This window comes from Coturnix japonica, chromosome 18 (genome assembly GCF_001577835.2).
Source record: "Coturnix japonica isolate 7356 chromosome 18, Coturnix japonica 2.1, whole genome shotgun sequence".
In the NCBI taxonomy this organism is placed as follows: domain Eukaryota; kingdom Metazoa; phylum Chordata; class Aves; order Galliformes; family Phasianidae; genus Coturnix; species Coturnix japonica.
In genome coordinates this window covers 5,194,510-5,257,302 of record NC_029533.1, presented here as the reverse complement: position 1 = coordinate 5,257,302, position 62,793 = coordinate 5,194,510, and the positions used below count along the sequence as shown (strand labels likewise).

Sequence of the window (62,793 nt, the reverse complement as noted above, 5' to 3'; positions counted from 1 at the left end):
ACCAAATTTGACTCGAGATACACGGGGTGGCGGGGAGCCAGGCAGCACCACAGCTGCTCTGCCCTTGCCACATTGGTGCCATCACCGATGTCACTGCACAGTCCCATACACCTGCCCATCCTGTGTCCCACAGCTGCCAGCCGGCTCCGACCCAGCATGGGGCTTTTGAGGCTCCATGCAGCACCTGAGGGGACCCCCAAGGTGAGTGGTGTTGGCATCTGTACATAGAAATGTGGCTCCCCATGGAGGCACAGGGGACTTTATGGGGATGTGGGGACACTGGTGACACACGGGGACACTGTGAAGGGCTCAGCCAAAGGAAGAGTTCCTTTCCTTGCTGTAACAAAATGCAATTAAAATGGGTTTGTCCAGTCTCCATTTTCTCTGCATGTCTCCACTGAGTCGTCAAGAAGCTCCTTTGAAGAGGCAGACACGGAGCAGGTGTTTGCAGAGCACCCAGCCCTGCTCGTGCTGTGCCAGTGGATGACAGGGGAACCCTAGCAAGAGGATGATGTGAGCACCCAGGGCTCTCACGGGCACTGGTGGGTGAGGAGCCTCCAAAATGTCACACTTAGAGCCCACGTTTCTGCTGCTGTTGCTCTCCTGGAGCTGCCTTCCTGCAGGGCTCACCACGAACTCCAGGCTCTGCTCCCACATCACTTTCTGCAATAGATCCCAGTGCTGCAGGGGACAAGGGGACCTGTCCCTGTGCCATTACCGCAGCCCCACATCCCACCAAGGGACCCCTCTGTGCCCCGCTGAGCCCAGCACAACTCACGGCATTGATGGAGGGCAGGATCTGGCCCCAGCCCAGCCATAGTGCAGGACAATACTCCCGCACCTCAAAGAGCCCCCAATGCCTGCAGGAAAACTACCACCGCATTCCTTCTCTTAGCATGGCAAAGAAGGGCTCCAGCCCCACAGGCTGCTGCTCTGCCACGGGACACAGTCTCTGTGCTCTCCCCCTCCCCAAATTTGCTCTCACTTTGCATAAGAACGGGAGCTTTTGTTTCGAGGGATTTCATCCCCTCCACTGCCCGCTCTCCACCTCCAGCCTGAGCCGCCTTTGTCCTCGGCACATAAAGAACAAAAGGGGAGACGGAGAAAATATGATCTCGCCTGCAAATGGGCTTTTTTTCCCCCTCCAAGTCGACCATGAAGCGTCGGATGCTCTTTAAGGACCTGGCTGATGAATGGCAGGGCATGGGGCTGCCATTAGCAGCAGATTGATCGGCTCTTGGCAGCGCTGCCAGGGCACTGAGCTCCGAGAGGTGAGAGAGGAAGAGAATGAAGGGAAGTGCCGAGTGATTGGGAATAGTTTGCAGTCCCTGATAGTAATAAACGCATTCAGCAAATTGCGCTCTCGCCTCGGAGCAGTCGATCGTGATGCGCCGCTTTTCTTCTCTGAACCAGGGGGGGACCTCAAGTAAACAGGGGGGAATATATCCATTCCTGCCGCGGTTTGTTCCCTGCACAGGGACCCTCTCCCTCCCAACCTGTCCTTTCATGCCTCCTATCAGCTTTGCTTTCTTCCCACCTCCGTCCAGCGCTGCTTTCCAGGACAAACACGTTCACCTCCTGGAAGCATCACCTGCCCAGCTGAGCCAGCCCTGCTGCTCTGCTGCTGGCAGCTTTGGGAGCAGCAGGAACCACTGAGTGCCCACAGGACAGAGCAGCTGAAGGCTTTTCATGATGGTTTTCCCTTCTGGCCCCTCTCTGGGCTGGGGGAAGTCAGTATGAACGTGTCCAGAGCAGCACATGGACCCCACAAGCAAGGGACAGCCATGTCCTTGGGAGAAGCAGGATGGGAAGAAAGCCACAGGGATAGTGGGGGCTGCAAGAAGAAGCAGCACAGCGCAGCAGCTCCTTCCGTCCACCATGAGAAACAGTTTGCAACTGCATTACAGATGGCATAATTACACCTAAGGAAAACAGGGCTGCCCTGTGTGTGTAAACACGGCTCTGATGGAGCAGCGCTCGAATAGAGGACACAGCTCCAGCACTGCTGAGCAATGGAGCCGGCAGCGGGTGATCCTGGGTGCCAATGAACTTGGAATTGGGGGGAGAGAGAGAGAGAGAGAGAGAAATCCCATCGGCTGCTGCATCTCCTCTCGGCCGCTGCTTTCTATCTCCTTCCCTCGCCCAGAGCCGGCCCTGCTGCCGCCGATAAGCAGATAGCATCTAATCGCCGAGTACACGCGCATCCTGCCGGCTGAGCTCTGCACGGCACGCAGCTGGACGGCCACCCGCTGTCCCCAAGGGCACGGGGACACGGAGCTCGAGGACAAGACCCCCATCAATGCCCTCCGAGGGGTATTTGGGGAGGGGGAATAGTGGTTTGCTGGGGGTCAGCATCCCAAGCTTCTCCCTATCCCCGCAGAGCTGCGAGATGAGGGTTTTTAATATCAAACTGGTAGCCAGAGGGTGAATTAAGGATGCTAATTGAATTTCGTTAGGCGGAGGAGCCGAGGCCGGTGGGAGGCAGGGAGGAAATGTATTTGATGTGTTTTAAAAGCTGCGGTTTCAGAATGAGATTTCTCTCCCTCTTATTTTTTTTTCCCCCCCTTAATTTAAAGGCAGTCATAAAAAAAGAGCCCCTCTTTGAGGAGCTAATGACTCTCATGAATTATTTTTGTTGATTTATACGCCCACTCTGCTTTTAAATGATATTAATAAAGTCAAAGTGAAGCTGTTCCCAGGCAGGAGCGGGGATGGAGGGCACAGGACCATGCTGCATTTTGGGCCAAAACCTGATGATTTGGGGGGCAAGGAGGCTGATAACCAGGCTGTGTCCCCATGCACGGCACTGTCACAGCGCTGCCCCATATCCCCCCCTATTCCCACCTCCACCCCAATGGCATTGGGATGTGACATCAGCATTCAGCATCGCTGCCGCTATGGGGCCCTTTCCATGCTGCTTTGGTTTTATTACGCCGCCGCTTAATTCTCTGCTGTCTTTCTTGTGCGCCGCTGATTTACGTTGTTAGTGTTTTAATTATACAATTCAGCACTCCTTAAAACATGAAAAACTGCTCGACTTTCGGAGCAATTAAAAGGCAGCGGAGTAGATCCGCCGATATGGGATGAAGGAAGTAAATCAAACAATTACAAAACTCATTCTTTTTGGGGGTTGGGGGTGGAACTGCCCCACTCTGAGCATTGCTGTGATTTGATGTTATCAGTCTCTATCTTCCCTATAGCTCCATCCCATCACTCCGGGGTGCTGCCATCATCCCTGCAGCTGTCTGAGGGATGGAGCTGAAATCTTCCCCAGTACAAACAGCCCCTCGATGTGTGCTCACACATGGGGGTCACCTCATTAACTGCACAGCAAGGACAACATGAACCGCACCCCATTGCAGCTCTATGGGGTGGGGATGGTAACATGGGGCAGGGAGGGAGCGCAGCCCACCCACCACCCGCAGCTGTGCACACTCGTGTGAGCTCACACTCACACCCACCACGTGTGCCCTCTGCTCATACACAACCGGTGACACCCATCAGCCCCGACTGCTCCTCTGGTTAATTTATCCTCTGATATATATATATAATAATATATATCTCTATATATAATAATATATATCTCTATATATAATAAATCCTCTGATGGTCACGCTCCTCCCAACCCGAGATCGGACCTTCCCGACCTGGAGCAGCCCCGAATCACCTCGTGCGATGGGACATACCGTCCCACCCCGATAATTTGGGTCTGTTTAGGGTATTTTGAGCATGGTTACAGCTTCCTCTTGTGGCTACGAGGCTGCATTGCACTCAGGGCGGAGAGGGGGCTGTAAATTGGGAACCACGGGGGCTGGGAGGCTCCATAGGGCCCGGTAAACTTCAGCAAACACCGATTGAGAGACCACAGCATCGCTTCTATCCACACCGACACCCGCATTGCCCGCATAGCACAGCGCCCATCAACCCAGCATAGCACCCATCAATTTAGCGCAGGGCAGCGCAGCGCCGCTTCGCGTTCACCCTGATTCTTTTTGTCCCTCCGCCCGCACCGTACTACGTTAAAAGGGGCGTGGCTTGAGTGGCATCCCGGAAGCGGAAGTTCGCCCGTCTCTTTCCGGTCCCGTCAGTCGATAGAGGCAGCGGTGAGTGCGGGGCTGTGCGGGATCCGCCGCCATCACAGGCCGGGAGGAACCGGGTGGGCCCGGGGGGGGGCAGGGTGGGTGATGGGGATGTGGGACATGGGACAGGCCGATATGGGGTGTGGGTGGGTGATGATGGTGGTGGGTGGGTGTTGTGGTTGTGAGGGTGATGCCCTGACGCCATCTTGGTTTGTGCCTCCCGCAGGTTGGAAGGAGCTGAGCCAGCCCGGCGCCATGGTGAGGAATAGGCAGCGCTGTGTGTGCTATGGGGATCCATTGGGGCCATGGGGGGGTTCTATGGGTCGTTATGGCTGTAGGGTCCGGTGGGGGAATGTCCATTGTTCTATGGGGCCGTGTGATGAAGGGGGGGTTCTCCTTTAGGATAAGGGAGGATGGGGTGTGTGGGGGGGGGAGGAGCTGCTCCTGGCTCTATGGATGGGGTGTGTGAGCCAATTAATGGGGTCTGGGCTGAGCCCCAGCTAAATGGCTGCACCAAAGGTGAAGTACAGGGTGGGTGGGAACAGGCTGCACAGGGAGGTTGTGGATGCCCCGTCCTTGGAGGTGTTCAAGGCCAGGTTGGACGGGGCCATGGGCAACCTGATCTATGGGGGTCTCTATGGGGATCTATGGGGTCTATATGGGGACCTATGGGGTCTCCTGGGCAACCTGATCTAGTAAATGTGTATGTTTGGTGGCCCTGCCAGGCAGGGGGGTTGGAACTACATGATCCTTGAGGTCCCTTCCAACCCGGGTCATTCTGTGATTCTGTGGGTGTCAGCTCTGGTCCCTTGTTCATGTGCTGATTGTGTTTCATCTTCCAGCCTCGCAAGATTGAAGAGATCAAAGATTTTCTGCTGACAGCCAGGAGGAAGGATGCAAAGTGTGAGTGCTGAGATGCTTTAGGAGAGGAGTGAGGAATAAGGCTGTGCTTCAGCAGTGCCCTCCCTGTTCTTCAGGCCTATATCACCCCCATGGGGCTGAGCAGCTCCAAGGTGCTGAGGGCTGTGTCTGTATGCAACACCAGTGGCATTTGCAACAGGGTTTGCTGAGTAAAGCCATCCTGGTTGGAGAGGAGCTACAGGGGAGGAAGGGATGGGGATGTAATAGCAGGGAATGGAGGTAGTCCAGGCTTGGCACTCACTCACTTGTGTTTCTTGCACTGCTGTTCACTTGTGGGTGTTTTTACCAAACCCAATTGCAACTGGTGGGAAGCTATTTGCAAATATTGCCCTGTCTGTGACTTCATAAATCTCTGACAAGCTAAAAGATGTTCTGTTAAAACTCTGTGACGCCTGACAAGTGAATCACACTTAAACACAAGTCTCCTATTGTCACGAATACAAAGGCAGTTCTAATTGAAAAGCTGGGAAGTCTTGTCTCAGTATTTTACAACGGGTGAGGAGTTTCCCCTTTATTTTTCCCTCTATTTGGATGTAGCTGTCATGGGGAAAAGGTGCTTCAGTTCTGGAAGTGTTTTGTTAACGCAGCGGTGTGGGTGAGGGAGGGATAGCTTGGTGCAGGCTGCTGTTAGAGCTGCTGACAGCTGCTTACAAAGCATTTCAGTGCCTTTCAACTCGTTCTAGATTTTGCAGCAGCTCTACTGCTTGTAATACTGAGCTGCCAGGGCTGTGCAGTGGGAAAGGAGAGCAGCTGACCACAGCTCTGAGCGAGCTGCTTAGATAAAAACAGCTCTTTGTGGCTATAAAGGAGATGAAGCGTTGCCTGTAGCCGTGCAGTGCCGAGAGGACTCATTACAAGGGTCAGTGCTGCTGTTCAGATGCAAAGGGTTACACGAGGAAATGGGTCCATTGTGCACTGCTATGCTCAGTTTGAAGTTTGCTCAGCACGTGAGGGCTTGCAGTTGTCCTCCATGCTCAGGGGAAATAGAATTGCAGTGGGATTAGGTAGGATTTGTGCTTTCATAGGACATGGTTTATAAAAGGGAACGTGTGGGGTTGCTGCTATCCCACTAACCGGTTCTTTAACCCTGCAGCTGTCAAGATCAAGAAGAACAAGGACAATGTGAAGTTCAAGGTGCGCTGCAGCCGGTACCTGTACACCCTGGTCATCACAGACAAGGAGAAGGCAGAGAAGCTGAAGCAATCCCTGCCTCCAGGTATCACCAGGGGGACCAGCTCAGCTGGTGCTGGAGCACAGCTGGGCTTAGGACAGAGGGGAGGGCAGAAGGTCTGTAAGTTGCCCAAGCAAATGCTGCTTTAACTTCCAAGTGTTGATGTGGGGCTCTGACTGCTCTTTGCACAGCTGCAGCCTGTGCAGGCAGATAAAGGGAGCTGCCCCAGGCCCTCTAATAAGCTGCAGCTGTGTGTCTCTTGCATAAGGGCAGATGTTTCTCTCCTGGCCAGACAAGGCAGAGTGAGGAGCCGTATTTTAATATTTGTTGTCTTCTTCTCCTCCCTAGGTTTGGCTGTGAAGGAGCTGAAATGAACTGTTTGCACCTCCACATTGATGACAATAAAAATTGGAACTGTTTCCAGGTGTCAGACTCGTTCTTTCCTGAAGCCATTTGTGTTCCTCTAACTGCTCTAGGAGGGATGGCTTCTGCCATGCATGGCCTGGACCCAGCTCACAGCCAGCCTGGTGCTTCGGGAGCTGGTTTTGGTCTGTGACCCAGCAGAGCTCACAGCACCTGAGGGGGCTGAGGCAACTGCTCTGTGCATGTGAATGGAGCTTCTTGTCAGCTGCCTTATGGTCTGCTTTCATATCCTAAGTGTTGGGCCTCCTCAGCCCAGCCAGCTGGCAGCTGTTGGGTGAGACCATGTGCCAGAGCAGAACTGCTCAGCTGTAGCTTTTGCTAACGTTAATTCAGGGTGAGCCTCCCAGCAGGCTATAAGAGGGGCTGGTTTGTCTACACCCCACTGTGGTTCCCCTGATGTGGTGTTCCCTGAAGGTCTTCAGTGCTCAGTGTGAGCTGTGCACCCACACTGTGTGGGCTCAGGGTCAGCTCCAGACCAGCTCCTGGCCCTTCCAGGCTCCTCGGTCCCTTTTATTTCTCACCCTGATCCTGGTTGAGGTGCAGCTTTGCTGTTTGCTGAGGCAGTTGATAGGGAGCAGTTTTGGGGCACTGCTGCAGCAGGATCCAACATGGTGTGACCAAATGGGGTGTGAGCATCCCCAGCTGCTGATGTCTAAGCTCAAGCTCAGCCCGTGTGACATGTTGTGTGTCCCCTTGTCATCCCATTAGGGTACAGTTTGCTTATGGGGGCAGCAGTGCCCTTATGGGCAAGGTCCGACTCTCCTACAAAGAGCGTGGACCACGCGCTCCCGAAGGGGCGGGGAGGGGGCGTGTTTTCATATATGGGCGTGATTATTCACTATGGGCGTGTGCTGTAGGGCGGAGCGCGGCGTGGCGGCTCGTTGCCCCCCGCCATCCCCGGCCCCATCCCGGCCGGCCCCGCCATGCCGCCCGCCCGGGCCGATTACCTGGCGCCCTGGTGGGCGGCCTGGCTGCACGGGCTGCCCCACCGCGACCTGCGACTGCAACCCGTGTCCGCCGCCTTCCACCCTCGGGACCCCGACTACCAGCAGGTACCGACCCCTTCGTACCCCTCCCCTCCCCCCTGTGCTCGCTCCCTCCATCCCCCCGCACTCCCGTCGCTCACTCCGCAATGGGGTTTTGTGGGGGGGGGGGGTCGGGCACCAACACAAACAAACAAACACCCGCTCCTTGCAATGACCGCGTTCACCCCGCCTGCTGCTGGCACAAAGAGCGTTTCTTCCCGGGGAGAGCGTGTTTGGGCACCTCCGGTACCGTCCGTTCCCGGTACCGCCGAACCGCTGCACGGATCTTAACGCGGGGCAGCGCCGTGCGAGCCCCCCATGTTGGAACGCTGTGCCGTCCCGTGCATGGAGCATCCCAAACGCTGCCTGAACGCTGCGATACCTCCCCAGCTCCGCACCCACCCTGAGCCGCGGGGACGTGGACGGGCAGCGCTTCCTCTTTCCCCTTGTGACCGTCCCGTGGGAAGCCCCGCCGCTCAGCACCCCCCAGCGCCTCGTCCCCGAATCGCTCTGCGAGCCGCACCGCGTTCCCGTTCCCTTTCCCTCCGCAGTCGCTGCTTTTCTTCGCCTTGGTGTCCGCCGTCTGCCTCGGCCTCAACCTCCTCTTCCTCACCGTCTACCTGATCTGCTTCTGCTGCTGCAAACGGGACCAGGAGCCCGACGCCAAGCGGCCCCGCTCCTGCTGTGTCACCTGGATGGCCGTCACCGCCGGGCTCATCTGCTGGTGAGGGTTGCTGCATCACTTCCCTGCCCACCCCACAGCAGGGCAGCCCCGGGGTCCCGTCCCCATCCCTTTCCCACCATCCCACTAATCCCAACCGGTCACTAATCCCAGCCCGTGGCAGATGGCAGGCAGTGCTGTGACCCAGCTGGCAGCCCCGAGCGGCCGCGCTTCATTGCGGCCACCCTTAATTGTGGATTGTGGCCACCATTAATTGTGGCCGCAGCAATTAGACGAGGGGCAGCGACGCTTTGCCCTGCACACCCCTGCTCTTGTAACCCCCCCTGGAGCAGCACGCGGTTCCCTTTGGTGGCTCAGCAGACAAAGGCTCGCTGTCTGCCTGTGAGCGCTGCGCTGAGCAGCACATGGCCCCGCTGAGCTCCCTGCACCTGTCCCATGATCTCTCCCCAATCCCAATGCAGAGCACAGGGACGTGGTGCTCACAGCCCCCCCAGGGGCTTCTAATGCAGCGGGATCTTGGGCTGAGACCAAACTGGAGCCATTGGGTTGTTTGTTATTTTTATTGGTGTGGCTGCAGCTCATGCTGGGGTCGGGTGCATCCCTGCTTGGAGCTGCTTTGCCCACTGTGCTGCTTGTCAGCAATGGGTGTTTTCCAGCTCATTCCCCTAATCTGCTTTGCCTTGATCTCTCTGGGTCTGGCAGGATCCAGTGCCCAGCCCGTGGAGCAGCTCTGGGCTTAGATATCACCAAATCAGAGCAGTGCTATCCCTTGGTGTCACCAAATCAGAGCAGTGCTATCCCTTGGTGTCACCAAATCAGAGCAGTGCTATCCCTTGGTGTCACCAAATCAGAGCAGGTCCCTATTGCAATGCTGTCCTCACCCCCATGGCCATACACTGCCTTGGGGTGAGCATTTCCCCCTCCTCTAACCTGGGTCCCCTCTCTGCCTCCAGCACAGCTGTCGGTATCGGCTTCTATGGGAACAGTGAGACCAATGATGGGGTGTACCAGCTGCTCTACGCCCTGGACAACGCCAACCACACCCTGACTGGCATCGACACACTGGTAGGGCTGTGAGACCCCGCCCCCCAGCCCCCTCTGTGCCCCTGGGTGCTGCTCTGCTGCACACTCATAGCTTTACCTTGCAAAGCCATTGCCTCCTGGGGCAGAAAGCACTGAAAATCTACCTGAAACAGGACTGGTGTTCCCATTGCAGGAGGGGGGGGCTTGAAGGGACCCTCCCCAGCCATGCCACAGGGCTGAGCTGAGCCCCCTGGGGCAACTGGGCTGAGTTGAGCACAGGAGGCTGACGTCAGCCCTGCAGAATGGGGCCTTTGTGTTGTGTTATCCGTGCCGGGGCCGTCCCCGCTGTGCCTCAGCTGCCCTTTCCCACTGCATCCCTTGATTTAGGGATGTAGGGTAGGGTTATCCCCACCACCCCTCCCCGCACTAGCACTCGTTTGTGGGATAGCCAAGGCTGGAGGGGGCAGCAGGACACTTCAAATCTTGTTCTCAGCCAGGCATCAATGCCCGTCTGCACCTCAGCCCCTTCCCAGCCATGCTGATCCCCCCTGTGCCCCATCCCCAGGTGGCAAGCACTACACAGCAGCTGCAGGTGGCCCTGGAGCAGCACCTGGAGCAGCTGACCGAAGTGCTGGCAGCAAGGGCTGACTACCTGCAGACCCTCAAGTTCCTGCAGCAGCTGGCAGGCAGCATCGTGCTGCAGCTCTCAGGGCTGCCCAGCTGGCACAGCGTCAGTGATGACCTGACTGCTCTGGCTGCCAATGTTGGCTATGTGGAGTACTACCGGTGAGATGGGACAGAACTCTGAGCGTTCCCCACCCTGGGGTGCTGGGGAGAATGCACTGATAGAGCCCTTCCTCTGCACCCAGGTGGCTGTCCTACCTCCTCTTCTTCATCCTTGTCCTCACCGTCTGCCTGTTGGCCTGCCTGGGGCTGGCCAAGCACTCCCGCTGCCTCCTTGCCATGTGAGTCACCCCAGAGGGCTGGGATGGGGCTGTTTCTGTGATGCCATCCTGCCATGCTCACCCCTTTCCCTGTAGGATGCTGTGCTGTGGACTCCTGACCCTCATCCTCAGCTGGTGCTCCATGGCTGTGGACACGGCAGCAGCGGTGGTGAGTGGGGACTGTGGGGTGACTGTGGGGTTGCTGAGTGCTGTCCCAACCCCACTGTGATCTGTTTCATCCCCACAGGGCACCAGTGACTTCTGTGTGGCCCCAGATAAGTTCATCATGAACCAGACAGACAGCGACATCAGTGCAGGTAGAGAACCCTAGTGCTCCCTAAAACATGATGGGGGGGGCTCAGGGGAGCCGTGCTCCTCGCTGTGACTCTCCTTGTGCTGCTCTCTGCAGTGCTTACACTGATGTCTCTGTTTTACTTCGCAGAGGTTGTTCGCTATTACCTGTACTGTGAGCAGAGCCTGAGCAGTCCCTTCCAGCAGGTACAGGGGGGGTGGGATCCTTGGGGTGGGGGGTGGCCACCCAGCTCTGACCCCCCCCTGCTGCCCCTTGCAGGCTCTGACTGTCTTCCAGCGCTCACTGACCACCATGCAGATGCAGACCCAGGGCCTGATCCAGTTCGCTCTGCCCCTCTTCCCAATGGCTGAGGTACAGGGTGGGGGGAGCAGGGTTTGGCCCCCTGCTCCTCCATCTGTTCTCACCCCTCGGTTCTCCACAGAAAGATCTCCTGGGGGTCCAGCAGCTGCTAAACACCTCAGAGACCAGCCTGCATCAACTCACAGCCCTGCTGGACTGCCGCGGTCTGCACAAGGTGAGGGGGGGCCAGGATGCAGCCACGCAGCCCCCGGGGTCCCTTCAGCCTCCATCCCTGCCCCATCCCATTGCTGCAGGACTACCTGGACGCTCTCATCGGTATCTGCTATGATGGCGTGGAGGGGCTGCTCTACCTGGTGCTCTTCTCCCTGCTGGTGGCTGCCTCCTTTTCCACCATCGTCTGTGCTGCATCACGTGCCTGGAGGCATCTGGTGGGCAGGTGGGGGCAGCGCAGACCCCTCCCCTGCTTTTTTGCTGCCGGTGCTGATGATAACAGGCACCTCGCCCCCCCTGCAGGGACCAGGACTACGATGACATCGATGAGGAGGACCCCTTCAACCCCCAGGCACGGCGCATCGCTGCCCACCACCCAGTGCGGGGACAACTCCGCAGCTTCTGCAGCTACAGCAGCAGCCTGGGCAGCCAGAGCAGCCTGCACCCTCCAGCACAGACCATCTCCAACGCCCCAGTCTCCGAGTACATGTGAGCCCACCCCAGGGTTCCCCACACCCGGGGGATGCTGTGATGGGGGTTCACCCCACTGAGCATCTTTTCACCCCTGCAGGAACCAGGCGGTGCTCTTCGGAGGGAACCCACGCTATGAGAACGTGCCGCTGATCGGCAGGGGCTCTCCCCCCCCCACGGTACGGTGGGCAGCTGAGGCCAAGTCCTTCTTGTGACTGTGGGCGGTGGGTGCTGGGAGGCCCCCATGGAGCTATGGTGCAGTGGGGCAGGGCCCCCTCCTCTTGTGCCAGATCTGCCTGCAGATCCCTGCTCCCCATCTCACTAACCCAGTTCCTCTCCAGCCCATGAGGGCTACAGGGAGAGGTCACCAACCACGTGCTTGGAGGAGACCAAAATAGTTCTCTTTCTGTCTGCTCTTGTTTTTTTCTTACTCGTCCCAAGAATTTCAAAGGACACTTTGTGCAGTAATCCATGCACACTAACATCCCCCTCCCCCCCTCCCTGCTGCTTGTTTAAACCCACCCTGCCTGTTAATGCCTGCTTTATTTTATTTCTTTTCGTTTTGTTTTGCATCAATTATTTTGGAGCTAAGTTGCCCATCAAGAGTAAGTTCAGTTGCTTCATCCTCCCCACTTCTCATCCCTGGGCTCCTGTCCTCACTTCCACCCTTGTACCTCCCTCCATCCCTTCTCCTCTGGGGCTTCTTTGCTCCTGGGCAGAGCATGGAGTGCTGGGGAGGGGCAGGGCCACATTCAGTTTGCAGCTTGCCCATGCCAGGTTGGCTGGAAGTGGTCCCCATCCCTTCTCAATGCAGTTTTTCTCCCTCCTTTTTAACAGCATCTATCTGCTTCCATGCCTGCATCCCAAGGATTCACTCCCCCCCATCCCAGCTCACCCCTTGTGGGGCTGCCACTATGGGGCTGCCATGGGGATGGGGTAACAGCCATAGCTCTGCTGTGATGGTTGAGGTCCCCATGCTCTCCCTTTTTTGGGGGCAGGTTTTGCAATCAGGTGAAAGCGTGGAGGCTTTAATCCGATTGCACAGGCCTCACAGCTGGGAGGCTGCTGCTGGGGGGGGTGGGTTGAACATGAGGATTAATTTGAGCGCTTCTCCTCGCCCTAAATGGTTGAATTTAACCAGGATTCAGATCCCTAAGGAAGGACTTTTGTAGTCCAAAATAACGAACTCAGAATAATCTTCCTTAATGCCAACTCGGGGTGCCCCTCCCTCCAGCAAAGTGCTGCAGAAATTGAATTGTGCTCCATTATCAGAGCTGGAGGTTTTGTCTGGGGACTCTCCCACCTTCCAGCTGGGGCAGAGGCTGGAGAGACCCCACGTTAATGGGGATTAATACCAATAAGGAAGCAATCTTCCCATCCATCCTCAGGGTTTCTCTATGCTAGCAGTGATGCTGAGCTGGGAGGGATGTGGGTGTTTGCTGGGGGGGCTCTGGCTGTGCTCACCCTGTCTTCTCCTGCAGTACTCCCCAAGCATGCGAGCCACCTACCTGTCTGTCACCGATGAGCACCTCCGGCCCCAGCACACCGAGTTCCCAGCCTAGCAGCTCGTCCTGCAGCTCGTGGGAGGAGAAAAAGCCACTGGCATCCCCGTGATGGAAACCAAAGACACCCAGAGCCCCTCAGTGTGGGCCAGGGGCTGCAAGATGAGCCCCAGCCGTGGGATCCATGCTCCGTGCACTCTCTTCCCTGGCAGCTTCTGCTCACTCTCACGTCTTCCTGCCTTATGGGATGCTTCCCTGGACTGACTGCGGCTCTCTGGGAAGGCTGGAGGTGGTTGGTTCACCTCTCCCTTTCCACCTGCACCTAATTGGGGTGGTTTGATGCCACAGACAGGGACTGCATCTGGATTCCTTTGACTGGAGCACGCCCTGGGACTGAGTTTGTCCCAGAGCAGCTCCCTCATCCCGTAGCAATGCAGTACCAACCACTAGTGACCCCACCACCTTCTCCATGCCAAGGCGTGTGGGATAGGGATGTCTTGACCCTGCTGGCTTCTTTTTGCTTTGCGTTTTGTAAGTTACCTGAAGGGCAGAGATGTGGCTCAGCTCGCCACCTCTGTTCCAGCTTGGATTTGCTGCGATGCATGTTGGTTTGTTGGCTCTTTTTGGCAGTGCTGCTCCCTGGGGCAGGTTCCCCTGTTATGTGCAGGACGGTTTTGCAGTAACCGCAAATTCCCTGGAGAGCTTTAAGGACTGGAGCTGGCTGTGCCAAGAGGGGGAACACATCCCTGCCACCCTGTCCACATTGATAGGGCTCCAGGGTACAGCAAAGGAGCCAGGAGTGTGAGCTGATTGAGGTCTTTTGTGGCTGTTCCTTTTGGTTTGGGCTGCCCTGGGACCTCAGGGCTGCAGTTCTGGTTGTCAGCTCCCTGTTTTGCAGCTAACAGTGCTGTGGCAGAGCAGGGGCTGTCCATGGGCAGAGCCCCTTTGGAGTATTACTTGATAGCAGTGACTCACTGTATCTTTTAAAGATAACTGTACATATCCCTTTGTCCCCTAACTCCATCTGTCTGTTACACATGACTAGCATTACTGGCTGTTGGTAACTTGAATGGTTTTTAATGTTTTTGGTTGTTTTTTTGTTTGGCTTTTAACGTGTTGATGTAACGGTACCATAGGAGAGCTGTTCCCCAGCGCATGTGGACTAACCTCATTGGGGACTCCCACTAGGAGGAGCGGGGAGTCCTGCCTCGTTTCTATGTGCCCTCTGGGCAAAAATAATAAACACTTATTGTACTAAATCACTGCTGTCCCACCTCCCCATGGCACAGAGGTGGCCATCATGGGGGTGTGTAGGGTGCTGTGAGGGGCAATATATGGCTGCTGGTGGGGTCCATCCTGGGGTTATATAGGGTGTTGTGAGGGGCAATATACGGCTGCTGGTGGGGTCCATCATGGGGGTGTATAGGGTGCTGTGAGGGGCAATGTATGGCTGCTGGTGGGGTCCATCCTGTGTAGGGTGTTGTGAGGGGCAATGTATGGCTGCTGGTGGGGTCCACCCTGGGGGTGTATAGGGTGCTGTGAGGGGCAATATATGGCTGCTGGTGGGGTCCCATGGGGGTGTTGTAGGTCGCTGTGAGGGGCATGTATGGTGTGGTGGGGTCACCCTGGGGGTGTATAGGGCTGTGAGGGGCAATATATGGCTGCTGGTGGGGTCCATCATGGGGGTGTATAGGGTGCTGTGAGGGGCAATATATGGCTGCTGGTGGGGTCCATCTTGTGTAGGGGGTGCTGTGAGGGGCAATATATGAATATATGGCTGCTGGTGGGGTCCATCCTGGGGTTGTATAGGGTATTGTGAGGGGCAATATATGGCTGCTGGTGGGGTCTGAGTGTTCTGTGCTGCTCTGCAGAGCCTGGCAGTGGGCTGGCAGATGCTGTGTGTGCCATGGGGATGCTGCTGCTCTCGCACTGGGCCCTGTGGGTGCTGCAGCCATCATGGCTGCCCCTGTGGGACCCTCACTGTGGGTGTGAGGAGGGGGCTGCATTGGGATGGGGGCAGGCTGCGGCCTGTGCTCATTGCACCAGCAGGGGACACAAAGCTGTGGCTGCTGGGGCTGGAGGCACCTGGCCCTGCACATACACACAAGGCCAAGCCTGTCCTTGATTACAAAGCCGCCTCACAGTGTTAATTGCTCCTAATTAGCCACGTTCTGCCCTCTCAACATGGCGGCTAGCAGCTGACATGCCCTGCCCTTCCCAAGATGGCGGCGCCGTCACGTGACGCCAGCCTGCTGTTGCTAGGTAACGGTGGACGCGGCCCGGCCTGCAGCGCTGAGCCAGGCCTCGGCCTTCACCCAACATGGAGATCACTCACGTCTACGCGAGGACACGCAGAGAATTCGGCCGCTACTGCAACTTCTCCGACAGCCCCACCCAGGTGTGCGTGGACATCCAGCCCGACCCCAGCTTGGCTGATAACTTTGTGCTGAGGGACCCGGTAGATGCCTGTGTGCAGCATAGCAGCGTGTTGGCGGAGCATGAGGTGAGCAGGCCGCAGTGCTGTGATCCCTGGGGGTCCCTTCATCACAGAATGAATCACAGAGTGACCCGGGTTGGAAGGGACCTCAAGGATCATGTAGTTCCAACCCCCTGCCTGGCAGGGCCACCAAACATACGGCTTTACTAGATCAGGTTGCACAGGAGACCCCATAGATCCCCATAGAGACCCCATAGATCCCCATAGAGACCCCATAGATCAGGTTGCCCAGGGCCCCGTCCAACCCGGCCTTGAACACCTCCAAGGACGGGGCATCCACAACCTCCCTGTGCAGCCTGTTCCAGTTCCTAACCACTCTCCCAGTGAAGAACTTCCCCCTAACATCCAACCTAAATCTTCCCTCTTTTAACTTCAAACCATTTCCCCGTGTCCTGCTATTATCAGCCCTTTCCAAGAGTTTATTCCCCTCCTGGGTGTAAGTTCCCTTCAGGTATTGAAAGGCTGCAATGAGGTCACCCCGCAACCTTCTCTTCTCCAGGCTGAACAAACCCAACTCCCTCAGCCTGTCTCATAGGGGACATGCTCTGGATGTTCAGTGTTTCTGACCTATTTACTCCCTGCAGGCCAACACGGAGCGGGTGGAGGTGGAGAACCGTGGTGTGAACCATGTAGAGGGCGGCTGGCCCAAGGATCTCAACGCGCAGGAGCCGGAGCAGACCTTGCGTTTCCGCAAGAAAGTGGAGAAAGAGGAGAATTATGTCAACACCATCATCCACCTGGGGGAGGTGAGGCCGTGCACAGCCCTTGTCCCCATACCAACCCACTGCCCCAGGTGATAGAGTGACATTATGGTGCTCTGCCTGCAGCTGATGGAGCACTGCGTCAAGCAGAACAACGCCGTCAACATCTATGAGCAGTACTTCACGGAGGAGGAGGCCGATGAGTTTGAATATGAGGCTCCATCCGCCAAAACCGTCAACGTCATCAGGTCGAACCACCATCCCCTCCTCAAAACCCACAGTTGTTCCCATCTCCATCCACCGCACTCACCCAGCCCTGTGACAAGCTGCTAAAAACTAGAGCAAGCAAGGGGAAAACTATGGCTTTAAAACGGTTTGTGGATGGGGAGACCTCCTATAGCCCCTTAGTTCCTCTCCTCCCTGCCCTGCCTGGGCAGTTCAAACATAAGTGCCACTACCCATACAAGCTCTGAGCATCTTCTAACAGTGTTCCAGGCAGGATCCCTCAAAGATTATTTTGCACGTCAGGGGCTGTTAGGTCATTTCTAGAAGTCAGATCCGGTAACATAATTGGATTCTTAAAGATGTATAACTGGAAAGACTTTATTAAATCATCAACTCTTCTTCCCCCCACCCAGACCCCAGGAGAATCATTTCCTGAACTCGATGCTCAAGGGCTGCAGCTTGTTTTAATTGTGATTCCCACCGTTTCCTTTGGGGACGGTCATCCCGGAGTGTGACAAAGCTGTTAACAAACTAACATCCTTTTTTTGATGTTCTGTTATCAAAAGGGATCCAAATGAGATAAAGAGGGCAGCCACCCATCTGTCCTGGCACCCTGACAAAGGCAGGAAGGTGGCAGTGGCTTATTGCAGCCTGGAGTTCCAGCAGAGTGAGGAAGACATGAGCTTTGACTCATACATCTGGGATCTCGGTAAGGGGATGAGAAAACTTGCTTGTCAGTAATGATACCGCTGCGGAAGCACTTTGTGCCTTCAAAGCATCTCACAGATGTAGTAAAGCACCACAACACTTTAGAGGAGGTGAGCAGGGGTTGGGTTTTTGCTTTGCCCGCAGATCAATGCAAAGCAGGGCAGAAATGGGACCTGAAAGCTGGTCAGCAGGTGGAAGACAACTGCTAAAATCCAACTACATGAGTTCATGAGCCAGAGCGCCTGCGACCACAACAGGCAGCTGGGCCACATGTCTCTTATGTGGTTTTTGTATTTCTATGGTTCATCTGTGCTTGATTAAGAGGCAGCATAAGCCCAGGCTGAGCACTGCCCTCTTCTGTCAGGCTCGAACCTGCTGTGTTTTAGAGTGAAAAATACCAAGAATGGAATCAGGATAGCACAGGTCTGTCCCCAGGCTGACAGACAAGGGCACCTCCCATCCCTGTGACGTGGTGTGACAGGCTGCTTTGGAAGCAGGGTGCTGTGCCTCTGGGCTGCTTTTGCACATCACTCTTTAATCATTTCTTCTTGGCAGTAAATTGCAACAAGCCAGAGGTGGTTCTCAAGCCGTCATCCCCTCTCGTGTGCCTGAAGTACTGTCCCAAAGACTCTAACATCCTGGTGGGGGGATGCTACAATGGACAGATAGGTAAGGGAGATGGGTTGTGCATGATGCCGTGATATAACGAGGGTCTGGCTTCATTTAAATTCAATAAGAGCTTGGTTCTAACACCCCCACACCCACAGACCTGCTCATCTCAGGGCAGCACAGAACCCACAGCCACATATCTTTATGTGGCAAAAGCCTGGAAGAGTTGCCATTGCTTAATTCAATGAATTGTTTTTGTGCTGTTCTTTTATGTGCCTGGTAAAGGGCCTCTCTTTGCCAGCTTCGTTTTATGGCTCTGTTATTTACTTGGCCACACAAACCCTTTGATTTAATTGCTCTCATTTCGATGTTTTCCTTGCCATTTGCAGCAGCAATCAGATCTGACAGGACATGCATCACAGGGCTGTTCCCGCAGGTGATGGAGGGGGGATTTCAGCACGTCCTGCACAGCTCCCCAGGCGTGTGGCACCTGCCCAGCAGAGCATGCACCATCACATCCAATTGCTTAATTAGAAGCAAGTGAGAGGGAGTGCATGCAGCTCAGTGCCACCACGGCCCAGCTGCCCAACCTTTACTGAGCCATGGATGCTCCTGCACCATGACCTGTCCTCTGCTGCCTGTCAGAGACAAAGAGGGATAGATAGCTGCTGCTCTCCTGAGGGCCTGCCTTTGTTAGTCGCTGCCCTTAAGGCACATGGGAGGAGAGCACAGCCAGGGTCAGGTCACATAGGATGGTTTTTGAGCAGCACTGAGCATAAGAACTGCTGCTGGGGGTGTTGCTTCAAACCACATCTGATCCTGCTGCAACCCTTTCTGCAGAGCGGGAGAGGAGCTTGGGGGATGAATTGCCTCTAGGGATTGTAGTGCAGCTGCCACAGAAATGATTGCTGAGAGAAGTACTGAGGCTATTTAATGTTCCCACCATCTAGCTTAGTGTTTGTAGAAAGCGCAAATTGCTCATCCCTTCAGGGTGGGCATCTCTGTGTATGATCACAGTAGCAGGATCCCAGCTGGGGGCCCTTCCCTGGCTCCAAGGAAACAGGCAAGGCAGCCGGAGCATATCTTGACAGCTTCTTTTCTTTTCCAGCTTACTGGGACCTCAGGAAGGGGAGGCTGCCTGTGGAGGTGTCCACCGTGGAGGCCAGCCACAGAGACCCTGTGTATAGTGCAATATGGCTGCAGTCCAAAACTGGCACCGAGTGCTTCTCAGGCTCCACTGATGGGCAGGTAAAGGGCAGGGACAGGGAAAGGGCTGGGCACTCACACAGTCCTTGCTGGCAGGCGCTGACAGCCTGACATGCTTTGGCACAGGGCAGCTGCCCAGCTCCAGGGCTCTTGGTTTCCCAGCACCCATGGCTGGGAGCAGCCCCTGCCCTGCAGTATCTGTCCCCTGCAGGTCCTGTTTTGGGACATCCGCAAACTGTCTGAGCCCACCGAGATACTGATCTTGGACATCACGCGCCAGGGGCAGCTGGAGAATGCTCTGGGTGCCAGCACACTGGAGTATGAGTCCACCCTGGTGAGCTTCCCACAAACAAATGGTGTCCTAAACATGGCAGGTGTGTGAGCTGGGAAAGCCTGAGCAGGGTGGGCAGTGCCAGTGCCTGGAGCACAGTGCTGCAGCTTGCAGCGTGTTCTCACCTACCTTTAGCTGTCAGGAGCTGATGTGCTCCCAAAGCACGGGGCCTTGCTGGCAGCTCAGCCTAAGAAGCCCCCCAGATCACTGTGTGTTTCAGGGCTCCGTTCTGCCCATCACTGGCTGCAGCTGTCACACTGCAAAGCCCTTCACTAAGCAGCTGTCCTGTACGCTGTGAGGTCCCCAGCCTGCTGACAGCTGCTCTCCTGCTCCCACCCTCAGCCCATCAAGTTCATGGTGGGCACAGAGCAGGGCATCATCATCTCCTGCAACCGCAAAGCCAAGACACCCCCCGAGAAAATCTCCAGTACCTACAGGGGCCACCTTGGGCCTATCTACGCACTGTGCAGGAACCCTTTCTTCCCCAAATTCTTCCTGTCGGTCGGTGACTGGACTGCTCGGATCTGGTCGGAGGATGCGAAGGAATCATCAATTATGTGTACCAAGTAGGTGTCAGCGTGAGTAGGTTTGCCCTGTAAAAAAAAACCCTCCTGCTCTGTGGCAGAGTATCTGACAGTGAGACGGGGTCTGCGGGCAGGTACCACCTTTCCTACATGACGGCCGGCTGCTGGAGCACTGTGAGACCAGCTGTCTTCTTCACCACCAAAATGGATGGGACGCTGGACATCTGGGACTTCCTCTTCAAACAGAACAACCCATCCCTCAGCCTGAAGGTCAGCTCCTCACAGCTCCTGTTCTCTCTCTCTGGGGGAAATAGGAGCTACCCCCGGTCAGCACTAACACCAACCACAAGGCACAGAGTGGGGAGCACCTGGGAATGGGGTCAGGAGATGAGGGAGCTCACATGTCTCTCTGTGCAGAGCTCTGCCAATTAGCAGCCTTCAAGTCCTCACATTCGCACGTAGGCTTCCATTGCTGGCACACACACACACATGGGTTTCTCCCTGCCTGGATTCCCCAGGGGCACCAGGTAAGGGCTAAGAACTGACATCCACCCATCCTCCCTCCCCAGATCTGTGACGAGCCCCTGTCCTGCCTGAGCCTGCAGGACAACGGCTGCGTGGTGGGCTGCGGCTCAAAGCTGGGCACCATCACCCTGCTGGAAATCTCCTCTGGGCTCTGCACCCTGCAGAAGAATGAGAAGAACCTGGCCAATGCAGTACGTGTGCTTCAGCTGGGTGTTTGTACAGCAAAGCCCTCAGTGCTGCCAGCATGTGGCTGTCCTCATGGGGTCCCCCTGCTCCTTTCAGCCCCTCTCTGCCCTAGATGTTTGAGCGGGAGACCAAGAGGGAGAAGATTCTGGAAGCCCGGCACCGGGAGATGCGGCTGAAGGAACGTGCCAAGTCAGAGGGTCATGTCGTGATGGAGGAGACACCGGATGAGAGTCCACAAGACATTTTCGACCGTACCCAGAAGGAGTTCTTTGAGGTCATTGAAGCAGAGCTGCAGAGGAGGGCACGGGCAGAGGCCCAGCAGTCGGACAGCAAGAAGGTACTGGGACCAGCAGCTGTGGGAGCATCCCCAGCTCTGCATGGCTGCCCCATCCTGTGTGTGGGGAGCAGTGCAGGTCCTGCAGGGGACACTGGTCAACCTCTGCCTTTCAGGTTAAAGAACACGCGGAGGAGGAAGTGGTGGCTCCGGGGGAGGAAATCGAGCTGCCCAAGTTTGAGGGAGAGGAGGAGGAGGAGGATGAAAAGGAGGAAAAAGAGGAAAAGAAGGAGGAAAAGGAGGAAAAAGAGGAAAAGGAGGAAAAGGAGGCTGCCAAGGTCAACTTGAACCATCCTCATATTGCTCTCCCCCTCCCTGTGGGGGTGGTGCTTGTGGGCTGGTGCAGGGATGGGGCTGTGGCATAGAGCTGCAGCCCTGCATTGCACCCCAGCCCTTACCTGTGTCTGTTCTCTCTGCAGGAGTCGTAGCAGACGGGACCAGCAGATCGCACTGAAGCCGTTCACAGATGCTCCCTGGCCCTTTGCCCTCCTGATTTTTTCTGTAGTGTGAATAAACAGGAGCTTCCCACACCACGCTTCCTGTTTTGTCACAGCAGAGTTGAGCAGAGAGCGGGAAGGTCGTGTCCTTTCTCCCTTCCATCTCCCTCCTGGGACCAGACCGTGGTGCAAAGCCAACCACCAACCATAGTGCAACAGCAGCTGGTGCCCTGTGGTGCATCTTGGCATCCTGGGGTGGGCGAAGCCCCCCTCACTCAGCCCGTTACTCCCCCCATCCCCTCCTGTGGAGCCAGGGCTGGGGGTTATCAGCTCTGGGTAAACACAGCCCTGCTGTTATCACACAGCAGCCCAACTGCCGGCTTATCCACCGGTCAATTATTAATGAGCCTCCTGTTGTGTTCACCCCACGGCACAGCTGCTGACGTGGGGATGGGGCTGCTGGGGGGGCAGCATCTGTGCTGTGGGGCTGGGGGTGAGCCCAGCAGCAGGACCTCTCCCCACCCAGCCCCACTACGAAGCCAGTGCGTGTCACCTGCAATCCAGGCTGCCTGCTGCTATCGGGTGGGGGCACAAGGTTTATTGTCCCCCAGCCCCAAGCAGAATGCTGCTGCTGAACCATCACAGCTAGTTCTGGGGTCAGCAGAACCCCAAAAACCATTGACAGTTTGCTGCCTGTGAATGGGAGGATGCTGAGAGGCACCACGCAGTCAGTGCAACCCAAGCTCAAGTGCAGCCATCAGGTGCTGGTGCTGCTGGGCTGGGTCCTACCCCAGTGCACAAAGGGAACCCAGCACCAGCCTTACACCTCATTAAGTGCCAGCACTAATTACATCAATAGTGGGACAGTGTTTCCAGGAGCCTGAGGAGGACACAGCATGGGGCTCCCCTTCACACTCCCCACCCTGTACCACCTGTCCCCAAGGCAGTGAGGGGCCGGTGCCAGCAGGAGGGCTCACTGCCCAGCTGCCCCTTTAAGGCCAATCCTAGCGGTGTTCTCTTTCTTCCCAGGAAAATGAGTCTCTAATTGCAGTATGGGGGGGGGGTCTCGGGGGCTGCATCAGCTGCCGGCTGTGCCAGCCCAGTGCCAGACTGCACCCAGCGATGGCCAGCGTGCAGGTCCCCATTGCACTGTCTCTTCATCCCTGTCCTCTCTGCCTCGCACTCACTGCCCGTGTCTCGCAGGTGGCTCTTCGTATCCGACCCATGAGTGTGGCTGAGCTGCAGAGGGGGGCCAGACCCATTGCACACCGCCTGGATGAGCAGGTACAGCTGTGGGATGGGGACCCAAGGCAGGGTGCAGGGGGATCAGGTATGTGGGGCAGGGTGGGACCCTCAGCATGCTCCAAACGTAGCTGGATGAACCTGGTGCTGCATGCAGTGCTCATGGGTGATGTGCACACAAAACAGGCTGGGGGGCACCTGCAGCCTTATATCCCCTGCGGAGACCCTACAATAATAAAGCAGCTGGGTCGGGAGAAGCCCTTCCTGCAGGGCTGTGGGACCCCAGTGCTGCCTCTCCCAGGCCCTAGCTCAGGTTATAGGGGAGGCCTGGAGGCTTTGCAAGGAGAGGGAGTTAGGTAGCCATGAGGTTTGCTGCTATGGGGGCAGCACTGGGCCCCCTCTATCCTGGCATCACCCACAAGCAGGGGTCTGGGCTTGGTGCAGGGGTACAAACAGCATCGCTATGGTGTGAGTGCATTGCAAACCAGCTGGAGGTGTGCAGCTGAGGGCACCTTGCTGGGCTGTGCTCACAGAGGTGCTTTTGTGCCAGTGGGCAGTGGAGCAGCCGGCTGGGCAGGTCCCCTTGGCACCGCACACAAAGCAGCTTTGAGCCCCAGCCACTGCCTGGGGACAATGGGATGATTCAGGAACATGAAGGGCCTCAGCACAGAGGGGACATTGGCAAAGGGGAAGCTGGAGGTGACCTCTGGAGCATGGGGGTGACAGGTGCCCTAGGCAGCCCCATTTGTGTCCATCAACAGGTTGTGGTGCTGCAAGACCCCATGCAGAACCCTGATAATACCCTGCGTGCCAGCCGCTCTAGGGAGAAATCCTACGTCTTTGATGCAGCCTTTGACTCCACATCCACCCAGGTGGGTCCGTGGGATGGGCAGGGCATGGGAATGTGGGGCTGGGAGCATGGTGTGGGACAGCCAGCTGGTGTGGAGGCACTGGAATGTGCCCTGGGACCATTCACCCTCCCACAGGAGACTGTGTACCGTGCCACCACCCAAGGCCTCATCCCAAGCGTCATCTCCGGCTGCAATGCCACTGTCTTTGCCTATGGCCCCACTGGTGAGGGGCTCAGGGGTGGACACCATATGGCAGGGGTTGTGGAGAGAGTCCCAGCCCCAGATGAGCCATCCCCTCTCCCCCAGGCTGTGGGAAGACCTACACCATGCTCGGCACTGATAGCGAGCCTGGCGTCTGTGCCCGAACCCTGGGCGACCTCTTCTGTGCCATCAAGGAGTGCAGCAGTGATGCAGAACATGAGGTCTCCATGTCCTACCTAGAGGTGTGTGGGAAAGCAGGGATGTTTCATCTCTGGGACGAACAGGGAATAGTGAGTGGCACACAGCTGGGGTGTCACTGTGCTGCAGTGCTGTGTCCTCTGTGGGTCCCCGTGTCATGTGGGATGAGCCCAGCTCCCCCCTTTGTACCCAGATCTACAACGAGGTGATTCGGGACCTGCTGAGCCCCTCTCCACGCTCCCTGCAGCTGTGGGAGGATTCCCACGGCACCGTCCGAGTGGTCGGCATAACCGAAGTGTCGGCCAGCAGCACCAAGGAGGTGGGACAGGGGGTGTCTGGGGGGCAGTGGGGAGCAATGAGCCCCTGACCAGCACAGCCTGTCCTCTCCAGGTCCTACAGCTGCTGCTGAAGGGGAATCAGCGGCGGACACAGGAGCCCACAGCCACCAACCACACCTCATCACGCTCTCACGCCGTGCTGCAGGTCACTGTGCGGGGACGGGGGCTGCGCTGCGGGCGACTCCAACTGATCGACCTGGCAGGATCCGAGCGGGCGGCGTGGGTATGGCATGCACCGCTGGGAGACCCCCGGCCTCTTTTTATTGCTATCACACTTTTGCCTTCACCCCATTGCCCAGACGCAGAACCGTGGGCAGAGGATGAAGGAGGGAGCGCACATCAACAGGTCGCTGCTGGCCCTGGGCAACTGCATCAAGGCGCTGAGCAAACCAGCAGGCAGAGCACACGTCAACTACCGTGACAGCAAACTGACCCGCCTGCTGAAGGTGAGATGGTGCTGGGGGGCACGGGCTGCTCCCCCCACCCCGCTCAGCTGTGTGCTTTGCTGCCCAGGACTCACTCAAGGGTAACAGCCACACGGTGATGATCGCCCACATCAGCCCTGCCAGCTCTGCCTTTGAGGAGTCCCGCAGCACGCTCACCTACGCCCAGCGCACCAAAAGCATCCGCCCCACGGTGGGACCAGGAGCATGGACACCGTCCCATCTCCTGCCAGCATCCTCCTGTCCCCTTCCTGAGCAGCCCTGGTCCCCAGCAGGAAGGGCATAAGAGCTGGTCCCTGCTGCACATCCATGTGGTGCTCAGGGACCTGAGCTGGGGATGTGCTGTTCTGCGGCACTGAGATGCTCACAATGTCCCCATTTCAGGTGAAGCACAACCTGCTCGGCAGCTCACCCCGTGGCAGCATTGTGGCCAACCTGCACGAGGACATCCAGCACCTCAAGCACCAGCTGTACACCACTCCAGGTCCAGGCAAGCACCACAACATCCGCTACACCCAAGGTAATGCCTGGCCACGCTGTGCTGCCCTGGAGCTGCAGGGCTCGGTGCTGACACCCATATCCCCAGCCCAGGTCCAGCTGCGGGACCAGCTCCTTGGTGCCTGCCGTGAGCAGGCAGCCCTGTGCCAGCACTTGGTGCAGCTGGAGGGCACAGCACTGCACACCCGGATGGCGGCCACCAGTCACCTCCGTGTCCTCACTCGGTACGTGGGTGCAGGTGGAGTCCCCAGAGAGCCGGGCTGTGCCACTGAGACCCCAAAATGCCTCCTGCAGCTGGAAGAGGAGAGCATGGCGCTGGGGCAAGGAGGGACAAGGGGAGACAGGAGGGCCAAGTGAGAGCAGGAGGAACATGGACGTGGATGTGCCGGAACCACCCAGCGTGATCACAGCACGGGAGAGCTTCATGGCACTGGTGGAGAAGCAGGGCAGACTCCAGGAGCAGAAGGTTTGGGAGCCCCAGTTGCAGCACCCACAGCTCAACCCTACATCTGCAGGGAGCTGAGCTTGTGGATTCCCAGCCCTCTAGCACGGACACTGACCCCTGGGCAGGGGGATGACCCTGGCTGTGCCCGCAGGCAGAGCTGGAGCGGCGCTTCCAGCAGAGCCAGCAGCACACACGGCGGCTGGAGGAGGCTGTGCAAAGCGGGAGCAGCTCCATGCAGCAGCAGGAGGTGCTGGCCCTGCTGTGCCGCCTGCACCAGCTGCAGCTGCACAACGCAGAGCTGCGCTCCCGCTCCCTGCTCCAGGGTGGTGGCATTTGGCATTTCCCAGCCATTGCCGCACAACCCTTCAACCAGCACCGGGCTTTCCGTGCTGCAAAGGTGAGCACAGCAGCACATCCACGGCACCAGAGCCAGGTGAGTGGCTGTGCTGGAGGAGAGGGAAGAGCCGCTGGGTGCCACAAGGAGAAAGAGGCAGCTGCAGCCATTCGAGGTCGCCGACCATGGGGTAGGTGGCGTAGCATCATACCCCAGTGAGAGCATCAGGGGACACATCCCTGTCCATCTCCCCAGCTCCAGGCAGGGCCGGCACTCACCACTCAGCTGCATCGTGGCAACTGGGACAAGGACCTCCAGCAAGGACAGGTGGAACCCTTGGTGCTGAGCTGAGCTCCCTACTGAAGCACAGCCATCCCGGTGCCAAACAACAGGCTGCCCAACTCAGCGCCCCACATAGCCCATAGTGCCAGCCCTGTTGGGGCCCATTGACCAAACCTCGCCGTGGGACACACACAGCTGTGCTGGGCAGTGACCTCCATGGCTCAGCAGAGCAGCACAGGAGCTGAAGTTTATCATTTCAGAGCATTAAAAGGAGGTACACGGAGTCTGGGAGTGGTGTGACAGCTGATGCGTCCCTGTGCCCACCCATCCCAAGGCACAGGGGATACCCAAAGATGCCCCACACTCCCCGCACTCATTTTCTGCTTTTATTAGGAAGGAGTTGAAGGACACCCAGGCAGGAACAAGGTGCTGTGTTCCACAGGTGTCCTCTGCTGGAGGAGGCAGCTGGACCCCCATCCCAACACACCCATGTCAGTGCAGAGGTGCCACTGCAGGGGCTGTCCCTGTCCCCACACCACATGGTTGCTCTGTGCTCCCTGCAGGCACCTGGGGATGGCAGTGGGGGCAGCAGGGAGAGGCAGGCAGCAGAGAGGCCCCCATCTACCTACAAACAGAGGACAAGGAGGCAGAGCCCCACGCCCACAGCCCCGCTACTTCTTCACCTTGATGAGGGAGTGGTAGACGGGCTTGATGATGATGTGCAGGTGCAGGGCGTTATCGATGAGGTACTCGGAGGTGCGCTTCTGCAGGTCGGCATGGGCAAGGAAGTCAGCCGTCTCATCCGAGCTCTGGTGGAAGCTGTAGGCGTGCTTGACAAAGACACGGCCCTGCTGCCTCACACCCACCAGCACCGTCTTCTGGAAGCTCACACCAGCAAAGTCGGGGCTGCTGGTGGCCGGCGTGACAACAAGGCGTGGGCGGCCGTCCTCAATGCGCACCGGTTGGATGGCGCTGGACACCGAGTCCGAGTAGACAGGGCGCAGGCTGACAGGCAGCCAACGTGGTGAGAACAGCACGTTCCAGGTCACCCGCTTGCCGGAGTCGTGGCTGCTGGGCCCCAGCTGTGTCTGGAAGCTGGTGCTGCGGTCATCCCGCGCCGGGTTGTTGATGACCCACTGTGAGCCCCAGCTGGGCGCGAGGTAGTTGCGGGGCAGGAACATGCTGCAGTTGACGTCGAAGTACTTGGCGAAGTGCAGAGGGGACGCGGCGTGGAACTGGAAGGCCTGGAAGAGCAGGTCCTGCACCGCGCTGTAGTGCCGCACCAGCACCGCCGACTGCGTCTGCAGCCGAAACAACTGGCTGGGTGCGATCATGGGGTAACGGATGGCACGCAGCACCCGCTCAGACACAGCGTCCTCAGGCTGCCGCCGGGTCAACCAGGCCTCCACAGCAGTGTAGAGCTCCAGCTCGCTGTGCAGCACCAGGTCGGAGCGCTCCAGCAGCAGCAGCAGCAGCTCCACGCTGACCGAAGCCCACTCGGCGCTGCTGAGCACGGATGACAGGTTCCAGGCCAGGAACTGCAGGCAGCTCTCCTGCAGCGCAGCGTCCCCGATGCGTGCGGCGTAGTGGTACCAGCCCACCACATGGCCTTGGCTCGACTCGCTGGCCAGGTGGCTCCTCATGTAGTCGGCCACGCCACGCTGCAGCCCCCACACCCGGTATTTGCTGGCCAGCTGGTGCAGCGGGATGGCTTGGTGCAGCAGGAGGGACACCCCCCCGCAGTACAGGTACCTGAGGTGGAGCGTGGGGTGGTGACACTGCTGTCCTCTGACTCCATTCCCAACCCACTGGTCCTTGAGAGAGCAGCTCCTTCCTTGGCTGCATCCCTCCCAGCATCCCCATCCCACAGGGTCCATGAGGGGACATCCTACCCAGTTGGCTCCATCCCTTCTGCTGTTCCCATCCCACCAGGTCCTTGTGGAGCATCCCTTTCCCATTGAGTTCCCACTATCCCTATGGGAACACCTCCCTCTTTGTCTGCATCCCTCCCATCCCGTGGTCTCCCCGCATACCTGATGAACTTCTCAAAGAGAGCAGCAGTTTCAGGTTGCTCATACAGGGTCACAACACTCTGGTTGCGCAGGAGCCCCTCAAAGACCTCGCTCTGGAGGCTGAGCAGCAGCTGGTGGGTGTGGAAGACCTTGGCCTCATCAGAGGTGGCTGTGCGCACCCGCAGCACCGAGTCGCTGCTGTTGCCATTCTGCAGCAGCTCCTGCAGCCTCTGCAGCAGCGTCAGTGAGTGGTTGATGGTGGCCACGGTGGCATCGCCGCCAAGGTCAGCTTTCTGGGCTGTGGGGAGGAGGGACTGTCCCACTGCTGTGCCCCAGCACAGGCACAACAGGGCAGGATGTGTGGCTAAAATGGCACTGGGGAAGCTTTGCTTTGTGTGCATCCTCCCTGTGCTCCCCACAGTGCCAAAGGGTTGACTGCTGCCAAGGGAATGTGGGGAGGACAAGGGGACATGGGGTCAGTCATGTCTTTGGGAGCCAACAAGCTGCCTTTCTGCAGCAGAAGGGCTGAGACCACCATGTACCAAGCTGGGACGTGCTGGGAAATGGCCCTGTGCCGGGCACAATGGCACACAGCCCGGGCTGCCAGCCCTCTCCTGTCCCCATGTGGGCAGAGTGTGCCTTGAGAACTGCCCCATACCCCAACCCGCAGGTGGGCCAACATGGGGGGGGGGGGGCACACAAGGGACTCCCTGCAGGCTGAGGTATCAGTGGTCCCAGTACTGCAGCAGTGGGTGATGCTGGGATGGCACCACACCGTGCCTGCTCCCAACGTGATCCCTGCCTCATCCTGGTGCCACTAACCCACACCTCCCATGCACAGGGAGTGTTGCAGGGAGCTCTGTTCCTGTGGGTACAGGGAGCCTTCCTCCTGCTCCTCACCCTCCCACATGCTTGGCACACCTCCCGCTGCCTCCCCGCCTCATCTTGATGAATTTGGCTCCATCTCTCCAATCTGCTTCTGGCCAGCAAGCAATCCCACAGATTACCCATCCCAGTGCCGTCTTAAGCCCCACTGAGCAGGGATCAGGAGGGGATTGCAGTCCCACACCCCGCAATGCCTGCAGTGCTGAGCACTGCACTGGGCTGTCAGACCTCCCCATGGGGCACAGCACATCCAGGAGCCACATCCATCCCCCCTTCTCTGCTGGAAAGCCGCTCTCAGCCCCAAATCACCACCACGACACAGAGGGTTGGGGGGACCCAGGGACCCCTCCGTGCCTCCCACCACCACCGCCGCCCTTACCAGCTTGCACGGTGAGGAGGAGGAGGAGGAAGGAAGCGGCAGCGCAGCCCCAGCGGCGGGCAGCTGGGGGCCGGGTGCCCGTCAGCCTCGCCATCGTTTCGCATCTGCCGGGGATCGCGATGCCCGACGGGCACTTTATGTAGGACACGAGCCCCCCCAGCCCGCACCGTCACATCGATTGGTGGAAACTGGGACCCGACGTTACCAAGGGAACGGCTTCCAGCCCCGATCCATCCCACCCCGGCCCCCAGCCCCACATCCCGGGGCGTCGTGCTCCAGCGAGCCCCGAGCACAACGTGGGATCGCTGCCGCTCGCTGCCGTCGGACCGTGCCGGCCCCGTGCGCTGCCTCAACCCTTTTTTGTGCTGCGGGGACACGCTGGGACTTTTGCATTCAGGGCACAGTGTGTGCAGCCTCCCGGCTCGCCCAGCTCATGGGTATTCATGGAGGCGGCAGCCCTCGCCCTCCCATCACCATGGCATCGGGCTGCCGGCAGGAACTGCCTGCCCTTTTCCCAGCCTTTGCAGCCAAGACACTGTGTGCGCTGCACGGGTGCCTGCTGTTGGCCCTCACTGGCCCCTCGCCCACCCTGACAGCTCACGAAGGGCTTTGCAATGGCGCAGGGCAGCAGGAACGAGATGAAGATGGAGGTGGGATAAAATGAGATAGGAATGGGATTTCGGTCTGTCTGCCAAGTACCTGGGCCACCCCCAGGAGACAACACCAAGCGATGCTGTGACCTTCAGAGTGTGGCAGCGGAGTGACCTGCTCGGGCTGGGGAATATTAGCCAATTCCCTGTTATCGAGTAGCTGTCTGAGCTGATGGGATTAGTGCTGGCGTCGGAGTTATTGCCGCTTTGGTGTTAAGCTGTTAAGTGAAGCGCAAACTCCATGAGGCTGCCCAGCATTTCACGCTCACTCCCAGCCCCTGTGCTGGCAACGCGGCACTCAGCAGCTCAGTGCAAGAAGGATGCTGTGTGCACAAGGAGGGCATCCAGCAGGGCAGGATGGCTGTGGCACTGGCCAGGTCTCTCTGTAGGGTAGGGAGGCTGTAGCCAAGCAGGGGGTGCTCAGCCCATCTGCCCCTTTTGCGTCAGAGTGCTCAGCCCCGGCACAGTGCCACCACAGCCGGGGGTGTCCTCATGCTGGGGAGGACACTTGAGGACAGGGGCTGAATCCGGAGTGTCTGGAGGAGGATGGGGATGGAGGATAAGGAGCTCCATCCTGAGCACAGCCTGGTGCGGGGGGGGGGTGAGGAAGAGCATGAGATTAAATGGGGTCTCCAGATGTTGAGTGTGGGCAGATGTAGCTGTAGCTCGGGGGTAGGATGCCCATCTGGCCCTGCTCTACTGAGTTGGGATGGAAGATGAGCTGCCCACCAGCTGCATGCTGTGCTCACAGCTCTCCACAGCCCCTCATGGGGGGCAGCAGGGACAAACGGGGATGGGGGGGGTACAGAACACCTGGCCCCTCAGATGAGCTCAACCAGCAGCTCTGCAGCCTGGCAAGGTGGGTGACCCAAGGCAAACAGTTCAGGTGCACATTCCTGCTGCAATGGGGAACATGGGCCAGGTGGGCCAAGGGGCCCCAACAGGAGCACAGCCAGTTAATGGCTCACCACATCTGCTGCTGCCTCATTTAACCACCCACCTGCAAAACAACAGCTTGCTGGGAGCCTGTGCCTGGAGGCACTGAGCCAGCATGGCTCCATCCTGCAGGGTCCTCCACTGTGCCCAGCCGGGGGCTGTCAGCCTTTAGTTGAGCACAGGACGGGGCAGCACAAGCTACAAGAGTGAGGGATATGGGGACCACAAGGACAGTGCTGGCAGTGCTGTGTTCAGCCCTTTAAACCTCATGGGATGGAGAAGCTGCTGCACTGGCCCCGTGTCAGTCAGACAAATCCAGACCTGGCTCAGGAGTGAGGCTGTGTCCCTGTATCCTGGAGGCAAAGAAGGAGCCTGTGCTGTGGGAGGGACAGCAAAGTGTCAGCTCCTGTGCTCCCCTGAGCCTCTAGGTGAACAAAACGCTGTGCACCTGCATGCTGACATGGGAGCAAGCTGCACCCAAGCACCGTCCCTGTCATGCAGGGGTGGGGATGAGCTCTGTCGCCGTCGTTCAGCCTCCCCAGGGGCCCCCATCGCAGCGAAGGGGGGCAGCAGCGAAGCTCGGGTCCATCCCATCCCGCGGCTCTGCCCACGCTGCTCTCCCTCCGCCCCACGTCTCCACGCACCCCGGGAGCTGTGCCACGCTGCGGGCACCGGAGGGGACGCGGTCAACAGCGGGAACAGACACGGACTGAAGGTGGCACCGCGTTCAGAGAAGGTGGCACGAAAGCCACCAAGGTGAGAACCCACCGGACACGGGAGGGGGACCTCGGGTACAGGAGGGGGACGAAGGACCCGGACCGGACCCCTCCCAGCAGGTACAGCGCCTCTCAGCAGAGTAAAGGTCTCAAGGCTTAGGGAAGGGTTAATAGGATCCAGCCGCAGCCGATCGATGCCCATTTCCCGGGGGGCACAAAGAGCCTGTGCTCGCTGATCAGCCAGATCTAATTTTCAGTTAATTAGCATCACTCTCCTACACAGACCCGGGGGTTGGGAGTCTGCTCGGGTGGGTGCTGGGAAAAGGGGCCAAAGCCCCCTTGGGTTCTCAGGAAGGGAAGTACGGTGACCCTCTATTGTCCCCCTCCCGGCACGACCCCAGGTATTGGGGGGTTTGGGGGCTGGGGGTGAGCGCTGAGCGGGAGCTCGGGAGGATCTTGGTGCGGGGTCTCGGTGCTCCGTTGGTCCAGGAGCCGTCGGGGCTTGGCCGAGCTGCTGGGGGGCGCCTGGACCCCCACGGGTGGGGTACAGAGGAGCACGTACAGGGCTGGGAGCAGCAGAGGGGGCCGAGCTGAGCCAGGGCGGTATAGAGGCCACGGGAGGATGGAATGGGGTCGGGGTAGGACACGGCCCCCCCGGTATCAGGACCCCAGGGCTCCATGTCACCCCCCGACCCCCGCGGCCTCCCCACTACTAGAACCCAGCTTCCCGCGGGAAATGCTAATTTGAGACGATTCCAACCAATCACAACGCAGCGCTCGGGTGTGGCGCTCCCTTACTCTCGGAGGACGCCTCTCTGATTGGCCGCAGCCTGGAACCCTCGGCCAACGGGAACGCGGGGCGCTGGGTGGGGGTTTTATGAATGGGGTCGGGCGGTGACCCCCATTCATAAAATGGGGTCCCCATGGTGTCCCCATGCCATGACCCCCCCCTGGTGCCCTCCCCCCTCTGACTCTCCCCGTGTCCCCTCGCAGCCAACACGTGGTGGAGGGCGATGATTCCGGTGCCCAACAGCACAGCGGTGACATGGCCGGAGATGGAGAGGTCGCCCTGCATGGTTGGCATCTTCCCCGTCGTGTATTACAGCGTCCTGCTGGGCCTGGGGCTGCCAGGTGAGGGGTTGGGGCTGTCATGGTTAAAGGGGCAGAGCTGCAGCCCCCTGCCTGACCCCATAGATTTAGGGGCATGGGGTCTCTATGCTGCCTGCAGTGCCACTCTCCTGGGTGTAACCCCAGCCCTATTGGTGGGTGCCACAGCAGCGGGGACAGATGGGATTTGCATCGCTGGGGCTGACACATGGATGAGATTAATCAGCTCTACGAATCCCCCGTGGCACCATGATATTTATAGCTCCCCAGCCTTCCCCCCCTCCCCTGCACCCCACCAGAGGCTGCGAGCCCAGGGTCTGACCGCCCATCTGGCCCCGCTCCCCTCCCTGCAGTGAACATCCTGACAGCCGTAGCCCTGTCCCGCCTGGCCACGAGGACCAAGAAATCATCATACTGGTACCTGCTGGCCCTCACCACGTCCGACATCCTCACCCAAGTCTTCATCATCTTCGTGGGCTTCATCCTGCAGACGGCCATCCTGGCACGGGCGGTTCCTCGCGCCTTCATCCACATTGTCAACGTCTTGGAGTTCACAGCCAACCACGCCTCCATCTGGGTCACTGTCCTGCTCACCGTGGACCGCTACGTGGCCCTGTGCCACCCCCTGCGGTACCGCACCGTCTCCTACCCCCGTCGCACCCGCAGGATCATTGCTGCTGTGTTCATTGTGGCTTTGGCCACTGGAATCCCCTTCTACTGGTGGCTGGACGCCTGGCGTGACGCCGACCCACCCACCGCCCTGGACAAGGTGCTCAAATGGCTGCACTGCGTCACCATCTACTTCCTGCCCTGCAGCATCTTCCTGGCCACCAACTCAATCATCATCCACAGACTGAAGCAGCGCAGACACTCTGGGAGGAACGGGCCACACCGGGGTAAAACCACAGCCCTCCTCCTGGCTGTCACCACCGTCTTCATCGTGCTCTGGGCTCCCCGCACTGCTGTCATGATGTGCCACCTCTATGTGGCCTCGGTCAAGAGGGACTGGAGAGTTCACCTGGCCCTGGACATCGCCAACATGGCAGCCATGCTCAACACCACCCTCAACTTCTTCCTCTATTGCTTTGTCAGCGAGACGTTCCGCCGTGCTGTGGGTGAGGTGCTCCGTGCACACACATGGCATGGCACCCAGCACAGCAGAGCCCGCTTCGTGCCCCCAACCCTGAGCCCATTGCAGCTGCTGGGCACAAAGTGCTCGGTGGGGGGCTGCCACAAGCCGGGGGTCCCGGTGCTCACACAGCATCCAATGGGGCCCTGCCCAAGGGATGCTGCCCTGCTGCACCCACAGAGCTGCAGTGCTGGGGGTGGTGGGAGCTCACAGCTGCTCTGCAGCTCCAACGAGGCAGCAAAGCTGGCCCCAGGTGAGCTCTGCAGCCCCAGGGAGGAGGCAATGTGATGGGGTTGCACTCTCCTGCATAAACTCTGATGTTCAGTCTGTAATGCTGTGTGGGTCTGGCTCCATCTGAGTCCCTCAGCTCAGCCTGCTGCCCTCGGGGTGCTGTATGACTCTTCTCCCACCCGTGTCCCCACTGAGTGGCACACACACAGCTCAGAGCCACGCTCCCACTTGCACCACCAGGCTGCTGTGATGCTGAGTGAGCAGCCATGGCCGTGCCAGCCTGCCTGTCCCCAGCTGCCACCAGAGGGCAGGGACAGGACGCCCAGCAGAGCTGGCACAGGCAGCAGCAGGGAGCTGGAACCCCATGTCCCGTGGCAGCAGCTGGGTGCAGAGCAGCAGCCTTGCCTGCCCCACTTTCCATCCTAATTCTCACATAAGGTCCTTACTATAATCCCCCCCCAAAACAGAGCGGCCTTTCCACTGTAATTCCTCATAAACCAGCACCCATGGAGCAGCCCCAGTGCTGGTGGCTTGGAGTATTTGGGCTGCCCCAAACAGGGCACAGAGAGCAGCCCAGTGCCCTGTGCTCACCAGGCTGAGCCCAGCACTGCGGTGGGACAGGGCACAGCAGGATATGCTGACCCCTGCATTACACCAGGGGGGGATCCAGCCCCCACTGCCCTGCTCCCACCACCAGGGTTCAGCCCCAGATTCCTCGGGGTGGGTGGTAGCTGGGAGGTGCTCGCTCCATTAATTCTGGTATTTCAGGAGAGCAGGACTGGGGCCGGATTAGACATTAACCCAGCGGTGAGCACCTCCCGCCACCCCGCACCCTCCCGCAGGATTTCCCACCCCATAGCCCGGACCGGGGGCCGCAGTGTGGGGCTGGAAGGGGGGCACGAGGGCTTGGCTGGGGAAAGCAGCACTGAACCCAAGCGCCGGCCCCGTGTGCGGAGGCCAGGGCCGCCGCCAGCCCCCCCTCGCCCGGCGCTTATTTACTTGGAGAGGGAGGTGGAAACGTGCAAACCGCGTCCGCCCGCAGAGAGGGGCTCCTTTCTGGACAGAACCGGCTCAGATGGAAAACAGCTCTCCAGCCCCGGAGTAAACAGCGGTGGTGGGCAGGGTGAACACGTGCCCCCTTTCCAGCCCCCCAGGTACAGCCCTCACCTTCGCCAAGGTGAGCTGGGGCTCGGCTGCTGCGCTGCCGTCAGCCCGGCCCTGCAGCTCTGCACAGAGGTAAGCCTGGAAAAAATGCGCCCGACGTGCCCATGGTTTTGGAACGGGCCCGATCCTGCCCTGCTCTGCAGCCTGGCTCTGGTTCCTGGCTGTGCTGGGCTGAGTGGGGCTGGGAGACATCCAGAAGTGCTCAGTGCTCAGCACAGCAGGGCGAAAGCACCAAGCTCTGCCCTCTCTAGCACCGTGCCAGGCACCAAACACCTCCTAAGAAACAGCAGAGGTGTTGCAGCGTGGGTCGGAGCGGCCGGAATGGGGGGATATGAGGCAGCACCCGGCTCCATGGGGCAGACAGCGTGCGGTGGGAGCGGGCGGGGGGCTGCGGGGCCGGGGCTGCTCCGTGCAGCGGAAGGAAGCGCTGCAGGAAGCCGCGTGCAGCTCGGCCTCTACCGCAGCACGGAGCTGGGGCAGCGGGGGCGGTGGGGAAACGGGGCCTCGCTGCTGGAGCCGCCGCTCATTGGAAGAACGAGACTTCCTGGGGAAACTGAGGCACGCAGAGGTCACGGCAGGAGGAGAGGAGGCAGCGGAGCCCCGTTGTGAGCTGGTGTGAACGCACACGTGTGTGTTACCAGCGGGGAGGGACGGTCCTGCCCCATCGCGGTGCCGGTATCCAGGTGGATCCAGGTGGAGGCAGGGCAGACCGTGGCTGTGGGTGCCGCTCCCCGTTCATTGGTGTCACCGGCTCCAGCTCCGTGGGTTGTTTTTTACCATCCCGGGTTGGGGAAGGACCCGCCGGCCGCACGGTGAACTTTCGGCTGGATCCTTCGCTATCTTGCTTCACCCTCCCAAAATAGAAGCGCCCGCCTGGAAACCTCCTATGGGACTGGCAGGGCAATGGGTGCCCTGAGCCCCACGGGGCTCTTCCCCACCACTGAGCCCCGGGGATGGGGTGGCTGTGGGGTGACATGGGTGCAGCCCCACTGCCGGGACCACCGAGCCCCGACCCCCCGCAGGGAAGGCTCACCCCAGCGCGGTGCCAAGGGCTCAGCCGTCAGCTGACATTCCTCCGAGAGGCCCCTCGGGTCCCCCCGCCTGGGGCTGCGGTTACAGCTCGGGGTGATGCTGCTCCTCTGTGACCCCGGCATCTGACTGAGCTGAAGCCTCGCCAACTCATTACACCGCTGCTCTGTGGGCTCTGTGCTTCCACCCGGAGCTCGATCCTCCCGTTGTGGGCGACGGTCCCCGCTCCCCTCCACCTGCTCCCCCGCCCCCTGTGCTGCCGGTACCCGGTGCGGTGGGGCAGGTCCCGGCCACCCCCGGGTGCGCTCCCCGGGCAGCGGCCGCACCTCGGGGAGGGGCCGGGCAGGCGCGCGTGGTGCTGCGGGCTCGGGGCTCTCCGGCACGGCACAGCACGGTACAACACGGCACAGCACGGTACAACACGGCACAGCACGGTACAGCACGGCACAGCACGGCACGGTACAGCACGGCGGAGCGGCTGGGACACGGGGCGCTGGAGTCGGTGAGCGGGGCTGGGAGGAGTTAAAGGTGCGGGGCTGGAGGACACCGGGACCGGGAACAAGAACGAGGACACCGGGAGCGGTCTGGAGCCGTGCGCCCCACGGGCTCTACTGAACGGAAAGTTTGGGGAGCTCCGAGACCGGCCCGAGTCGGGGTGTGGGTCGGTGCCGCTGGGAGGGACGGCGGAGCCCCGTCCCCTGGTGTCCCCATCCGCTGCTGGAGATGGATCTCCCCGTGTCCTCACCGCGGATGGAAGGTCCCGGCCCCGGGGGCTGAGCGGAGCCCGAACACCGCGGTTTGCGGGGCCCCGAGAGGGGAGCGGGTTGGGGACCTTCGGGTCCCCCAGGGCGGGGATTTGGAAGCGGCCGCAGTGAGTTGGGGGCTGGAGCACCCTCCTGTCCCAGCCCCAGGGTGACCTTGTTGCTGTTCTCTTGCCCGGTTTCCCCCCATTGGGGAGCACAGGGGCTGCAGCTCACACCTCTCCTTCCTCATTCCCATGTTACCGGCACCCCTCGATCCCTGGGGCTGGGAGTGGGAACAGACCCCGTACCCACGGGGCAACGCTGTGCTGTGCCGTGCTGCACTGTGCCGTGCCAGGCTGCAGCTGCATGCGACCAGAAGTGCTGGTGTGCATGGTCAGACATGAGACCCGTGGTGGGTCAGTGCCCGGAGCCACCAGAGGGAAGTGGTCCGGGAGAAGCAAAAAGGGGAACGAGCTGGCATGCAAAGCCATGCTAGCACGCAGCCCCAAGTGTCTCCAAGCATTAGCTCTGCTGCCCGCCCCAGACCCATGCTTGGTTCCTCCTGTGGGCACAGTGCTGCATCCAGACAAGGAAGTGACAGGAGATTCACATCTGCCTGCTCACATCTGGAGCCGCTTTGGGCTGTGGTGGGGTGGGCTCACTGGGTGCTGGTCACTTGCCACAGAGATGCTCCGACACCTGCAGACAGCACAGGCAGCACCAGCTCCTGCTCCCCAGCTCTGTAACACTTCTCTTCTCCGCAGGGTCCTTGGAGCCCCACTTAGCACCCACCTGCCGTGCAGGATGGGTGCTGCGGTGCCAGCGGCCGCCTGCATCCTGCTGGCTCTGCTGCCCACGGGCCGTGCCCAGAGCACCCCTCCATCAGGATGTGGCCAGGACCTCTCCTCGCTCTACTACAACCTCTGTGACCTGTCAGCAGCATGGGGCATCGTGTTGGAGGCCGCAGCCAGCCTGGGTGCCGTGACCAGCTTCGTGCTCACCATCGTGCTGGTGGCCAGCCTGCCCTTTGTGCAGGACCCCCAGAAGAAGAGCCTGGTGGCCACTCAAGCCTTCTTCTTGCTGGGCACCTTCGGGCTCTTCTGCCTGACGTTTGACTTCATCGTGGGGCCGGATTTCTCCACCTGCACCTCTCGCCGCTTTCTCTTCGGTGTCCTCTTTGCAATCTGCTTCTCCTGCCTGCTGGCTCACGCCGTGGCCCTCAACTTCTTGGCACGGAGGAACCGTGGCCCACGAGGCTGGGTGACGCTGGCGGTGGCTCTGCTCCTGGCAATGGTGGAGGTCATCATCAATGCTGAGTGGCTCATCATCACGGTGGCCCGGCAGGAGGGTGGACCCGCAGACCCCTGTGGGCTGGCGGATGCTGATTTCGTCATGGCTCTCATCTATGTCATGGTGCTGCTGGTGGCCGCCTTTGGCACTGCCTGGCCGGCCCTCTGCGGCCGTTACACACGCTGGAGGAAGCACAGCATCTTCATCTTGGCCACCACTGGGCTCTCCATGGCCATCTGGGTTACATGGATGGCCATGTACCTCTATGGGAACCAACACGTGGGCAAGAAGCCCGGTTGGGATGACCCCACGTTGGCCATCGCATTGGTGTCCAACGCCTACACCTTCATCCTCCTCTACATCATCCCCGAGGTGACGCACATAACACGGCGCAGTTCTGAGCAAGGCTACGAGGACGACGTGTACCCCACACGTGGGGTGGGCTACGAGACCATCCTGAAGGAGCAGAAATCACAGAGCATGTTTGTGGAGAACAAAGCCTTCTCCATGGACGAACCCTCCTTCGGTAGGCACCGGGCTGTGGGGCCGGCACAGCGCGACACAGCATGGCATGGCATAGTGAGACATCTGCTGCCACGACCTGCCTGATGGCTGGGAGCCGTGCCTGCATTGTTGTGGCTCCTAAAAACACGCCGGGCTGGGTGTACCAGTTGGGGCTGAGCTCAGCTGCTCCAGGCGCGCTCCCCTCCCCGGCGTGGGGTGCCCACGGCTCCTGGCCCTCCGCCCTTGGATGGTGCTTTGCTCATTAGTGGAAGCAGCTTCAGTGAGGTGACAGCACTTGGGAGACCCTGCAATAACACAGGAGGTGCCCCTCCCTCCCTCCCTGCAGTGATGCAAACCCCAGGGACGTCTCCAGGGAAGGGCATAGGGCAGCTGGCTGCTGTCAGCTCATTAAGCTGCTAACGAGGCCCAGCTCCTTGGTAGGGTGGCTGAGTGAGGCCCCTGTTTTCACCCTTTTCACCATCCCTGTTTCTTTGCAGCCAAGAAGCCGGTGTCCCCATACAGCGGCTACAACGGGCAGCTGCTGACCAGTGTCTACCAGCCCACAGAGATGGCTCTGATGCACAAGGGGACGGTAAGGGCAGCACCCGTGCCTTCCCATGGAGATGAGCTTTTACTGAGCTGATCAATAACAGGTGGCTGGGGTGGATCCATATAAAGGTCTATGGGGTGCACCTGATCCTCATATCAGGCTGGGATTCTCATTGCTGCTGTGCGGAGTGCTGGGATGGGTCTCCTCCTTGCTGAGCTCCCTGGGAGCATTCCCAGCCCCCTGCATTCCCATGTGCTCCCACAGAGTGAAGGTCCCTATGATGTGATTCTGCCCCGTGCCACGGCTGCCAGCAGTGCCAGCTCCACGCTGCGAGCCGAGGATGCCTTCGCCGTGCAGGCCCGACATGCTGCAGCACAACGGGATGCTCGGAGCAGCCAGGTGGGTTAATGAGCAACAAGCAGCGGGGAGGGGGCAGTGGGGCTGGGCTGCTGGCCAGGGTGCAAAGTCTGCCTGCGCTGCAGAGTTTCCCATGCAGGCAGGGGTGGGGATGGCGCCGGGTGGGGATGGCTCAGGGCTGCTCATTGTGCTGCCCAGTGCCATCCTGCTGTGCCTGCAGGTGCTGTCCCCATACAGCAGGAACCGGTGGTGAAGCCCAGGTCCTACAGCGCTGACGCAGCTGTGACCGTGCCGTGCCTCCTTGCCTTGTGCATCTGACCCTGTTGGAACTGGTTCCTGAGCTGGGAACATCTGGATGTTGGCCTGTGCCACGCTGCCTGCTCTGCCCAGCTCCCCGCTGCCACCCCACGCTGTCCCAACACTGCCTTCACCACGCATGGACATCACGTCCCCTCTGGGTTGGGGACATTGTGCTGCTGGACAGCCAGCAGCAGGGGGATGCCTGCCCAGGGCTGTGCCTCGTGACCCTCACTAAGTGCTGAGCCCAGACCAGGACACTGCACCCCAAGCCATCCCCAGTTCTCCTGACCCTCCTGCTGTGCCTCGCTTCCCCCAGTCACTGGGGGACATGGGGGTGCTCTGGGTCTCAGCACCCAGTGGCCTCTCCTTGCGGCTCCGACCGCTTTACCTGTGCCTTGTCCCATTCTCCATACCAGGGCTTAAGGATCACATTCAGGGCACTGGGATGGAGCTGGGCCCCCTCCCTCCTCTGTTCCTCCCCCCTTTTTTCAGGTCAGACCCAATAAAGGTGAGTTTTCCTACATGGTTCTGTAGTATGATGGGGATGGGGTGCCCAGCTGCATTGCATCCATCAGCCAAGGGCTTCCACCTCTGTGCTGTTGTGTTCAGCCCCTCCTCCCTTCCTTGGTGGCACCGTGGATCCCCAGCGTGGCTCCAAATGGCCTCATGCTCCAGCACAGGGGCCGGGGTGCAGATGGGGTTGTGCCCATACAGGCAAATGGGTACAGAAGGTACCACCCTACAGGAGATGGTGCAGTGCAGAGGACAAACCAAGGTCAGGGGCAGCTTCTCCTGCTCAGATTGCCTTTCCCTTCTGCAGCGATTTGTGCTGTGGGCAGGAAGCCTGTGGCTGAGCCAACGGCAGCACCATGAATTATTCAGGGCTGAAATGGCTCCAGTGGTTGTTGGTTGGGGGGAGGTGGGTGACCCGGTCTCCTTGAAAGCACCACGCTGTGTGTAAGCTGTGTGCAGATGTTGAGCACACACTGTGCCCCAGCCCTGCAGCCACATCCCCCTGCTCCCAGGGATGCTCCTGGCAGTGGGGACGTGGCACAGCCCTGCAGGTGTCAGGGCAGATGAAGGTGTTGGGTAGGAGCAGGCTCCCATCACGCACTGTTTGTGCCTCTGGGGGTTGTGCTGCTTCATCAGTGTTTACCTGGTGCCAGCTGGCTGTGGGGACGTCTCCAGGCAGCACCAAGAGCTCCAGGTCCCTGGGGCTGCTGCAGCACGCCCTGCTCCTGGCACTGCATGGCACACGGTGTGTGTTCCCTCTGCCAAGCTGGGTGCACCGCAGCTGTGCAAGGCACACTGTGCACCCCAGGCAGCAGCACAGCCATCCTGGGGTGACACAGCCCTGGGGACAGCGGTCTCCCTATAAACAAGGTATGCAGACACTGTTCCCATTCAGCCCCGTGCGAGGACTCAGGGCTGGGTTGTGCTGTGCCATTCCGGTGCTGCCGGTGGCCTCAGCCCTTCCAGAGCCCCTGGTTTTTGCCAGCTCTGGCCGCAGGGCAGCCGTGCTCCAACAGGCAGCGCTTTGTGTGGCACGGGGCTGAGGAACAGCGCTGCCTTTGTGCTGTGCAGGTGAATCGGCCGCACGGGCACACGTGGGCTGCGCTGTGCTGGGAGGGATCTGCAGCCGTGAGGCTGAGCAGGGGGCAGCTGGAGGGGCCGTCATCCCCAATGTGGGGCAGAGATGGGTCCCAGCAGTGATCCTGGTGCTGAGGATGCTGAAGGCGCAGAGAACGTGGCTCATGCAACGTCCCCAAGGAGTGAGGAAGACGATGGAGGGATGTAACTCAGTGCAGGTGAGTGTGGATTCAGTGTAAGAAATGCTGTGTCCCTGGGCTCGGCTTGCTCCCCTCCTCACTGCAGCCAGGACAGGAGGCACATACGGTGTCTAGCAAAGGGTCCTGCCCCTACCAGAGGACACCCAGTGCCAGCACTGCCAGGCCAGGCCAGCCCACTGTGACGGTGATGCCATGTGTGCTACAGGTTGGGACTGCCATCTGCTGGCACACAACACAGTGCTGTCCCTTCCCAGCCACTGCACAGTGCCAGCAAAGCCGTGGGATGGTGCAGGAGGCACAAACAAGAGCACATCAGCAGCATTTATCATTACTTTTACTACAAACAGATCTGTGGCTCCATATAGGCTGTGGGATGCCCCACTCCGAGGTGCTGGGAAGGGTGCAGGTCTCTGTACTGGCAGCAAAGTCAGAACAGGACAACAGTCCCCACTGAGTCCCTGGGTTCTGTGTCCCCGGTGCACCCAGCTGACTGTCCCAAGGGCAGCGTAACCCTAATGCTGCTCCACACGGGGGTCTGGGGGCTGTGTCCCCTCAGTGGGATGTGGACTCAGCCTGGTACCCTGCTGCTAGGCTGCGTCCTTCCCCGTTCTGCATCCCGCTGCTGCTGTTTGCACCTCTGGATGTCCCTGTAGGCCTGGATGACACGCACTCGTTCCTCCTGCACGATGCGTTGTCGAGCCATTGATACTGGTACAGTGGAGGCTGCCCGGCTTGAGCCCAGGTGAGGTGTCAGCAGGAGCCGCTTCCGACCGGCCTGTGGGCAAAGATGGGCTGGGTCAGGGATGCAGAGACAGGCACAGGGCTGTGTGCCCCCACACCTCACCTTCTCGGTGGGACCCCCGCTGCGGGGCCGGGAGGTGATGGTGGGCGGCTCTGTCACAACTTCACCGAATGCCACCGGGTCTGGGAGAGAAAAGCAGAACCTGGTGTCAGGGAGGACACTGCACATGGGTCACTGCAGTCAGCCTCCCTGCACCATCCCCACCTTGGAACAGGCTCTTCTCCAGCAAAGCCTCTTTCTTCTCCTCCTTCTTCTTCCGCAGTTTGTTCAGCTTTTTGTTCTGAAACCTGAAGATCTCCCTTAGAGTCTGCAGGGAGGAAGAGAGCTTCTACCCCATGGAACCCCCCCAGAAGCCAAGCTTTGTGTGCCAGGCTGCTCTAAGGGATGGACTCAGATCCAGCCCTATAGAGCTGGGTCTCAGAACCAGAGCATTGGCTTTGGATACCCCAGTAGCTGTGCTGGTTTTGCTCTCACTCTTTCTTCCTCTGAGACTTTGGTGGTGCTGTTTCCTCCTTCTCAGGCTCCCTCTGCACCTGGTTCTTGCTGAGGACCATCACATGCTGCACCTCCCGCTCCATGCGACACAAGTAGGAACGCTCCGACTCCCCTCTGCGCTGACGGAACTTGGGCACAGGGATGTCCTCGTGTGCCTTCATCCCTTGGGGACGCTGTGGCTTGTCTAGGAGAGACAGGCACTAAGATTACAGCAGGGATAGGTTGGGATGGGGGGCGTTTGGAGGGTGCAGCCCCCACCTGCTGCCCGCTTTGCCCGGGCCTTGGGCTGTTTCATGGCCTCACGGCTCCGCATCAGCTCCCGTAGGCGGAATGGGATCTCCTGCTCGTCGGGGTGTTTGGGTTTCATGTTGGACAAGGCTTTCTCCTTCCTGGCCATAACGGGATAGCTATAGGCTGGGATAGAGCATTAAGGAGCCCCATAGCAGCACACACTGACCTGCCCCGTGCTGTGGCAGCAGCCGGGCCCTTCCTTGGGGCTGCTCCCTGTTGTTTCCCATGTCCCGGTCTCAGCCCCGTTCCCTTCCTTTGTCCCGGTCCCTTCCCCTGTCCCTTCCCTCGCCCCTTCCTCATCCTCACGCTTCCACCGCTCCCCACGCGGCCCCTACTACATCCGCTTCCCGTTGCCGTTGTCGCGCTCTCATTGGCTGACCTCACCAGAAGCTGGGCTATCATTGGTTGAGAGAGCCGTCGCTCAGGAATTGGAGGGGGCGGGCCGTTGTCGGGGTGGGATGTTACTACGGGCGGCGAGGGGAGCGTGGGGCCGGGTGGGGAGGGGGCGGGAGGTGAGAGGGGATGGGGGGGGGGATGCACATAGGGGAGGGGGATGGGGGGTGAGGGGGGCGTAAGGGGGGACTTGGGGGGGTAATGGGGGGTCTGGGGGCTGCACTGGGGTTCTATGGGCTCTAGGGACTGCTCTGATGGGTCTGGGGGCTGTAATGGGGGTCTGGGGGCTCTAGGGACTGCTCTGAAGGGTCTGGGGGCTGTAATGGGGGGCTAGGGGGTGTAATGGCTGGTCTGGGGGTTGCACTGGGGTTCTATGGGCTCTTGGGACTGCTCTGGTGGGTCTGGGGGCTGTAATGTGGGGGACTGGGGGGGTAATTGTGGATCTGTGGGCTGCACTGGTGTTCTATGGTCTCTAGGGACTGCTCTGAAGGGTCTGGGGGCTGTAATGGGGGAGGTTGAGGGGTGCAGTGGAGGGTCTGGGGGCTGCACAGGGGTTCTGTGGGCTCTAGGGACTGCTCTGATGGGTCTGGGGGCTGTAGTGGGGTGTCTGGGGGCTGCAATGGGGTTCTATGGGCTCTAGGGACTGCTCTGAAGGGTCTGGGGGCTGCTTTGGGGTTCTGAGGGCTCTAATGGGGGTCTGGGGGCTGTAATGGGGGCATAGTGCTATATGGGGGCGGGGGGGGTGGGGGAAGAGGACCCCGTGTGGAGCCCCACAGGTGCAGTGAGACTAGGGGTGCTGTGGAGGGGCTGTCACTGAGGGGTCCTGAGGGCAGCCCCCCACCCAGCAGCACCATGCACCCATCCCTTACAGGACCAGCAGCACAGAGCCCCCCATCCCAGCACCTTCTGCAGCCATCAGAACAGTTCAGATAGCCCAAGAGATGAACGTCAGACCAGAACCCCACAGGGGGAGGGAGAAACCAGGCAGGGGGCTGAGCCCCCCTATCCGCACCCCACTGAGCTCCCCCCACCGCCCACCACCTGCTGCATGAGCGGCTGCCACAACTGCGTCTGGATCGAGTACGTGGAGCAGCTGCTGCAGCACTATGGGGACGGTGGGGAGCGGGCACTGCAGGCCGTGGAGCAGCATGTGCAGGATGAGAACATCAAAGCGATCCTGAAGCTGGAGATCAGGCTGCGCATGAGGACAGAATGAGCCCAAAAAGTGGTGAGGAACTTTCCTGCTGAGCTCCAGGAGTCTCCATGGGACAAGAGGATTGGAACACGGTGTATCTGTGTGGTTTGGGATGTTGGTTTGTGAGATGGGGATTTTAGTTACGGTGTTTGTTTGCATCAGACTGGAGGGATTCACCAAGCACATACACCCCACGTGTTGCCCCAGCACTGACGATGCAGGAGTGGTGTCATCACTCGGTGCTTCTATCCCCAGCACTGAAAATCCCTGCTACGTGCAGGATCCTTCCCACTGCCCCTTGGGTTTGCAGCATGACAGCAGCCTTGTGACAGAGATGGGCTGTGGTGTCACACCGTCCTCCCCACGCTACATTAAGCCTCTTAGGGGCTTCTCTCTGACTGTTGTCCAGAGGGGCAGGGGCTTTTCCCAGCCCCTTTCCGATGCTGTAGGATTTGTTTGGTTCAGGGGAGAGCGTGCAGCCAGAGCACGTGGGCCCTGCAATGTCCCATCAAGGGCAACTCCTCACTGTGCTGCTGCTTCCTCGCTCATCTCTGCTTTAAAACTCCTTAAACTTCACCTTGAGGCGTCACCTCACCAAATCCTGCCCAGCTGAGCACAGCCTCAGCCTGATGACACACACTGTCCCTGCAGAACCTCACCCCATCCTGCCGGGATGAGCTCAGGCAATGCACTGAATGTCACCAAAAGTGGCTTCTGAGTGGTGTTTGCTAATGAAGCTCAGTCTGGAAGTATTAATTAACAACAGGCCTTTGCTGTAGAAGAGGCCAGTTCTGCCAGCTTCGTATGAAACACCTCTGGATCCGTGTAATCCTATTTGCTGAAATCTAACTAATTGCCATTAGTGGAAGGGCCTGGAGTTCAATTAAAGTGTGCTGAGATTATACCTTTTTGTAATTGCTTTAGTGCTGGGATTACGGGAGGCTTTGGAGTGATACTCCCAAGCAGCAGGGCAGGGTGGGAAGGGGCTGCCTGGCCCCACTTCCACCATGTTTTGGGCTGATGAAGCAGAGTCTGCAGTGCTCTCATATTGTCTATACTCAGGTGTCCTCAGTGACGCCTGAGATGAGCTGGTGACCTTCATGTTTAGCAATCCCCATTGGAATAGAGACAGGGATGGTGTGGGGATGCTGTGCTTGGTGTCGGCACTGTTATGGAGTGCTGCCCTGACCATGCTGTGGTCCCATTCCTGTCCCCATGGTGCAATGGCTCAAGTCATAGGGGTGTCCCTCCTAGGGGGGATGTAGGACATCCCCATGGATGCTCTGCAGCTGTTCCCTGCCCAAGACCATGTTCTGTGGGGTGAGACAGCATTGCTAACACGCAGCCCATCCCCGTGGCATTAATCCTGACACCCCCTCCCCATGCACGCACACACTCCCACCCTCCTCCCCACCATTCCTGTGGGGAAGGACACTAGATTACCCATTTGAGAAGAAGGGACTTAATCCTATTATCCCCGAAGAGGATAAATCTGCCAGCCCCCAGCTGCCACACAGAGCACCCAGAGGACGTGTGGAGCAGGCTGGAGGGACTCATTTGGAGCAGCACCGGCCTTGGGCACGGTAAGTGATGGCTTTGGTATGTGAGAGACACCACCCAGACCTGTAGGCACTGGGGCTGCAGTGCATGGCATTGCTCAGCTGGAGCCCACGCTCAGCTCCTGCACTTGCAGGTGAGGCTCCGTGCTGAATGCCACCAAGCTGGCAGTGGGAGCTGCCTGTATTACAAAGCCCCAGTGCTTGGCAGGTTGTAGGGTGCCTGTGGGAGGGATGGAGCCATGTGCTGCCCTGGGACTTCGGGATCAGCTGCAGCCCCTCCAGACTGCAGCACACAGAGCCCTGTGAGCCATCCCTGAGCATCACGCAGCTACAGCTGGAGCAGCTTTCAGCTCACACGGCTGCACTGCCCCCAACTCACAGTGGCACTTACAATGCCCATCTCCACAGGGATGAATTGTGGTGGGGGTACCTGGTGGTGCACATCCACCTGCAGAGGGAGGGAAGGGCTGCAGGTATTGCCCCAAAGAGTGCAGGGGCTCACTGTGCCCCTCTGGATGCCCTTTGCTGCCTTTGGGGTAAGGGGATTAGTGGGGTCTGAGCTGGCCTAATTCTAAGGAGGGGAAGGAGAATGCTCACCCCCAGGGCAGCCCGGAAAGCGGATCAGCCCTGCAGGGCTCATGGCAGGGTGGGAACAAGGGCACTGAGATGGCTGCAGCCACACCAAGGTTCACCCCATTGCTCCATGTCCTTGTGCCAGGTGTGAGGAACCACCCCGTGCCAGTACCAGAACCACAGGGACAGCCGTGCCGCAGGGTGGGCTGTTAGCCCTGCTACAGCCATGAGCTTGGAGCCCCACAAACCAGAGCTCAAATCAGCCACCAGAGTGACCGGGGGACCTGCCACCCCCCGGAAAGGACCACCTAAGTTCAAGCAGAGGCAGACGCGGCAATTCAAGAGCAAGCCACCCAAAAAGGGGGTGCAGGGGTGAGTAGGGCTGAGCACCGGGGCCCAGTGTGGGACACACCTGAAGGCACCCATGTGGTGCTGCTCAAGGCTGATGCATAGCAAGGACAGACACCTGGTTTCTTTGCAGGTTTGGCGATGACATCCCAGGCATGGAGGGGCTAGGAACAGGTATGTGGTCCCCATTCCTTTATGGTGCAGCTGCAGGGCTTGCAGCAGTGCTGAGACTTGTGCTGATGCAGCCTCTGCTCTCCACAGATATCACGGTGATTTGCCCATGGGAAGCTTTCAGCCATCTGGAACTGCACGAGCTGGCCCAGTTTGGCATTATCTAGGCTGGCTACAGCCACCACCACCACCTGCCCTATAGCAGTGCTTTCTTAGAAACTGCCCTATCCATGTAGCAGGGCATAGCCTGGAGAAACAGTCATTAAAACCTGAAATAAACACAGGAGTCTGGTGTTATGGTCTGGGGCTGGAAAGCTACAAGGGTGGGCAACCACACCAGAGAGGACAGGATGGAGAAGAGGTAGAGCAGACCCAAGTAGAGTTCAGAGATTTATTATGGGATGCACATGTACAACAAAGGACGGGAAGGAGAGCACGAGGAACACTCAGCATCCTCTCCATCCCCACAGCACACCCTCAGCCCCGTGCCCCACCAGGCGCAATGTCTGCCAGCACTTTCAGTGCCAGGAGCAGCCCGGTGGCCTCCAGCAGCACCAGCACAGCCGCCCCGATGGCAATGCCTCCAGCCTGCGCACGCAGCCAGGCACCCAGCTGAACCACACAGCCCCCCAGGTGCACCACGCCAGCAGCCTCCATGTCTCCCAGTTGCAGCACCCCAAAGGCACATTGGTCGTTAGCGATGGAGCCGTTCTGCCGTGGATCCAGGCAGCAGGAGGCCGGGACGCTGCACGCCTGCACACCGGGCGCACTGCAGTTGAAATACCTGCAGGACATAGAAGAAGATCTGGGTGCCTGCTGCTTTCTTACTAACCCTCTCCATGCCCCCACGTGCCCCCAGCCCCACTCACGGGTTGCTCTCCCAGTCGCGGTAGGAGCTGAGCCCGCAGCACCGCAGGCTGCGCTGCACCTCATCCACCAGGAAGCGCAGGTCGGGCTCCTCCTGGTAGCGCAGCATGCAGAGCAGCAATGCATCCTGCAGTGCATCCCGCAGCCGTTGCCGTGCCAGCAGCAGCAGCAGCCCCCCCAGCACCTCCAGCCCCACAAAAGCCAACACGGCCCCCACAAAGAAGCGCAGCAGGCAGGAGCTGGAGCGGAGGGCACCCAGACAACCAGCCAGGGACACGGTGCTGGCCCCCAGCCCTGCCAGCACAAAGAGCAGCATGGGGTCAGAGCCCAGCGGGGCCAAGCGCTCGCCCTTGGCCAGCAGCCCCCAGACCCCTATGGCCAGGGTCAGCAGGCCCAGCAGGAGGAAGAGGAGGTTCCAGAGGAAGGCTAAGTGCTGCACACAGTGTGTGAAGGCATTTGGCTTGCAGAGGGCAGGGCACCACTCCTCCAGGTCGTGCTTGGCCATGGGATCATCTGCATCCCCCAGCAGTGAGATGTCATCGTCGTCATCAGAGGATTGGGGCAGCTCCGTCAGCTGGGATGCCTGTAAGGGGCAGAGGAACCGCTGAGCAGCTGCAGGGCCCACAGACCACCAGGATACTCCCACAGTGGTACCCAGCCCTCATATCCCCCACATACCCTTCCTAAGGGGGCTGTGGGCTCCTATAGCCACCACACATCCCACCGTGGCACAGGGATGCATGGGGTGTTCTTAGGGTCCATGAAGATAAAAGACCATGGGGGTGAGCTCCCCTGGAGCATCTGCCCCTAACAGGAACCCCATTTATCCCTAGAGGGACCCCCAAGGATGGGGTGCTGGGTCACCTCCCTTCTTCTTTGGGGTCTATGAGCTGACAGGTGTGCTTTCCCAGGGGCCCTGTTCTTAACCAGGATCCCTATGAGGACCCCCCCACCCATAACAGGGACTCCAATTTATGTCTGTGGGGCCATCACAAGGGTCACCCCATGGTTCCCCCCACATCCAGAGGGCCCTATACATTACCTGGGGTAGCAGCCGGCTGCTCTCCCCGCTGTCCATCTCCCCATAGGGCCTAAAGAGCTGAGCCAGCCGCTCCCTGCCCAGCACCATGATGCTGCTGCAGTCACGCTCCCATCATGTGAGAGGCTGCGGCCGGGCCTTAAATAGGGCTGCGGCTCCAGCCCCACAGCTGGGCCCACTTGAATCCCCCCTACAGCTCCTTAATCTGGCACCATAAACAGGAAATGAAGCTCTGGTGTGGGGTGAAGCATGAAGCCGCTCTGGGACCACAAGTGCTATGGGGAGAGCGGCTTCAGGATCAGCGGGATCCATCTCCCCCTCAATGAGGTGCTATGGGAACACCAAGAGACCCCATACTGAGGGGCGATGTGAGTAAGCGGAACTAAAGAACAGGTGTTTGCTGCTTGGGGGGGCGGTTATGTGTGTTACACCGCGGCTCCATGGGGGGATCGGAGAGTGACGGACCGCCCCGCCCAGCGTAGGAACCCTGTGGCGGCGGCGGCGGAGGCCGAGGAGGCGGCGGGGCCGGGCCGGGCCCTGTGGGGCGGTGCTGGGCCGGACGGGGCCGGTTGGAACGGAGGGTTGGAGCTGTAGGTGTGAGGAGAACCGAGCCGGCAGCGCTATGGCGGACAGCATCGTGAGTGAGGCCCGGAGGAGGCGGTGTGGGGCGGCCGGGGCGGGGGAGGGGCGATGAGGCAGCAGATTCCTATGGGGCGCGGGGTAGGCCGCGGTGGGGCCGTGTGTTGGTTGGGGGTACGGGGGGGAACGGGCTGAGCTGTGTGTAGGGGTAGGAGCAGAGAGTGGGCGACCAAAGCGCCGTGCGGGGCTACGTGCTGCTTAATGCCATCGTGAGGGATATAGGGAGGGGGAAGGAGCCCTTTGGGGACGCTGCAGCCTCCTGTTGTCACCCCTGTCCCTCCTGTCGGTGTCCCGGTGTGGCTCTTTGCACATCAGTGCCTGTTTGTCAGCTCTTCAGGGAGGCAAATACACCTTGGTTTATATCTGCCCCTTCCCAAGCTCTTGTTTTGCCTTGTTTGTTGGTTTTCTTCCTCCTCTGACTTAGAACTGACGGTGAGTGTCTCGCCGCTGGGATTCTCAGTCCCTCTGACACAGGGATGTGGGGCCCGATGCTGTGTAGGTGCCCATTAGTGCTGTATGTGCATTCTCTCCCATAGAAGCTCTGATTCAGCCCCTGTCTGAAAGTTGAATTCCACGTGTGAGGTCAGAGCTGGGACCAAAAAAAAAGCAGCATTAGCAGGTTTTATTCCATGCCAACTGTTTTGCAGGGCTTCCAACACGAGGGTCATTCATCCTGCAGGCGTTGCTCACATACTACCAAATAGCTCCTGTGTGCGTTTGCATTCTTATATTAAAAGCAGAGGTGGGGGGGGGTTGTGTTGTGTGTGCAGGGAGGGCTCTGTGCTCCCCATATAACTCAGGCTGTCTGTTCTCTTCTTCTCCCCCAGATAATCCGCGTGCAGTCTCCAGACGGGGTGAAACGCATCACGGCCACCAAGCGAGAGACAGTGGCCACGTTCCTCAAGAAGGTACTTCCAACTCTCCTCCCTTGCAGAGCTGGGTGTGCTGCTCTGTAACGGGTGGTGTTGCTTAAACTAATTGGGAAAACGTGCTGTTGGAAGCAGCTCCAGAGGGATAAAGAATCAATTTAAAGAAGAAAAATTATTCAGCTTTGCAATTGGAATTTCTTGGGGTGGGAGCTTTCTTGGGAGAGGTTGTGTGCTTAGTGTTCTCCAAGGGAAATGGCAGCTGTGGAAGCAAAGGCTGAGGACACAGGCACTCCAGCTGTTTGACAGATTGGCTTCTTCAAACGTGATCCAGTTAAAATTCAGCTGCATGATCTGGGATTTGAATGTCATTTGGATGAGTTTTGCATGCCACTGATTTTCCTTTATAGTTATGGAGGGAACAAGGAAGTGATTGAGGCAAGATCGTAAAGCAGTGTGAGAGCCTCTGGGGGTCTTATGGGAAAGATTTCCACCCCGGGGTCTGAGGGACACACTGAGTGTTGGAGTTCTTAGATGTGGAGCTGACTGCAGTTTGTTCTTTGGTCTGCTGCTCACTGTTTGAGAGGGAGCAGTTCTCCATTTCCTTACCTCCTGGATTAGGATTTCTTTTCTTCACAAGAGAAGTGCTTTGTGTTCCCTGAAGGGCTTTTCTTTTGGTCAGCTAGATTTCCTTTCTCCCTGCAAGGGAGAAGGGGGGCAGAGTGAAATGTTCAGCTCTTTGTGAGTCCATGCTCTGTTTGAAGCTTGGGCCCAGACCACAACAGCAACCCCCTCCTGACCAAGCCAAAATCCTGATGGGTTTCAGGGCTGGGTCAGAGATACCCACTGCAGCTTCTGAATGGTTTCACCCAAAGAAAAAGCATTGCTTTCAAAGCTCCTGGAACCTGTGCAAAGCAAGCTGCTCAGTTTCAAGGGTTCATATTACCAAAGAGAGTGCAGAACAATTGTGCTTGCCAGCAGTTAATGTCAGAACAAAAGCATTGGCCCTCACTAAAATTGCCTGTTGATCTGGGGAGAACTGTATCCTCTTGCAGAGCTGAATGAAAGAGGTGCTTGGGTTTCTTTCCTAGGATGGATTCATAGAGTTGTACTGCATGTAGTTGCTGTCTCTGAGCTCTACCAAAGCTGCAGAGATAGGCAATTAACTTAAGAATTTAGGAAGAAGCTTGTCATCTAGAGAAACTTTCAACTCCATTTCTAAACTGGTTAAGTGTTAACATTGCGGAGTCTGAAAGTTGAAGGGGCTATAAATGATATTTGATAAAGAGTAAAGCAGCTTCAGCTGTGCTGCTGACAGGATGAGGTGGGGGGGAGACTGAGAAATGGTTACTGTGAGGGTAAGTTGTGACAGGAGAAAAGAGACAAATGGGGAGGGGGAAAAAACCCAATAACAGGCAGGAGGACAGCAGGAAGAGCTCTGAAATTTATGTAACAACAGGTGGGCATGAACTGAGGACAGAAGAGCCACAGAGATAAAGGTCTGGACCAAGGAACTTTGGTGATAGCAAGATGAGAATGACATGGTTGGTGTGTGCTGCAGGGCTGGAGTGTGGGGACTGGAGAGGGTCGTTTCTTCCCTTGCAGCCATTACAATGCTTGCCTGGACTTAGATGTTACACTGTTTGTGTTGCACGAGTGAGACACGTTCTGTTTAAGTTGCTTTTTAACTACATTGCTTGTGTTACTAAGTGTTTCTATTTTTCTCAGTTATCCTGTGCCCTTCAGAAACGAGGATGAATTCAGCTAAGCTTTTGCAATAGAAGTTCCCTGGACTTAGCGCTTGCTCTGAGCAGCTTTCAGCATCTGACCTGGGGTGTGAGGTATCTTAAACTTTGTCATCCTTTCTCTTTCAGGTTGCAAAAGAATTTGGTTTCAGGAATAATGGGTTTTCTGTCTACACCAATAGAAACAGGACAGGAGAGATCACAGCATCACAAAACAAATCCCTCAACTTACTGAAAATCAAGTGAGTCCTGACAGAGAGTGCTGTGGGCGGAGGGGGAGCTTTGTACAACAGGGTGCCTTTTCTCTAAGCTTGTCTGAACTCTCCCCTCTGAGCTGAGCAGCAGCAGCCACCATCGCAGTACAGCAGACTCCAGCTTTCAGCTGTCACTTGCCAGCTGCTTGAAGAGACAATCTTGACTGACATTTAGAAATGGAGGTGGTCAAAGCAACTAGGTGTTAGGCTGTGGCAGCTGCTTCTTTGGTCACTTTTTGCATTGCAATTTGCTTGTTTGGATCAGCAACAGGCCTCATTTTTGCTCCCTCATCCCTGCTTGCACTCAAACTATACTTTTGCTTTTTTTTTTCCTCCTTGATTTAATGCCAGGGTCTGATAATCCCCTGCACAGAAGCCAGGTGCCTAGGGAGATCAGAAATGCCAAATGATTGATTCACTTTGCATTTGGTTGGAGTGTCTTCATTCTGTTAACATCAAGAATAATGTTAAACCGACTTAAAATACAAGAGCTGCTACCGTTGCGTGTAGCTTGTCACTTGATTGTATCAGCACTGGGAGCTGCCTTGGGAGGGCTGTGACTTGGTGTGCACAGGAACCATGTAAATCCCTTTCTCTGGTGGAGCTGTTGCTTCTTTCTGCTCTCTCTTCTTTTTCCTTGATCTTGTTTCCTGATAAAGATGCCAGAGAAGGAGATAGAGCCATGTTTGTTAGTCTGTTTGTAGGCTGTGATAAATCACACGCTCCTCCGTGATCCAGGAAGTTTGCTACCCAGAAATACTCGCTGAAGGAACATGGACACTAATGTGGTTTGTAACGAGCAGCAGATCTAGCACAGGCGTTTCCTGCACCCTTCAGCACAAAGGAGCCAGTTCCTTCAAGTGGTTAGGGTGAAGGTCTGGTGTAGTTCAGTTACTGGTGGAAGGGGGTGGTCTGATCCTTTCCAGCTGTCTGAGCAAGTCTTATCACCTGCGCTCCCACCCTGTTGTATCTGGAAGCAAAGCTTGTTCTGTGCTGATGCTTCTGTGTTTTTCCACCCCCACAGGCATGGCGACATGCTGTTTCTGTACCCATCGAGCCCAGCAGGCTCTTCCTCAGAGACCATGGACACCTCTGTCTCCCAGAGCTCGCGGCCGGTGGGGGCCCCCCAGGTGGTGGAAGATGACATCGACCAGTATCTGATCAAACAGGATGGGAAGATCTATCGAAATCGAGACCAGCAGCTGTAAGTACCAACAGGTGGCTCGCTGTCAGTGCATCTGTGCCTCACCAGACTGTCACATCTTGCCTGAAACCAAGAGCCAGGAAGTGTGCTATGGGAACTGCCGTCTGAGCCACTGCTTTATCCTTGCTGCCTTTGAAATATTCACGAGGGAAAACAGCCCTTGCCATTGTCCTGCAAGGTTAAAGTAAAGCTCTGGTGAGCTGAGGAAGGAAGCAGATACCAAAATTCCAGGGGCTTGGCCAGGAAGGACTCGTTCAGAGCATCTATTGTTTTGATCGAGGTGGCCCCTGTTGGGGGACCAGCAATCATTTATTTTGTGCTCTGAAACCAGCAGCTTCTGTTCCACATGGTGTCAGTGTGCAGCTCCCTGTTATCTGGGTTCCGAGGTGACAGGCTTGCAGAGCCAGGTCTGCATCTTGTGTTAGAGGTGTGAATAAGGAAATGCTTTCAGCCAGAGCTTCGGCCTCAGTGTGGCTCAGCCAGCAGCAGTGGGAAGCACAGTGTTGGGGTTTGGTTAATTGCAGACAGCTCCTCTGTCAGGGCTTTCACCTTTCCTGCTGCCCTGCAGGGGCAGCTGACAACAGCTGCATATGTCTTTGGTTGCAGCACTGAGGTGTGTGTGTGTGGCACATGGCCAGGGATGTCCCAGGCAGAAGCCCTTCTGTGTCTTTGGATCCCACCAATCCTCCTTATAAAGGAAAAATAAAATGAAGGGAATGAGTGGGAGCCACGTCCAAGGACAGAGACGTGGAATTTGGACTTGGGTCTCTGCCTCTGCTTGGTTTTTGGCTTCCTTTCCATCACATGCCTTTCTTAACCTTCCTGTGAAACCGTGGAGTCCATTTTGCTAACAGAAATGCAGCAAGGTTTAACTTTGCCAAAACTCTTAGCTGCAAGAGGCTTAGATAAACAAAACAGCTTGTATTTTTGTAAGGGTAATAATACAATGGTGACTTAATACCACCATAAATCTCCACTGATGCTGCTGAAATGTCCTCTGTCTGGATGGGTGTTTTTTGTGACTCATTGTTAACAGTGTCCCAGTTGGCTCCTGCATGGTGGTTGATTTGGGGCTAGGCCCCTCCACAAAGTAGCTTCTGAAAGGACTCAAGTGAAAATGTTAAAGTCAACCAGGAATTCTTTGTAAGACAGGATAGCTCACCCTTCCCCTTTGTATTGTCTTCCATATGGTTTATCTTCAACGCTGCAGCAGCAAGTAAGTTTGGAGAGATGAAGCCTTAAGGTAGAAAATCCTATCTAACCTTTTCAGACTGATGATAAATGAGGCAAGAGTCACATTATTGAAACAATAAAGGCAAAACCCACCACTGTGTGGCAAAAACATTGTCCTTAACTTAACCACGTTTTTCAAAAGAATAAATGAAGGTATTGTTCTTAGCAGGGAGCCAAAGCACAGCGGCGGATATTTATGATAAAATGTGTGTGTCTGGGCTTGTTCCTGTATTTGTGAGTGCATATCAATCTAAACATGAGGGGATGCTGGCGTTGGCTGAGTGCATTAGCAGCCTTTAGTGGTCCTTTATGTACATTATCTGCCACAATACTTTGCTAAAAGCACTGCTGCAACTGGATCCCATCCATTTCGTCTCCAGAAGAGCCAACATCCATGCTGCTCTCTAGAGGATCTCTTTGCAAAGCTAGCACTGACCTGTTCGTTGTGCTGGGGCAGAGGTGCACGGGGATTCTTTTGTATTTTCTTTTTAATCAGCCTCCTCAAAAGGAGATGTTTTCCCCTCTGCTTTGTAACTTCACCCAGCAGGTCCTTATCAGTCTGATAAACACATGCTTCCCTGCTTGTTCCAGACCATCCTCTAGTGACTGATAAAGGCTGGATGTTTTGGTTGTCTTTTTTGTTAAAACCACACAGGCCAACCCCGTGACGTAGGTTTAAAATCCTTTGGATTGAAATACAACCTCCAGGTGGGGTTGTAAAACTTGAGAAGCTGTGATCTGATGCTGGTTCACGTGGCTGTCCAGCGCAGAACAGCTTGCCAGTGACACAGACATGCGAAGAGTCTGATCTTAACCCAAGACTCTCACATTTAAACTCACACTACCGCTGTCTCTGTCATATGTCATAATAAGTCGAGAGTTGTTCAGGTTAAGATGGTTGCCCAGATCTTCTACGCTAAAACTGTTAAGCTGTAACAGTCTCCCTAGACTAACTTTTCTGTTATTGAATGAGTCTTGTTCTGATTCTGTTTCTCTTTGCATAGGTGTCGCCACGGCCCCTTGGGTAAATGTGTGCATTGTGTACCATTAGAGGTAAGAGCCCCAGGAACGTCTTACAGAAAATCACCATGGGAAGGCATGTCACCTGAAGCTCTTGGATTCAGTTTCTCCCAGTAGGAATGCTTCTCCTCGTAGTGTTGCCCATGTAGAGATGGCAGCTCTGAGTCAGAATCCTGCCATGCGCTTTCAGAGGTGCCAGCCTGTGTCCAGGCTACTTAAAAGCTCTGGGCCTTTGTGACCCTGGATTTCTTCTGTTTTTCTGCAGTAATGATTTAAGCAGAAGGTACTTTGAAAGCTCTAATTTTCCTCCATCTCCACTGTTGCCTGGGTCGTCTTGTTTCATCCCCCTTTCTTCATGCATCACAGCACTTACCAGTTTAACCACCTATTATTCAGGTTGAAGGCAGCTTTAGTAACACCTACAAATGTGCTAAGCTGTGTAATTTAGGGCGTGCAACAGTGATCTGTGAGAAGTCTGTGCGAGTCATGATGGCTGTTCCTCACATCCCTACCACGTGCTTTGGAAGGTCCTTGGCCTTGTTTAAGCAGCTGGGCTTTTTGTTTGTTGTTACACGCTAAAAGAAAAAAGCGTTTTGCCTTTGAGGCTCGCTCTGATTTGTGGAGCCAATCTGTTATGAAAAGTAGGAGCTGTTAATAAAACTCACTGTTGTAAGGGCCCACTGTTTCTGTCATAGTAGTAGCTGTCTTGAAAAAGAGCCTAAATTTTCTTGATTGTTTCCACATTCAGAAGCAGTGGGGTTGAATCTAGAACATCCATTTGTTCAGTGATCAGTGTACCATCAGGCAGGTGTCTGACCTGGCTTTTCTTTGTGTGGTGCTTTTGGCAGCCTTTTGATGAGGATTATTTAAACCATCTGGAACCTCCTGTGAAGCATATGTCGTTCCATGCCTACATCAGGAAGCTGACCGGAGGGGCAGACAAGTAAGAAAATCTCAATGTTTAAGGGAATCTAACGGTAGTTTTTTCACCTAAAAAGGGAAAAAAAAACCCAAACCAAAACAACAAAAGCACATTTGCACAGCTCTCACTGGAGTAATGTTGGATGCAGCTTTTGGATGTCAAGCAGAGGAGAAATTATATTTAAAAATAAAGTTTTGGTTATGGATTTCTTTAATAATTTTTATCTTTATGTGTGGGTGTGTTTATGTGGCAAACTAATTGCTTCCAGGAACACTACTGATGGGGGGGGGGGGTGAAGGCCAGATGGATGGAAGGAGGTTCCCTGCTTACACCAAGCTCCAAGCCTGGGTCTCAGCTTTTAGGAGAGGCACTGAGCCTGTGGTGGATCTGAGGAGCTTTTATTCACCAACTGTTTTCTGATCTTCCTATGTGGATAGGACAGCAGAGGGGGCCTAGTGTTTCTCAGGGACTGATTTTGTTCTGTTCCACTTATTGTTTGCTCTTAGAACCTGTTTCTTCTTGTGCCATATGTGTAATCATCACATGTTAATGGTAGAACGAGGCATCCTGGCTTCATGGTGTGGGGCTTAAGATGCTGTGGTGACAAGACAAATAAGCACTGAACTGAAAGCTCACCTCCTTTAAATAAGTTATGTAGAGGTGTAACCTCCTCCCTCCTCTTCTTAAATGCAGTTGGGAATTTTTTAATGTCTTTGTGAGATGTAGCTCAGGTCTGTAATACTTTGATTTGAAGGGAACTTCCCTTTGCAGGAAGCTTTGTGCACATGAAAGGAACTCTGATTTGCCCTCCCAATATAATCTATTACTTCCTATGTGCTGCATAAATTATTTAAGCTGTGTCCCATGAGTTTTCTCTGTGCTCTCGCTGGAGTACCTGATTAGAAGCTGGGGTGGACAAACCCTACAGTCTGTGTGGCACTTAGAGGTCCTCTGAAGATGCAAAGTGTTGGTGATGTCATATCTTCTGCCATGCTTCCTCAATGACATTTCTAACCACTTGCTTTTTTAAGACCCAAAAGCATTTACCATATTAACAGCAACCTTCTCTTTTCCTTCTTGCAGGGGGAAATTTGTTGCCCTGGAAAACATCAGCTGCAAGATCAAGTCAGGCTGTGAAGGGCACCCTCCTTGGCCAGAAGGCATTTGCACAAAGTGTCAGCCAAGTGCCATCACTCTCAACCGACAGGTGAGCCAATGCTTGCAGGGGCCCTTGAGCTTCAAGCCAAAGAGAGTCTTGATTTTTATTTTTGGAGAGATGACTTCAAGAGCAGCCAGCTTGGAGCAGGATGCCTTTGTATTGGCACATGATGAGGAAATGACTGTTAAGGTCTTCAGTCCTTGAAGAAAGGACTCCAGAATGTATCTGGTTCAGCAGTTTTGTCTTAGTGTGAGACATCTGAGCTGGCACCACTAGCAGTGAATCTCCACTTCTTTATTCTTTCACGGGACCTAAAAACCCTCCCACTGTTTCTCATTTGATTCCTCTTAAATTTCGCTGTCTCTTCTAGTTGCAAAATCTCATGGGATAAGGGCCCTAGTAAAGAAGCCAAGCTAAGGGGATTCTGGGGATGCTCAGCACTTCCCCACAGCCCAGCCCATGGTGAGTTCTGCTTGCTGGGCCAAAGAGTGGTGGTGAAAGCTGAAGCAGAGGGGAGGGAGGCAGCATTCCCCATTCCTGTGGTACCATGGTTCAGCTGTAAGGGGCTGCGTGCATCCCGGGCAGCTGGGGAAGGTGTTGGCAATAGGTGAAGGAGCTGGACCCAGTGGAGGATGGCCTGACGCTTGAACTTTGTCAAACAGAAATACAGGCATGTTGACAACATCATGTTTGAGAACCACACAATTGCAGATCGCTTCCTCGACTTCTGGCGGAAGACAGGAAACCAACATCTTGGGTATTTGTATGGACGGTACACGGAGCACAAAGACATCCCTCTGGGGATCAGGGCGGAGGTGGCTGCCATCTATGAACCCCCACAGGTAATACAAGCTGTGTACCCAGGCGTCACTGTTGACTCATAAAGATAATCGGGGAACAAAGAAACACTTTTCTGTTTGGGTAATCTCATGCAGGGTTTCCTAGTGCAGCTCTATAAGGAAAAAAAGTCCCACGAGAATGACTTTTATGGCCCTCTGGTTGCTAATGTCATCACTAGTTATTGCCACTGAAAGAATGTTAAAACCCAGGTTAGCTTTTTATTATTCTTGCATCATCTTTTATGTTCCTCTGTTCTCTGATTACCATTTCCAAGGTTATGGTACGATTGAAAAACAAATTATATGCTAACAAAAAAATGGTTAGCCTTTGCTTTAATTTCTTACCAGCTCTCCAGGAAAACTTAAAGCAGCTTATGTAGACAGAAATCACATCTTCTGCTTTATTGGGTAACATTGGTACCTCAGAGTGGGAGCAGCTGAGTCCCCACTAGATGGTGCACGGCACCACCAAGTGCTTCCACAGCCCCGGCAGGTTCTGGAGTCCAACCTCAGCCAGCCCAAAAGCTGAGCTCTGAGTTACAGAGCTGCAGACAGAGCCTTTTGTGAGCTCTTCTACTTATTTCAAATACCCACGCAGCCATGCCCTCTGTTTTGGTCTTGCTGTTAAATTCTCACTTTGGAAGTTTGTGTAGTTTATTTGTGCATAGCAAAAGCAAGGAAGTTTTGCTTTGCTGGCAAGCAGTCTCTGCTGTGCTTCTTGGCAGAGCATCTCCCCACATGAGAAAACTCGCCTCTGAAGCACACTCAGATGGAGTTGTGTTTTCCAGGCCTGCGTGGCAGCCCCTGAATTCCCTGAACTTCTGCCTCTGTACTGCTCAGAGACTGCAACAAATGAAAGGGCAGGGCAGGACTGGCAGGTTGAAGAGAGCTTTGGAAAATTATATAATCTCTTGCCTTTTCCAAAGCTCTCAGAAGCAGCGATAGCCTGTTTGTAAGTGCTGAGCAAGAGTCTTTCATTCATAAACCCCTGCGTGGTTTGCAGGCCCACCCGGAGAGCTCCTGCAGGATGAGGCTGTGAGTAACAGAGGTCTCTGGAGTGAGAGCTGTCAGAGCTAATGCTGAAGGAAAATGCAGAACTGCTCTTCCATTCCCTGCCTTTCTCATGGTGATGGTTACGTGTGCTGTGTATTTTCCTGTTCTGTTTTACTAGCAAGATTTTCTTTGTGCAGATCGGTACACAGAACAGCCTGGAGATCCTGGAAGATCCGAAAGCAGAGGTTGTGGATGAGATTGCTGCCAAGCTTGGACTGAGAAAGGTTAGGATGGTGCTGGATATCACGTGTCTTTTGTATGGCAGTGAAGAAAGTCACCAGCAGTTCTCTTCAGCTCAGTGGGGCTCCTGAAGACCATTTGGGTTCATATGAAATCTAGCTTAAGTGTTGGTAGCTCTTACCCTTCTAGGTCTATTAAAGAAAGAAAAAAAGCAACCACAAATGTTTTTGTGAGGATGAGCATTCAGGGCTGTTCAGCTGCAGTCAGCAATCCTCTGTCATGAGTGACATCAAAGAGAATAGCAAAGAAGGAAAAAAACCACTATTTTCCCTTTATTTCTCCTCTGACAGGAGCTGTTCCTAGTAGCATCTCCCCAGCAAGTGCTAATTTGGCACAGCTGTAGCTGGAGTTGCCTTCTGAGTTTATTCCTCCTTCTGGCAGAATCTGCGTTCCGCTTCCAGGAGCGGAGGCTCCTGCTGGATTTTTATTCTCATCAGCAGGTCCTGCCTCTCAGTGCTGCTCAGACAGGCTGTGGCGAGCTAATCTGGATGTTGGCTGGAGGTTCAGGTCCCCCAGCATCTGAGCCTCAGTCCTCTGTTCCCCATGTGCCCGTGGCCTGCCAGTAATCCAATCAGGGCATACAGGCACTGGGCTCTGCTGGCTTGCTGACGTCTCTCAAACCTGTACCGATATATTTTTGTGGTTTGGGAAATCATTTGGTATCATGTGAATGCTAGGAATGAGACGTACACAAACAAGAATTGACTTGCTAAAGAACATGCAAATCAGAAGAGACTCGGTGCAGCAGACTATAAACATCTGTGGTGAGGTCTTTTGTTCTCTGAAGATAAGATCTTTAGCATTTTCCAGTGTCTGAACCAAAGCTTCTGTATGCGTTGTTTATTTCCATCCTTTAACTTTGCTTCTCACGCCAGATATTTTTAATCAATGTGATTTAACACGCAGCTTACTGCTGGGTGCAGGTTTTTGTCTGTCTGGGGTCTGCAGCATTGACCCTTCCCCTGAAGGGTTAATGCTTTGGGAGTCAGTCACGAGGGGCTGATCAGAGCTGTTTTTAGCACACGTGTAGAAGGGTTCATGCAGCGGTGCGTGTGTGTGTACACATCTATAGTCCTATGTGCAAACAATGCAAAAAGCAGGAATGTATTTTTTGGAACGGAGCGGGTTGATTTGGATTGAGTCACACTCCAGTGGGAGCATGTGAGCTTTATCTTAACTAGGGACTGCAGGCTTCAAAATGAGATCATGTGAGCTGCTTTGTCATCTGCTGGCACTTCTGATGCTGCTTTGCTCTGAATGCTCGATAGGAAATGCTTTTTGCTGTGGGTGGGAGGAGGTAGCGGCTGAGAAACCTCTTGCAGCCTCCAGATCTTTCCATGAAAAAATATTCCATAGTGAAACATAAAGCTGCAGGTGCCCCCGGCTGGCCAGCTGGCACGCTGCTCCTGGAAATCGTATTCAAATGAGCCCAGCACAGCTGGGAGAGCCATTTCCTTCAGGCAGCATGCAGCAAGGCTGCGCCAGGAGCCAAGAACATCTTGTCCTGCTAGGAGAAAATGTATAAGCTCTCTTCTGTGGGTTTGGGCTTCCTTTTTTTTTTCCCTTCTTTTTTTTAAAGCAGTTTTCTCCATAACGCTGCTTTATAGGTTGGCTGGATATTTACTGATCTGGTCTCTGAAGACACACGGAAAGGCACTGTTCGGTACAGCAGGAACAAGGTGAGACTGAAAGGTGTCACTCATCACCACCACTCGTATCGAGGGTTTGTCTCATCACCTGATTGCTGGCTCTGCCCAACACAGGGAGTCAAGGGCTGGGGGTGACACTGGGGCTGAAATTGTTGTGATGTGTGGGTTTCAGCTGCTGAAGGAAAAGGAGCTGGAGCTCTAAGAGCACCGTTAGAGGGGTTGTTGCTGTTTGGATAGATGGCAGAGCTGCCTGCAGTCCTTCACCTGTTCTGCTTTAAGAAAATTA

The 62,793-nt window shown here is 57.0% G+C and overlaps 12 protein-coding genes across 16 annotated transcripts in view; 9 read left to right on the top strand and 3 right to left on the bottom strand.

Annotated features, from left to right (window-relative positions):
* Nucleotides 1-4,007: 4,007 nt before the first annotated feature.
* RPL38 (ribosomal protein L38) lies at nucleotides 4,008-6,590 on the top strand. Its single transcript, XM_015880188.2, has 5 exons — nucleotides 4,008-4,103; nucleotides 4,306-4,337; nucleotides 4,922-4,982; nucleotides 6,094-6,216; nucleotides 6,520-6,590. The coding sequence occupies exons 2-5, from the start codon at nucleotides 4,335-4,337 to the stop codon at nucleotides 6,543-6,545; spliced, it is 213 nt and encodes a 70-aa protein (XP_015735674.1). The 5' UTR covers nucleotides 4,008-4,103; nucleotides 4,306-4,334; the 3' UTR covers nucleotides 6,546-6,590.
* An 853-nt stretch (nucleotides 6,591-7,443) lies between these two features.
* Nucleotides 7,444-14,323, top strand: TTYH2 (tweety family member 2). The gene is made up of 14 exons (XM_015880171.2): nucleotides 7,444-7,646; nucleotides 8,171-8,343; nucleotides 9,255-9,366; nucleotides 9,890-10,110; nucleotides 10,194-10,289; nucleotides 10,365-10,437; nucleotides 10,516-10,585; nucleotides 10,711-10,766; nucleotides 10,840-10,932; nucleotides 11,003-11,095; nucleotides 11,175-11,317; nucleotides 11,395-11,580; nucleotides 11,663-11,741; nucleotides 13,044-14,323. The coding sequence occupies exons 1-14, from the start codon at nucleotides 7,518-7,520 to the stop codon at nucleotides 13,122-13,124; spliced, it is 1,605 nt and encodes a 534-aa protein (XP_015735657.1). The 5' UTR covers nucleotides 7,444-7,517; the 3' UTR covers nucleotides 13,125-14,323.
* A 986-nt stretch (nucleotides 14,324-15,309) lies between these two features.
* DNAI2 (dynein axonemal intermediate chain 2) lies at nucleotides 15,310-21,441 on the top strand. The gene is made up of 13 exons (XM_015880194.2): nucleotides 15,310-15,567; nucleotides 16,146-16,307; nucleotides 16,389-16,510; nucleotides 17,054-17,196; nucleotides 17,751-17,864; nucleotides 18,913-19,052; nucleotides 19,222-19,344; nucleotides 19,684-19,907; nucleotides 20,000-20,135; nucleotides 20,435-20,581; nucleotides 20,689-20,913; nucleotides 21,027-21,188; nucleotides 21,330-21,441. The coding sequence occupies exons 1-13, from the start codon at nucleotides 15,385-15,387 to the stop codon at nucleotides 21,336-21,338; spliced, it is 1,890 nt and encodes a 629-aa protein (XP_015735680.1). The 5' UTR covers nucleotides 15,310-15,384; the 3' UTR covers nucleotides 21,339-21,441.
* Nucleotides 21,442-21,954: 513 nt separating this feature from the next.
* Nucleotides 21,955-26,462, top strand: KIF19 (kinesin family member 19). Of its 3 annotated transcripts, XM_015880143.2 has the most exons (13): nucleotides 21,955-22,631; nucleotides 23,351-23,461; nucleotides 23,576-23,663; nucleotides 23,747-23,883; nucleotides 24,033-24,158; nucleotides 24,230-24,400; nucleotides 24,477-24,623; nucleotides 24,691-24,813; nucleotides 25,005-25,140; nucleotides 25,207-25,342; nucleotides 25,413-25,584; nucleotides 25,715-26,087; nucleotides 26,153-26,462. In XM_015880143.2, exons 1-13 carry the CDS (start codon nucleotides 22,470-22,472, stop codon nucleotides 26,320-26,322), a joined length of 2,052 nt encoding a protein of 683 aa, XP_015735629.1. In that variant the 5' UTR covers nucleotides 21,955-22,469; the 3' UTR covers nucleotides 26,323-26,462. The 3 variants fall into 3 exon arrangements, with proteins under 3 accessions (XP_015735629.1, XP_015735628.1, XP_015735631.1); XM_015880142.2 differs by having other exon boundaries at nucleotides 25,005-25,342; XM_015880145.2 differs by lacking the exons at nucleotides 21,955-22,631; nucleotides 23,576-23,663 and having other exon boundaries at nucleotides 23,111-23,461; nucleotides 25,005-25,342.
* Nucleotides 26,463-26,552: 90 nt separating this feature from the next.
* BTBD17 (BTB domain containing 17) lies at nucleotides 26,553-29,872 on the bottom strand. The gene is made up of 3 exons (XM_015880149.2): nucleotides 29,456-29,872; nucleotides 28,213-28,489; nucleotides 26,553-27,931 (listed from the first exon to the last, which is right to left on the bottom strand). Exons 1-3 carry the CDS (start codon nucleotides 29,547-29,549, stop codon nucleotides 26,851-26,853), a joined length of 1,452 nt encoding a protein of 483 aa, XP_015735635.1. The 5' UTR covers nucleotides 29,550-29,872; the 3' UTR covers nucleotides 26,553-26,850.
* A 1,126-nt stretch (nucleotides 29,873-30,998) lies between these two features.
* GPR142 (G protein-coupled receptor 142) lies at nucleotides 30,999-34,917 on the top strand. Its single transcript, XM_015880150.2, has 3 exons — nucleotides 30,999-31,797; nucleotides 32,751-32,888; nucleotides 33,218-34,917. Exons 2-3 carry the CDS (start codon nucleotides 32,771-32,773, stop codon nucleotides 34,279-34,281), a joined length of 1,182 nt encoding a protein of 393 aa, XP_015735636.1. The 5' UTR covers nucleotides 30,999-31,797; nucleotides 32,751-32,770; the 3' UTR covers nucleotides 34,282-34,917.
* Nucleotides 34,918-35,119: 202 nt separating this feature from the next.
* Nucleotides 35,120-40,684, top strand: GPRC5C (G protein-coupled receptor class C group 5 member C). Of its 2 annotated transcripts, none has more exons than XM_015880147.2 (5): nucleotides 35,120-35,460; nucleotides 37,925-38,976; nucleotides 39,452-39,546; nucleotides 39,769-39,903; nucleotides 40,082-40,684. In XM_015880147.2, exons 2-5 carry the CDS (start codon nucleotides 37,965-37,967, stop codon nucleotides 40,112-40,114), a joined length of 1,275 nt encoding a protein of 424 aa, XP_015735633.1. In that variant the 5' UTR covers nucleotides 35,120-35,460; nucleotides 37,925-37,964; the 3' UTR covers nucleotides 40,115-40,684. The 2 variants fall into 2 exon arrangements, with proteins under 2 accessions (XP_015735633.1, XP_015735634.1); XM_015880148.1 differs by lacking the exon at nucleotides 35,120-35,460 and adding an exon at nucleotides 36,863-36,919 and having other exon boundaries at nucleotides 40,082-40,681.
* A 1,583-nt stretch (nucleotides 40,685-42,267) lies between these two features.
* CCDC137 (coiled-coil domain containing 137) lies at nucleotides 42,268-43,854 on the bottom strand. Its single transcript, XM_015879938.1, has 6 exons — nucleotides 43,706-43,854; nucleotides 43,507-43,637; nucleotides 43,228-43,432; nucleotides 42,958-43,040; nucleotides 42,796-42,875; nucleotides 42,268-42,726 (listed from the first exon to the last, which is right to left on the bottom strand). The coding sequence occupies exons 1-6, from the start codon at nucleotides 43,837-43,839 to the stop codon at nucleotides 42,520-42,522; spliced, it is 840 nt and encodes a 279-aa protein (XP_015735424.1). The 5' UTR covers nucleotides 43,840-43,854; the 3' UTR covers nucleotides 42,268-42,519.
* Nucleotides 43,855-43,891: 37 nt separating this feature from the next.
* OXLD1 (oxidoreductase like domain containing 1) lies at nucleotides 43,892-46,029 on the top strand. Of its 2 annotated transcripts, none has more exons than XR_004309207.1 (2): nucleotides 43,892-43,992; nucleotides 44,804-44,917. XR_004309207.1 is itself a non-coding variant. In XM_015879939.2 (2 exons), exons 1-2 carry the CDS (start codon nucleotides 43,998-44,000, stop codon nucleotides 45,146-45,148), a joined length of 399 nt encoding a protein of 132 aa, XP_015735425.1. In that variant the 5' UTR covers nucleotides 43,986-43,997; the 3' UTR covers nucleotides 45,149-46,029. The 2 variants fall into 2 exon arrangements, 1 of the variants encoding a protein (XP_015735425.1); XM_015879939.2 differs by having other exon boundaries at nucleotides 43,986-44,051; nucleotides 44,804-46,029.
* A 130-nt stretch (nucleotides 46,030-46,159) lies between these two features.
* On the top strand, nucleotides 46,160-48,127 carry PDE6G (phosphodiesterase 6G). The gene is made up of 3 exons (XM_032448225.1): nucleotides 46,160-46,710; nucleotides 47,405-47,631; nucleotides 47,741-48,127. Exons 2-3 carry the CDS (start codon nucleotides 47,486-47,488, stop codon nucleotides 47,943-47,945), a joined length of 351 nt encoding a protein of 116 aa, XP_032304116.1. The 5' UTR covers nucleotides 46,160-46,710; nucleotides 47,405-47,485; the 3' UTR covers nucleotides 47,946-48,127.
* A 28-nt stretch (nucleotides 48,128-48,155) lies between these two features.
* Nucleotides 48,156-50,041, bottom strand: TSPAN10 (tetraspanin 10). Its single transcript, XM_015879937.2, has 3 exons — nucleotides 49,688-50,041; nucleotides 48,648-49,228; nucleotides 48,156-48,562 (listed from the first exon to the last, which is right to left on the bottom strand). The coding sequence occupies exons 1-3, from the start codon at nucleotides 49,772-49,774 to the stop codon at nucleotides 48,256-48,258; spliced, it is 975 nt and encodes a 324-aa protein (XP_015735423.1). The 5' UTR covers nucleotides 49,775-50,041; the 3' UTR covers nucleotides 48,156-48,255.
* Nucleotides 50,042-50,174: 133 nt separating this feature from the next.
* Nucleotides 50,175-62,793, top strand: part of NPLOC4 (NPL4 homolog, ubiquitin recognition factor) — a 27,329-nt gene continuing 14,710 nt past the window's right edge. Inside the window, exons 1-10 of the mRNA XM_032448224.1 lie at nucleotides 50,175-50,321; nucleotides 51,151-51,231; nucleotides 53,064-53,176; nucleotides 54,213-54,392; nucleotides 56,630-56,678; nucleotides 57,494-57,588; nucleotides 58,651-58,774; nucleotides 59,389-59,568; nucleotides 60,756-60,842; nucleotides 62,466-62,537. Of these exons, the coding sequence (XP_032304115.1) occupies nucleotides 50,307-50,321; nucleotides 51,151-51,231; nucleotides 53,064-53,176; nucleotides 54,213-54,392; nucleotides 56,630-56,678; nucleotides 57,494-57,588; nucleotides 58,651-58,774; nucleotides 59,389-59,568; nucleotides 60,756-60,842; nucleotides 62,466-62,537 (996 nt within the window). The 5' untranslated portion in view covers nucleotides 50,175-50,306. The remainder of the gene's footprint in view (nucleotides 50,322-51,150; nucleotides 51,232-53,063; nucleotides 53,177-54,212; nucleotides 54,393-56,629; nucleotides 56,679-57,493; nucleotides 57,589-58,650; nucleotides 58,775-59,388; nucleotides 59,569-60,755; nucleotides 60,843-62,465; nucleotides 62,538-62,793) is intronic.

Bases quoted from the DNA above. Each gene is read 5' to 3' on its own strand.
- CCDC137 (XM_015879938.1), bottom strand. From the start codon at position 43,839: ATGAGGAAGGGGCGAGGGAAGGGACAGGGGAAGGGACCGGGACAAAGG. The intron at 43,638-43,705 runs GTCAGTGTGTGC...CGTTATGGCCAG, and splicing joins GCTGCCACAGCACGGGGCAG to GAAGGAGAAAGCCTTGTCCA. The intron at 43,433-43,506 runs GTGGGGGCTGCA...TGTCTCTCCTAG, and splicing joins CCGGGCAAAGCGGGCAGCAG to ACAAGCCACAGCGTCCCCAA.
- GPRC5C (XM_015880147.2), top strand. From the start codon at position 37,965: ATGGGTGCTGCGGTGCCAGCGGCCGCCTGCATCCTGCTGGCTCTGCTG. The intron at 38,977-39,451 runs GTAGGCACCGGG...GTTTCTTTGCAG, and splicing joins CATGGACGAACCCTCCTTCG to CCAAGAAGCCGGTGTCCCCA. The intron at 39,904-40,081 runs GTGGGTTAATGA...CTGTGCCTGCAG, and splicing joins GGGATGCTCGGAGCAGCCAG to GTGCTGTCCCCATACAGCAG.
- PDE6G (XM_032448225.1), top strand. From the start codon at position 47,486: ATGAGCTTGGAGCCCCACAAACCAGAGCTCAAATCAGCCACCAGAGTG. The intron at 47,632-47,740 runs GTGAGTAGGGCT...GTTTCTTTGCAG, and splicing joins CCCAAAAAGGGGGTGCAGGG to GTTTGGCGATGACATCCCAG.
- RPL38 (XM_015880188.2), top strand. The intron at 4,983-6,093 runs GTGAGTGCTGAG...TTAACCCTGCAG, and splicing joins CAGGAGGAAGGATGCAAAGT to CTGTCAAGATCAAGAAGAAC. The intron at 6,217-6,519 runs GTATCACCAGGG...TCTCCTCCCTAG, and splicing joins GAAGCAATCCCTGCCTCCAG to GTTTGGCTGTGAAGGAGCTG.
- DNAI2 (XM_015880194.2), top strand. From the start codon at position 15,385: ATGGAGATCACTCACGTCTACGCGAGGACACGCAGAGAATTCGGCCGC. The intron at 20,136-20,434 runs GTCAGCTCCTCA...CTCCCTCCCCAG, and splicing joins ACCCATCCCTCAGCCTGAAG to ATCTGTGACGAGCCCCTGTC. The intron at 20,914-21,026 runs GTACTGGGACCA...TCTGCCTTTCAG, and splicing joins AGCAGTCGGACAGCAAGAAG to GTTAAAGAACACGCGGAGGA.
- TSPAN10 (XM_015879937.2), bottom strand. From the start codon at position 49,774: ATGGTGCTGGGCAGGGAGCGGCTGGCTCAGCTCTTTAGGCCCTATGGG. The intron at 49,229-49,687 runs GTAATGTATAGG...TGCCCCTTACAG, and splicing joins GCAGCCGGCTGCTACCCCAG to GCATCCCAGCTGACGGAGCT. The intron at 48,563-48,647 runs GTGAGTGGGGCT...TATGTCCTGCAG, and splicing joins CGCGACTGGGAGAGCAACCC to GTATTTCAACTGCAGTGCGC.
- TTYH2 (XM_015880171.2), top strand. From the start codon at position 7,518: ATGCCGCCCGCCCGGGCCGATTACCTGGCGCCCTGGTGGGCGGCCTGG. The intron at 10,438-10,515 runs GTGAGTGGGGAC...TCATCCCCACAG, and splicing joins TGGACACGGCAGCAGCGGTG to GGCACCAGTGACTTCTGTGT. The intron at 11,742-13,043 runs GTACGGTGGGCA...CTTCTCCTGCAG, and splicing joins GGGGCTCTCCCCCCCCCACG to TACTCCCCAAGCATGCGAGC.
- BTBD17 (XM_015880149.2), bottom strand. From the start codon at position 29,549: ATGGCGAGGCTGACGGGCACCCGGCCCCCAGCTGCCCGCCGCTGGGGC. The intron at 28,490-29,455 runs GTAAGGGCGGCG...TCCTCCCCACAG, and splicing joins CCTCCTCACCGTGCAAGCTG to CCCAGAAAGCTGACCTTGGC. The intron at 27,932-28,212 runs GTATGCGGGGAG...GCTCCACCTCAG, and splicing joins CTCTTTGAGAAGTTCATCAG to GTACCTGTACTGCGGGGGGG.
- GPR142 (XM_015880150.2), top strand. From the start codon at position 32,771: ATGATTCCGGTGCCCAACAGCACAGCGGTGACATGGCCGGAGATGGAG. The intron at 32,889-33,217 runs GTGAGGGGTTGG...CCCTCCCTGCAG, and splicing joins GCTGGGCCTGGGGCTGCCAG to TGAACATCCTGACAGCCGTA.
- OXLD1 (XM_015879939.2), top strand. From the start codon at position 43,998: ATGTTACTACGGGCGGCGAGGGGAGCGTGGGGCCGGGTGGGGAGGGGG. The intron at 44,052-44,803 runs GTGAGAGGGGAT...CATCCCTTACAG, and splicing joins GGGTGGGGAGGGGGCGGGAG to GACCAGCAGCACAGAGCCCC.
- KIF19 (XM_015880142.2), top strand. From the start codon at position 22,470: ATGGCCAGCGTGCAGGTCCCCATTGCACTGTCTCTTCATCCCTGTCCT. The intron at 22,632-23,350 runs GTACAGCTGTGG...GTCCATCAACAG, and splicing joins CACACCGCCTGGATGAGCAG to GTTGTGGTGCTGCAAGACCC. The intron at 23,884-24,032 runs GTGTGTGGGAAA...CTTTGTACCCAG, and splicing joins TCTCCATGTCCTACCTAGAG to ATCTACAACGAGGTGATTCG.